General features: G+C 44.0%; 1 protein-coding gene across 1 annotated transcript; it reads right to left on the bottom strand.

Annotated features, from left to right (window-relative positions):
• Window positions 1-30,583: 30,583 nt before the first annotated feature.
• FAS (Fas cell surface death receptor) lies at window positions 30,584-66,031 on the bottom strand. The gene is made up of 9 exons (XM_053310560.1): window positions 65,904-66,031; window positions 57,461-57,548; window positions 52,764-52,886; window positions 46,038-46,152; window positions 41,857-41,921; window positions 38,534-38,614; window positions 35,100-35,152; window positions 33,534-33,558; window positions 30,584-31,987 (listed from the first exon to the last, which is right to left on the bottom strand). The coding sequence occupies exons 1-9, from the start codon at window positions 65,934-65,936 to the stop codon at window positions 31,659-31,661; spliced, it is 912 nt and encodes a 303-aa protein (XP_053166535.1). The 5' UTR covers window positions 65,937-66,031; the 3' UTR covers window positions 30,584-31,658.
• Between the last annotated feature and the right edge of the window lie 6,058 nt (window positions 66,032-72,089).

The raw sequence follows: 72,089 nt of genomic DNA, 5'->3' as shown, positions 1-72,089 counted from the left end.
CTGTCTTTAGCCTCTTAACATCATTGTGGCCTTGAAACTTCTGCCATATCATACCATTATATAATGGTATGATACTTGTATTTTATCTAGATATCTTTTGGTTTTTGTTGTTTGCATGTTTGTTCCACTGGAGATCCTGTAGAGTGTGTGTGGGGGGGGGGGTGGAGTCAGTAAGGAAAAAGGAGGAAAAGGAGGAGGAAATGGAGTTATTGCTGAATAAACCTTTAGTTAAATCTACATAAATTTTTAATGTGCATGAGAGAAGCGGCTATAAAAGAATACCATTATATCATACCACAGGCACCATGAATATTGCAGTCTACAAGTTTTTGTGAAAACAGAGGCATTTACAATCATCATTTCTGCCAATATTTAAATAGCAGTGACTACACACAGATTCAATCCTGCCACAATTATCTGAATGTATTATGTATACTGAATCAATATATTCTGTATGCACTGTATTCTGACCAGGGGCGTAACTACAATTAGGCAGGGGGAGGCCATTGTCTCGGGGCCCCTGCATTGGGGGGGCCCTCAGAGGCTCTCCCCCACCCATCCCTACCCGATGAGGCTCGTCTCACTTCTCCTGCAAGCCCGCCTGAGCTGCTAAAGGAGAGAGCGAAGGAGTGAGGCACAAGTAGGGACGCCGCTAAAAGAAGCGCAGGCTGGTGAAAGCACAAGGAGGGGCAGACATTGGAGCCCTTCTGTCGCCGTTTGCTGCAGAGAGCAGCTGGGGACTGGACTTAAATAGGAGACCTCCGCGATTCCTCCGAAGGTTCCCGGCGGGGTCCGACTCCCGCTCCGCCCCCATCTCGATCATCACCTCCTCTGGATAGCCACACAACACATGCCTTTCCTCTGTTCCTACAGCTGTAGTCTATGCCATGCCCCTACCCCTCCTCTCTGGGAGGTTGCGCCCCTTTTCAGACTTATCCAGTTAACCCCGCAGCAGGAAGACTCATTTATCAGCTACAGGTTTTGATTTCCTTAGCAAGCACAGAGCGCCTACCTGATCTTCCTTTTGAAGTAATTAAAAAAAAATTTCTCGGGGGGGGGCCATTTAAGAATCTTGTCTCAGGGCCCACTCCAACCTAGTTACGCCCCTGATTCTGACTCTCTCTCCCTGTCTTTGCCTCCTTCCACCACCTGCAGCTCAAATGTTGTGCTCAGATAGCCTTCTCTGAGCCAGGAAGCTCTGACCTCTCTATTCCAGCCTGAGCTGATGCTGTGGCTTGGGGCAAGCAATTACCAGAGGAATATCACGGCAGAATGCTGGTGTTCAGTAATCCTGGCAGCATGGAGTCCCCATTTAGCTCAGTGAGAGAGCAGCTGCTTTGCATTCAAAAGGACCCAGGTTCAATTCTTAGCATCCTCTGGGAGGGCTGGAAACCACCTTTGACTGCAGCCTTGGAGAGGTGCTCTCCAAGCACTCTCTTCAGTCTGGGTAGACAGTACTAAAAGAGATGGGCCAATGGACTGACCTTGTATGAGGCAGCTTGATACAAGTAAATCCTTATTACAGTCTCTGACCAGATGTAATATAACATGGTGGTACAGTAATGCTGGCTGTGACACAATAGTGGAAAATATACACCATAGAGGATATATAACAGTATAACATGTACCAGCAGTATAACAGTCAAGAACTGCATCTGTCATCATGGAGGAGGATACTGGACATGTACTCACTCCAGAACTGAGCTTTACAGGCATGAAGTCTGAAGAATTGGCCCAACTGGAAGTGATGAGAGAGGATGTTTGAAACTGTCTTGAAAAACTAAAAATTAACAAAACGTTGGAGCCAGATGGCATCCACCCAAGAGTTCTGAAGGCGCTGTACCAGAGGACTGGAGAGTAGCTAATGTAACTCTCAAAAATTTCAAAAAGGAATCCAAGGGGGATCCAGGACATTACAGGCCAATTAGTTTAACGTCAGTGCCAGGTAAATTGATGGAAAGCATACTTAAGGACAAAATAGTTAAACATATAGAAGAACAGGCCCTGCTGAAGGTGAACCAGCTTGGCTTCTGCAAGGGTAAGTCTTGTCTCACTAAACATTTGGAGGTCTTTGAGGGTGTCAACAGGCATGTTTGGATAAGGTGAGCCACTGTGTGTAACAGGATGCTGGACTAGATAGGCCTTTGGCCTGATCCAGCAGGGCTGTTCTTATGTTCTTATGTAACTTAGATCTCAAAAAAGGAAAAGGAAAGGGAAAATATTACCAATTGAAACAAAATATACACAAATACCAATTTAGATTCAACAACTTATCATTCTTGATACATTTATATGGGGTGGAGGGGAGCTTGAGAAAGGGGGGGATTAAATTTGATGAACCTTGATGAGGTTTTAGGTTGTGTGGCTTTAATATAGATTTCTAGGGATTTATGTGTCAAGCAAGAGGTGCTTGCTTGTTGGCTCACTGGTGGGGGTGAAGGGGCAAGGTAGGGTCTAAGTAGGCAAAGTATCCTCATGCTACTTAGTTGCAGGAAAAAAATTAGGAAGTGTGTGCCATCAGTTGTGTATATAGTCCATTATGTCTGTAATGGTTTTTACATCAATATCATGCATATTTATTTGCCAAGAAGTAGTCACCACCACCACCAAGAATATTTATATACTCTTTCAACAAAAAGTTCACATAAGAGTTTATATTGGATAAGCAATACAAACATGAGAAAAAGTACATAAGAGTGTCACATGCTTACTATGGTGGCTGAATACATTACCATTTCTTTTGCTATTGTTGCAATTTACACTTGTTTACAGAGAAATTATTTAGCCACAATTTGAAACTACAGCACCAGCGAATAGAAAGGTACTGCATGAAACAGTAAGAGTGAGCAAGTGGCAGGCAGCAAGGGATGCGTGCAGTTCAGCAGGTTCCACAACATCTCAATGCATTCCTATGGCCGATTAGAAACATGTGCAGATGAGGATGGATGTGTGTGTGTGTGTTTGTGTGCAGGGAGGGAATTCTGCATGAATAACCCAAACTACATAAATACATTAAATGCCTGCTTGGAAGGCAATACTTTGTTTGTTGTAGCCATTTGGACCACTAAATAAGTAACTAGTCATGGTTTAAATCACTCCAACTTCTATTATTATATTTCAAATAGCCAATGCAACTGTGGCCATTTGGAAAGAACTAATGCATTCCAATAGCCATCCTCTCTCATTGATTTTAGTATCCCTCCTAAATAGGGATCCCTGCAGATAGAAGTGATTCAAAGATTGGTGTAAATTTAGATCTGACTATTTTAACATTGCTTTGCTGCCTTCTTGAGACAAGCCAGCTGGTACAGACAGCAAGTCAGCTGGTACAGCCAAAGTGGGAATGACATCCTTTCCCATCTTTCAGAGAAATGGCATCTGGTGATGTTTCCATTGGTCCAAGCTTGTTCCAGGAAGCTCTCATTCTTTATTCTTAAACCCACACCCACATTTAATTAAATATATAACAGAAATAACGGACAGTAACTGATATAAACATCTTCCTGGCTTTCTTTAGTTTCCAGAGTATTACAAAAAGTGGAGAAACCATGATTCATTCTCGACTTTGATAAGAGCCTCTAAAGTTTGGCTGGTCTGGGTCTGATCCCAGATGGAAACCACCTTTTAACTTTGAATCTGACAGAGCAGATCATTTTTATCCATCAGTGCCGCTGTGCTTCCTTGTGTTTCTGGTCTTTAAAAAGACTTTGGCAATAATCCCCTGGTATTTGATGCTTGCACCATGTAGAGCTGACGCTGTATATCCCAAGCATGTACAATGGTTCTGTCCCATGAATTTATGTTTCCAGGAAGACATGTCTGTTGTCCGCAAAAGTCAAAAATACAGCAATGCTTCTTTTTGGGGGTGATTTTAAAATGTGTCACAGTCTGAGATTTCAGAGCTCTATTCACAGCCATGCTGCTTGTTGACCTCTGACCAAATGTTCCATTACTGTTATAATTACTGCAAAATAACACATGCAGTGCACTGGAGTAATTGTTTTCCACTCTAGTTAAATCTTGCCATTAATAAGAAAGCATTGTTTTTTAAAAGCAACACTTGATCAAGGAAAAGTGACATCAATTCCAGCAAAACAGTAATATTTTACATTCCTCCAATGCATTAGAGTTTAATTTAATAGACTTTAATATTTTAGCATTGTCACTGACAAAATTTGAGGTGAATTTCCAAGGTCCTTTGCAGAGGGAACATTTGTACAAATGTCATGGGAAGTTAAATGAGTTACACTAAGATCTACAAAGAGGAGAGCTGGTCTTGTGGTAGAAAGCATGACTTGTCCCCTTAGCTAAGCAGGGTCCGCTCTTGTTGCATATGAATGGGAGACTAGAAGTATGAGCACTGTAAGATATTCCCCTTAGGGGATGGAGCCGCTCTGGGAAGAGCATCTAGGTTCCAAGTTCCCTCCCTGGCAGCATCTCCAAGATAGGGCTGAGAGAGATTCCTGCCTTTGAGAAGCTGCTGCCAGTCTGTGTAGACAATACTGAGCTATATAGACCAATGGTCTGACTCAGGATATGGCAGCTTCCTCTGTTCCTATGTCTCTGGTGGGTTTTGTCCCATTTTTTGTTGCCCCCAAACTTCACACCATCATTAAATTAAATACAAATGCAGAATGTCTTGCTTAGCTGATATATTGTTGGAATCTAAGGGATCTTACAAGCATTTGATAAGCTTAGGGGTAGAGTTTGCATACCTCTGCTTTAAATGCTTATAACACAAAGAATAAAACTGGATTTGCTACTAAGATTAAAACGATGACTGCCATTTTGCAGAGCATAATATGGGAAGTTCATAACCACATATACTGCTGTGAGTATCTAAAATACAGCCCTGTTCCACTATTTAAAATTCCACATTTGCAGTTGTGGAATGCTGCATAATTGGAAATAAGGGATGTAACATTGTCCAACTGCAATTGCACAATTTTTAGTAGTAGCAGAACAGTTCTGTTCTGCAACAGTGCAGGAAGTTTTGAAATGTAGGGGTATACACATACCAAAAATTGCAGTTCAGTTTGAATTCATAAGAACAGCCCTGCTGGATCAGACCCAAGGCCTATCTAGTCCAGCTTCCTGTTTCACACAGTGGCCTACCAGATGCCTCTGGGGAGCCCACAGGCAAGCGGTAGTGCATGCCCTCTCTCCTGATGTTGCTCCCCTGCAACTGGTATTGAGAGGCATCATGCCTCTGAGGCTGGAAGTGATCCACAGCCACCATACTAGTCCACCATACTAGTAGCCATTGGTAGTCTTAAGTCCATGAATTTGTCTAAGCCCCTTTTAAAGCAATCCAAGCTGGTGGCCAACACACATTCCATGGCAAAGAATTAAATAGATTAATTATGTGCTGTGTGAAAAAGTACTTCCTCTTGTTGGTCCTCAGTTTCTCAACCTTCAGTTTCATGAGGTGAACCCTGGTTCTAGTGTTGTGTGTGTGTGAGAGAGAAATTTCTCTCTGTCCACCCTTTCCACTCCATGCATAATTTTATACATCTTGATCATGTCTCCCCTTTGTCACTTTTTTTCCAAGATAAAGAGCCCCAGCTGCTGTAGTTTAGCCTCGTAAGGAAGGTGCTCCAGGCCCCTGATCATCTTGGTTGTCCTCTTCGGAACCTTTTTCAGTTCTACAATGTCCTTCTTTAGATATGGTGACCAGAATTGTATGCAGTACTCCAAGTGTGGTCGCAACATAATTTTATATAAGGGCATTATAATATTAGCAGTTTTATTTTCAATTCCCTTCCTAATAATTCCGAGCATGGAATTAGCCTTTTCCACACTTTTTCCACACATGGAATTAGCCTTTTGCCATGCACTGAGTCGACACTTTCAATGAGTTGTCCACCACAACCCCAAGATCTCTCTCCTGTTCAGTCATCGGCAGCTCAGATACCATCAGTGTATATGTGAAGTTGGGTTTTTTTGCCCCAATATGCATTACTTTACACTTGCTTACACTGAACTGCATTTGCCATTTTGTTGCCCACTCCCCCAGTTTGGAGAGATCTTTTTGGAGCTCCTCACAATCTGTTTTGTATTTCATTACCTTAAATAGTTTAGTGTCATCTGCAAATTCGGCCACTTCGCTGCTTACCCCAATGTCTACCTCATTTATGAACAAGTTAAAGAGCACCGGTCCAAGTATTGATCCCTGGGGGACCCCACTTCCTACTTCCTTCCATTGTGAAAATTGTCCATTTATTCCTACCCTCTGTTTCCTGTCCTTCCACCAGTTACCATTCCACACATGAACCTGTCCCCTTATCCCATGACTGCTAAGTTCCTTTGGTGAGGAACTTTGTCAAAACCTTTTGGAAGTTCAAATATACCATGGCAACTAGATCACCTATATCCACATGCCTGTTGACACTCTCAAAAAGCTCCAAAAGGTTAGTGAGGCAAGACCTGCCCTTGCAGAAGCCAAGCTGGTTCTCCTTCAGCAGGGCCTGTTCTATATGTGTAACTATGTTGTCCTTAAGTATGCTTTCCATCAGTTTACCCAGCACTGAGGTAAACTAATTGGCCTGTAATTTCCCAGATCCCTGGATCCCTTTTTATAGTCGGAGTTACATTAGCTACTTTCCAGTCATAAGAACAATAAGAACAGCCCTTCTGGATCAGGCCCAAGGCCCATCTAGTCCAGCATCCTGTTTCATACAGTGGCCCACCATCCCTCTGGTACAGAGCCTGATTGTAGGGATAGGTAATATATTTTTGCAAGGAGGTTGGCAATTTTACATTTAAGTTCTTTAAGGACTTTTGGATAGATGCTGCCAAACTGGTTCAGTCGAACTGACCAGCCAGTACTTTCACGGATGCATGGAGGCCAGAACTGTGCTACTGGCTTGCTAAAAGCGGCACTGTGGTGCGATTTGGCCCATGGGCTGTGCCGGGGGGGGATAACACCCTTTCACTACCTCTCTTGCCATCGCCCCCAGCCTCTTGTTTGATGCTGATCCGGTCCTTCTGGACCAGGCTTGGTTTGGTTCAATCGCAGACTGAACAGCCCGTAGTTCAGTTCGTGATTGAGCTGGTGAACCGACCCAGTTCAAGGCAAACCGGTTCAGCATTGCACAGTTCGTGCACACCCCAATTGGAATGCCTGTACTGTGGAATGTGTCAGTCCATAGCATCAACAGCGGAGTCCTAATGAACACTGTGATCCTGTTGCATCTGAATCCTAAAATAAAAATCACGATGGTTACTCCAATACCTACCATGCTTTCAAGGAATCAACTCAACACACTTACTTGAAAAAGCATGTAACAGCAACATTTTCTAGATGTGCCAAACCTATTATTTTCATAGTTTCATCACCTTTTTGATGAAACAATTTTGATTTTCATGAGGGATGCATGCAGAGGTAAGAACAACTGAAGTGTGCATACAGCCTTAAGACTACAAAAGCTACACTTCAGTATTACCATGAGTGAACAATGTATCCATGGCAATTAAGATGTAATTGTCCAACCTTGACAATTAAGTAAACTGTTCTGTGAAATATCAATCAAGGCCCAAGGAAAAAGGAAGGGGAACATTCCACTGTAGTGGAACAATTTATCATGCCACTGTATATTCGTAAAGCTATATTGCTGCTATGCGGTATGTGTATGATATTATGTTTTTCTGCTTGCTTCTGTACTAGTCAAAGACCTCAATAAAGTTTATCTCATCTCATCTCATCTCATCACCTAGGGAGGCTAGGAGGTCTCAGCCAGAGCTGTAAGCCTATTGCTATAAAGAATCTAGCCCTCTTTAGACTTTATGAGCACCACGGGCACTCATGCTTACAACTGCAGAGGTGGGGAGGAAGTCCTGCCCTGCCACAGTCACTAACCTCCTGCTGCCTGATAAATACACTTATGCCACAGTTGTATTCAGTGGCTCACCTAGGTAATTTTGGCACCCGGACCGTACCCGCTGTGGGCACACCCAACTGCTGCGAGGCTCCCCCCACTGCTGCAAGGCCCCCTGCTGCAACAAGCCCCCCCCCCGCCACCATGGCTGTGAGCTTTCCCTCACCACAATGAGGCCAAACAGTTGATTTTTAAAATAATTCTAGCCTCTCTGGCCTCCCCGCTGTGTTGGCGGCAGCAGTAGCGGGCAGAGTGGGAGCAGCCACTGGGCTTGACCGTCTGGCCCAACGGCCCTGAGAATTGCAAAGCACTCCACAATGCCTGCACAGTTGGAATAGAGCGTCACAACACTGTATTATAATGGTGCAAGTGCACTGGAGTGCCTCGCAGTTCTCAGGGGCTACTGGGCCGGATGGTCAGGCCCAGCAGCTGCTCCCAGCCGATTCTATATGTCAGAAAGCTGTCTTGCAGTTAAGAATGAACCCTGGAACAGGGTCTAGAATTCTCAATTGTTTTGTTGCTGTTCCTGAATAGTTTTCATTCATACAGGGAAGGTGTGGCTGATTCTAAGGCTTTCCAGCTGTCCCATCATCCTCTTTTCACCACACCTCTAAAAATGAAGGAACAGTAACATTAGCAACAGTTCACATGTGCGCTCATTGGACTGCTGTACATTGCTCTAAAAAAAAGGAATAAGATTGTCTGTATCTATAAATGCAACAAGAATGTAAGTGCAGGGAAAATACATGTGAACAATGGACGGATGATGAAGTTTGGTTTGGAAGTGTTTGGAAGATTCATAGGAAAGTGAAGCATATCAGGAGTTCTCAAGCTTAGCTTCCCAGATATTATTGGACTGTAACTCCCACCATCCCATGATTGCCTCCCACACCCCACCACTGAGTGCTAGGCAGAAACATATATGAAATGTACAGTGTGTTTATAATTGAGGGTTTCAGGCTGAACTTCCAAGGAACCCTTGTGTTCCCTTAAGTGTATCAAGAGTTTCTCAAGAGGCTGCAGATCAAGAGGCTGCAGATGCCACTTACTCATGCAGAGTTAGCATGCCAGGAATCTGCAGTCTGGAAGTACACTGCACTGGTGTGCTAATTCTCCACCATAAAAAACAGCGAGCTGGTTTAAATGTGACATGGGCTGTGTGGATCCTGCCATGGGTATGTTTTGTTTACCTACCCTGAATCAGATTTAAACCAGACCTGAGGACATATCCAGAATCATCTGCAATACAGATGCAAGAGAGTTTCCTGGTGGACAAATGAATGTGGAAAAGCTTTTTCTAGCTAGACATTTTGGTTTAGGAGATCTTCTCAGTAGTAGGGGGAAAGTCCCATCAAAGGCCACATATGTAAAGTGCTCTTTCAAAATACATGAAAATGGTTACCCAGTGAATTTGTGGTAACTGGTTCTGAATAGCTGACATATGTGCCATTCAGACTTTATAAGAAGAATTGCATCAAAAGTTGTACTTGGGTACAAGCAGAACTCCAACATGTAAAGTATGCAGCAGGCCTCTTCTGTCCCTCATGTGTGGCAAAAGCAAGTGCTCTAACAGGCAGATGAGGGCAAAAGAGTAGCTACGTGGTATTCTTCAGACCTTCTCCGCCTGTTGGAGCAGTTTGCTTTGGCCAAGCATGAGGAAAAGAAGAGACTCAGGACTGATCCCTATGCCAAGGGGTAGTGGAGTGTGGAGGTTTGTATGTGAATGGACAGTCCCAACAAGTGCAGTGAACAATTTCAGTCCAGTGGCTTACATGATGAGGATTTTTTTTTCAAAATAGACCTGATGAAATTAAATAATGCACTGGGAGTACTTTGAGTGATCTTCCTCATCATATCAGCCAAGATGGTAAGTTATGTAGCCTACAGATATAACAAGGAAGCATGGAAGAAAGCCAAACATTTGGGCTTAAATGTAAATACCTTGGGGCTAATTATAGTATTATTTATGAGCCCCAAAGCAACCTTAAGCAATTATACTGAGGCTTGTGAACCACATGCATCCATTTTGTTCAATCTGTGGTCAATGAGAACAGTTTATTCCAGTTCAAGCACCTCCTGCATTCTGTTTGTGATCATCCCAACACCATTGCCACCAAATCCCACCACTGACACCACCACCCTGAAAAACCTGGACCCCACAACCCCATGGAGATATGTCAGTTCAAGCAGGCTCAGTCCACCGAACCTTGGTTCTCCAGCCATTTTTGGGGTGTTTGCTGGCCACAGAGGTTAGGGAGAGGTGGATAGAGACTGATCCCCCTGTGAGGCCTCAGAGCAATGCAAATGCAAACAGTTGCTGTTATCTAGAAAAAATGGCACAAAGAGATTTATTCTGATATTGACAATTATGACTGTTCATGGGCATAGCCAGGGGAGAGGGGGGCCCTGTTCACCCCTCTCCCTGGCAGCCCCTCGGAATGAGGGATAAAGCTGATAATAAGGAGGGGCAGAGCTGGGGAAGCCCTCAGGAGCTGGGGGCCCCGGGTTCTATCTGCTCAATTATAGCTACACCTGTATAGCTGTTTAGGGTTCACACAACCCTAATCAGGGTCAGAGGAAAGTCCAACCAGGGTAGGAGAGTGCATGCTTCTGATTGCTTGTTATGTGAATCCAAATATCTGAATAGGAGGAGATGAGAGTGCATTTTGTCCACTCTTGACAAAATGCAAGGAACAGAATGTGAATTGGCCATGCCCGTCCTACCCAGCTTCCGATCACTCTCCCCTTCATATGACTGCCAATCAGGAATGCACATGGCTGACCTACCCTGGCTGGGCACTCCTCTGACCCTGTTTAGGGTTATGATGAATGAGTCTCTAATGTTTCACTTCTTTTTGTTTTTCAAAGAAAGTAGTTGCTGTGGGACTTTATTTAGACCATATTTCAGAGATTTCTTTTATTTTAATATACTGAACTGACCGCTATGGTGCAAATAGACTCCTTTATGAGTGTTCAGAAGAAGGCTATATTGCGTAAGACACATATTTTGGGACTTTCCATGGTTGTTCTTACTGCTCTTGGGCATGAGAAAGCCAAATAATATTAAAGAAAGATTTAAGGATGTGGATTATTTAAAAAAAAACACTGGAACCTTCTTCTGTTGAAACATGTTCTTCAGCCTATTTATGACTGGACAATGGTAAAATACATGGGACTGTCAACTATTTAAATTTCCTTACACTGCAAAAATACAGAAGGACTTCAGAACATTTCCTTTGGCATGTTGCAATGCTCTGCTGTCAGCCGTAATAGGACTGGACCTCACCAGAAAATAGATGTTGCCCCTGTGAAGAGGGCAATCAGGAAAGTCTGTCATGTGATGCTCTACTGTAAAATTTAAAATGGAATTTGAAAAAAATTGATCTGTCCCCTGTTAGAGCATTTGCTTGGTAGGTTCAGTTCAGTTCAGTTCAGTTCAAGGTTTATTACAGTCTATGACCAGCACAGCTTGGTAGGTTGACCACTGTTCTGTTAAGATACTGGGGCTGTTTACATGATCACATGCATGTGCAGTCAGGTGGGTGAGAGAAGGCAGAGTTCAACCTACCTTCCCCCAGATGACCGCTCACAGTCTGGGCAGTGTGCAAGTCATGCACCCACATGTCCAGTGCTGCTGAGAGCAGTGTGGGTGAATCTCCATGCTGCTCCTGGCAGCACTGGTAAACAGAAGCCAGGACTTGTCCTGGCCTCTGTGTATCCCACAATGCACTGTGCGGCATGAGGAGTGCATTAGGAATGCAGATGAGCGTTCTAGGCACCCTTCTTCTACTAGCCAGGGCTAGTAGTCTGGCTTGCACACAAGCCTGTAGCCCAGGTTAAGGCTCACTCCCTTAACCTTGGCTAACATCAGTGTTCCCAGTAAGAGGGAATCCCAGATGTTGTTGACAACAGCTCCCAGAATCCCTAGCTGCAGTGGGTTTTCACTGAGAATGCTGGGAATTGTAGTCAAGAACATCTGGGATTTTCTGTTAGAGGGAACCCGGGCTAACAGACAGGCTAAGAAGCAGGACTAGGTGGTGCTGCCCTGCCAGGACTGGGCCCAATCCTGGCAGTTTTCACACGCAGCCCAACCCAGGCTGGGCTTAACCCAGGTTAGGCTGTGCATGAGAACAGTCTCATTGTATGAATTAAACAGACACAAATTTTTAGTTATCAAAAACATTGTAATAGATTAACCAAACTCATTACATGGTAAGCTGCAGTTCTAAATGTTAGGTTTTGTGTATAGTGAGAAACTGCTATATAGTGACTTTTGTATACATGAGGCTCATATGTTCCTATATTTAATTTTATGGTTAATTTTATTATGTTGACAAGTCATGAGGTGAGACATGCTACTTGGTATTATGCTTCCTATCTGCCCTACATAAGTGGTTTGTGGAGCTCTTACCCCTGGATTTTGGGGCCAAAGTCCAGGGCCTCTACACCCTTTGGGGTCCCCCAAATCCTATTTAGTCTGTCCTGGGTGGTGCGGTCACTGCTGGCCCTCACTGCGCTAGGCAACCGAGTATAATTCTGACCTGAGCTGGGTGGTTTAGAAACAGAGTGGGGTGTGGGGAAAGAAATATATGAGACGGAAATATGTAAAGTTGCATGTTGAAATGTTTCTGCTACTACATATTTGCATGTATTATTTCTTGTTTACACAGTCAGACATGTGTTATTGACTGGTTTGTTTTATCCAGACATCGAGTACTTCCCAAGGACCTGGGATGCCAGAATTTTATTGTCAATTGTTATAGATATCATTGCAGAATATAGGCTGTTCCCAGTAAAGCTGCTTTTTGTAATTGGCTGATGGTGATTTCTGTGGCCCCTATGGTGTTGAGGTGCTCTTCAAGGTCTTTTGGAACTGCACCCAGGGCGCCAATGACCACTGGGATTATTTTGGTCTTTTTCTGCCACAGCCTTTCAATTTCAATTTGTAGAATTTGTATTTGGTGATTTTTTCTATTTCTTTTTCTTCTATTCTGTTATCCCCTGGTATTGCTATGTCGATTATTTTGACTTGTTTTTCTTTCTTCTCGACTACAGTGATATCTGGTGTATTGTGTGGCAGATGTTTGTCTGTTTGTAGTCGGAAGTCCCATCATATTTTTACATCTTCATTTTCTTCAACTTTTTCAATTTTATGGTCCCACCAATGTTTGGCTACAGATAGCTTGTCTTTTTTGCAGATGTTCCAGTGTATCATCCCTGCTACCTTGTCATGCCTTTGTTTGTAGTCAATCTGTGCGATCTTTTTACAACAGCTGATTAGGTGGTCCACTGTTTCATCTGCTTCTATACAAAGGCGGCACTTGCTGTTTGTTGTTGTCTTTTCAACTTTTGCTCTTATTGCATTTGTTCTTAGTGCCTGTTCTTATGCAGCCAGTATTAAATCCTCTGTTTCTTTCTTCAAGTTGCCATTCTTAAGCCATTGCCAGGTCTTGGTGATGTCTGATTTTCCACTTATATTGTGCAAATATTGACCATGCAGGGGCTGATTTCTCCATTTTTCTGCTCAGTTATTGACTTGTTCTTTCTTGTAGGCCTGCTTTCTTTCATTGGTGTTGAATAGTTTTGCGTTATTGACCATTTGTAGTGCATCTTCTTCACTGTCCTTGATATATTCTTCAAGGCCTCTTTTCTCCTTCTCTACTGTTTGATGGACTTGCAGCATTCCTCTTCCACCTGAGCTGCGAGGGAGGTAGAGCCTATCGACATCACTGCGGGGGTGCAGAGCATGATTGATGGTCATTATTTTCCTGGTCTTATGATCCAGCATCTCTAGCTCTGCCTGGATCCAGTCTATTATTCCTGCACTGTATCTGATAACAGGTATAGCCCAGGTGTTTATGGCTTGTATGGTGTTCCCGCCATTGAGTTTGGACTTGAGGATTTTTCTAACTCTCCTGATGTATTCACTTCCAATTTTTCTTTTAACTTCAATGTGTGCGATGTTATCAGCCTGGAGAATGCCCAAGTATTTGTAAGGTTCTTTCTCTTCCAGGTTCTTGATCTTGCTTCCATTGGGCAGTTCTATTCCTTCTGTTTTTCTTATTTTCCCTCTGTTCATTATTAATGCAGCACACTTGTCTAGTCCAAACTCCATTGCTATATCGCTACTGAATATACGGACAGTGCTTAGCAGTGATTCGATTTCTGACTGGGACTTTCCATACAACTTCAGATCGTCCATGTACAGCAGATGGTTGATTTTACTGGATGTTTTAGATGTTTGGTATCCAAGGCCTGTTTTGTTTAGTATTTGTGAAAGTGGTGTCATGGCGATTACAAACAACAGTGGGGATAGTGAGTCCCCTTGGAAAATGCCTCTTCTAATGCTAACCTGTCCAAGTGTCTCACCATTGATTGTTAACTGTGTACTCCACATGCTCATGGCTTTTTAAAAAATAAATATCTGAATGTTTTTGCTGACACCAGTTGTTTCTAAACATTTTAGTATCCATGTGTGAGGCAATGAATCGAAGGCTTTCTTGTAGTCAATCCATGCAACACTTAGATTGGTTTTTCTTCTCTTGCAATTTTCTAAAATCATTTTGTCAAAAAGATCAGCAGCTGGTCTTTTGTGCCTCTGGTGTTTGGGCAATTTCCTTTCTTTTCAACTGGAAACTGTTTGTTAGTTAATAAGTGTTGCATCACTTCATCTGCTATTATTCCAGTTAATAATTTGAACATGGTTGGAAGGCAGGTTATCAGTCTATAATTACTTGGAACTGCACCTTTTGCTGGGTCTTTCATGATGAGATGAGTTTTCCCAGTTGTTAGCCATTGTTCAATATCACCTCCTTGCAAAATGTGATTGAACTGTTTTGATAGTTGTTTATGAAGGCTTGTTAGGTGTTTCAGCCAAAAGCCATGCAGTTCATCGCCGCCTGGCGCAGTCCAATTTTTAATTTTCTTTGCTCTTTCAATTATTAATTCTGGTGTTATTATTAGATCTTGCATTTGTTGGTTACATTTTTTCACCTCTTTCATCCAGCCTGCTTTTTTATTATAATCTATTGGATTGTCCCATAATTTCCCCCAGAATTGCACTGTTTCTTCTTTATTTGGCGTTTCTAGGTTTCTTGCAGTTTCTCCTTCTATGCTTTGGTAGAAACGTCTCTGATTCGACTGGAATTGGAGATTCTGCCTGTGTTGTGTAATTCTGGCTTCATACCTGCTAATCTTCTTTGACACTGCTGTTATTTGCTGCTTTATTATTTCCAGGACTTCTCTAATTTTCCTTGAATCTAGGTGGTATTTTTGGATCAGATACTGTTTGGTGTTTTCATTCTTCAGCTTCTTGTCTTTCATATCTTTCAATTTACTAGCATCTGATCTAAGCCTGGAGATTTTATTTTCTAATCTAATCTTCCATTTAGGTGATGTACTGCTTTCTTTTTTGACAGGTCCACTGATCTTTATATCCGAGCTCTTGTGTTGTTATTGTTGCTGCACTGTACATTAGTTGTTTTGTTTCTTGCAAATTATTGGTTGTTATCTCTGCAAGTGCAGCACTGACATCTTTTAATGCCTGAGCGAGTTGTTTTTTGGCAACTGTTTTTAGAGCTGGAAGTTGAACCCTGGTGGTTGTTTGGTTCATGTGCTCAGTTATTTTTTGCTTTAGTTCTTGTTGCTTTTTTGTTAAACGGTATTTGGGTTTTTGAGGTGAAGGCAAAGGGGTGGTTGCCTGGTTTTGATTTTGAAACAGTTTAGTAACAGTAGCATCCTCAATTTCCAACACCTCCTCCACCTGCGCCTGAGCAACTGCTTCAGTTGGTGGTAATTCTTCTTCCATATCTTGAGCCTGTGTTGCTCTTTGCAGTTCTTCCAGCTCAACTCCTGTGAATACTTTATTTCTTATTATGTATCTTCTCTGGTCTGCTAGCCTTTGTTCTGTTATTTCTGTATCTGGATGCTTCTCTTTCCAAATTTGGTACATTCTTTTTAAATAACCTCTTCTAGTTGGACTAGACTTGTAATAGCAGATCATTATTTCCTTGTTGGCATTGTTCATATTTTTTTTCCGGTTAAGCAACGTTTCTTCCAGTAACTTTGCTGTCTCCAGCCCTGGTTGCTCAACTGGAGATCTTGAGTCCTGTTGCCCACTTGCCACCAGATGTCCAGGGACTATAGCACCTGGCACGGTCCTTGTTGACCCGGGCGACGACCGATCCAGTATTGATTTATTAAAGTTACGTCTCACCATATTGTTGATGGGAGAGGCACTCTTTGTCTGGCTCCTCTGGTGAGACCTGTCCAGTATGGTTGGACCTCTGGCATAGCTCTCACCTTCCTCAGAGCACACAAGCCCCACAATCATGCCAAGGTAGTGCCTCACTGGGGATGCATGTATTATTATTATTATTATTATTATTATTATTATTATTATTATTATTATTTTGTTTGCCAATATTATTATTTGCATAAATATACCTGTTATTCCATTCTTATGAGTTTAGTTGCTCTTTGTGCCCCCAAGAACCCACGTGTTAAAAATACTGTGTGTGTCACAGTGTGTGTGTAGGGGGCTGATGCTTAACTTACAGAGGGGGAGGGGCTCCAGCCACAGGGTGGGGAGATGCTCCAAAGGCCTTTGGGTCCAGGCTCCAAAATTCCTCTAGGTGCTGCTCTGTATGTTGTTCCCTAATAGGAAATAGTGCCTGTCAACACATTTGCATGTGGGTGTGGGGCAGGGACCACTATACTTTTTGCTTAGTGCTGTCTCCTCCAAAGAGAACCAAAATGCGGGTAGCATTGCCCCTGAAACTGCTGGTGGGGTGTGGGGACCACAGAACAGCATTGGAAGTTTACACTGAAATATCCAGAGGAGTAGCTGTGTTAGTCTGTGTTAGCAAGAACAAAAAAGAGTTACAGGTGGCCATGACTTGGTGGCCCAAATGCCCAAAGGAGTCTCAAGGATGCACTTTCTTTGGGGTCCTACCCTACCAGGGCACAGGTAATAGCTTTGCTTTCCATGTCAATGGATGGTCATCTCTGCTTTAATGAGAGAGCAGAAGGAAAACAGAGAACCCCGGAGGTGCCTCACTCAGAAAGGAAAAAGGGGAAAGCCAAGCTGGAGACACACTAGAGAGGAGAACCCCAGAGGCACTTCACTCAGGGTCTCTTTACTGTACTCTTTTTTCTCTCCAGAGAGGCTTTGCTCTCTGAAATCTTTAGGGGCAGCAAACAGTGGCCCTCTGGGTTAAGTGCTGACTCATATCATGGAACCCTCCCACTGGTTGCCCTTAGCATCTAGGGAAAGTATGCTGAGGTCTTGGGTTTGAGGAGCTCCATTGCCTACATCTCCTCCCACTCCAACTGCTTCTCCTGACCACAACTCCCCGTGAGCAGGCAGAGAAGGAACTTGTCTATCATTCAAAGGCAGAAGTCCTTCCACATCTCATTTGGGACCCCACGCTTCCTTCCCTAAGCTCTCTGGGCTCTGTGGCAAGCAGTAGCCCCACATTGTCTGGAGAACTGGAGTTGTATTGATTGAGTGTGACTGAGCTGGGATATTTCAAGGAGCTGTGGAGTCCTAGTTAGGAACATCGGAAGCTGCCATATACTGAGTCAGACCCTAGGTCCATCTAGCTCAGTATTGTCTATACAGACTGGCAGTGGCCTCTCCAAGGTTGCAGGCAGGAATCTCTCTCAGTTCTATCTTGGCATCCCATGGAGGGAACTTGGAACCTTCTGCTCTTCCCAGAGCGGCTCCATCCCCAGAGGGGAATATCTTACAGTGCTTACACATCAGATTTCCAAACAACATCAACAGGTTGTTTGCGGACCTGTTTAAATTCAGTGTTATCTGGGTGACTTGTTGGCTTTGTAGAAGAAAGTGGTGTGGGGTTTTCTAGACATGAAGTTTCCTGCCATGCAGTCCATTCTCCATAAAATATTGAAAATGGGGTATTTTTCTGTAATGTCCGGACCTCCAGTTTGAAAGGTTGTAAAGTTTATACATAGTTCTGAAAGTGGTACACAAGAGTTGGAGATTTGAAGGAATTGGCACCTTAACAGCACTAGAGGCCCTTCTTTGGGAATATCTCCTTAGGAATTACTTCATTCAATGACATTTTAGTAAATTACTTGCTGCCATCTGGTGGACTCTTACATGGGTTCTCAATAAGTCACAGAAGCTTGATTGAAAATGTGTCAGTTTTCAACAGAAAGTCACTGGACATTCACAGAGAGTACTGTGAAATATTCCAGTCTAAAATGAAAATGAAAATAACAACTTCTTCTTCTTCTTCTTCTTCTTCTTCTTCTTCTTCTTCTTCTTCTTCTTCTTCTTCTTCTTCATTATGTATATACCATTTTTTAACAAAAAATGTTCTCAAAGAGAGCACAGCAGAAGGAATAAGAGAGTATTTTTTTCTCTCAAAGGGGCTCATGATGTAAAAAGAAAGAAAACGTAAACACCAGCAACAGTCACTGGAGGAAGGCTGTGCTGGTGTTGGATAGAGATAGCTGCACTTTCCCTGCTAAATATAATGGAATGACCACTTTAAAAGGTACTTCTTTTCCTATTTGGCACAGCAAATAACAAATTTACCATCTTACTATGGTGATTTCTGGCTTAACACTAATTTTATAATGAGCAATGAGCTAAAGGACAAGAACTCTTTTCAAGCTTTAAGGATTTTCCATAGAATTGGTCTTTTTTACACTGATGCAGGGCCAGGGATGCTGTTTCTGGAGTGTTTTATCGATGGCCTTTTCCCTGATTCTACACAGACAATGGCTGTACGATGCCCGCATCCCCTGAAGAGCAACCAATGAGACTGGCCCAATGAGATCAGTCCACAAGAACAAATGAATTCTCAGGATTTGGGCCAATCATGCTTCAGCTGTAGAAGACTTATCCTGTCTGTGCTATCTTGAAAGTTACAAAGATAAGGAGCCGGGTCTCACGATCAGTGAAACCCGGTTTGTGAAGCTAAGTGAGGAGAGTGGGCTAAGCCCGCTCTCCCTGCAGACGATCAGGGCGGGAGCCCTGGGCGGCCGGATCAGCTGCCCACATGATTGCCAGCTCTGTGATGGAGCCAGCAGGGACTGGGGAGTTCGGGGGCCACACGGCCCCTGTAAGCTCCAGTATGCCCTGCACAAGTGCGCAGGGCATACTGGGGAGACCCCCAGAGCCAGGAGGTGGCTTTTTGCCACCTCTCTGGGGGTCTACTCTTGAGTAGCCATGGCGCAGAGTTGTGCCGCAGCTACTCATGATCGGGAAGCCCCGGTTAGCAGAGCACTTGCTCCACTAACCTGGGCTTAGGGGAGGGCTACAAAAGCGGGTGGCCCGGTTTGATTCAACCGGGATCGGCTGCGAGCCCAGTGAGTCTCACAGTCAGTGGAAAGCAGGCTAAGCATCCTTAGCCTGCTTTCCACTGATCATCAGAATAGCTCCACTGAAAGATATGTGGGCACTGAAACTGTCTTCCCACCACTTTTCTCCCTTTTAGTCAACACAGTGAGGTCATTCACACGACCAGGCAGGCAGGGCGGCAGGCAGGGGTGGGTGGGAAGGCTGCTTATACCCACCTTTCCCCCAGATGAGCACTGGTTGTTTCTGGGAACACAGATTGTGCTGCCAGACGGTCCACACTGTGTGCTGCAGAATAGAGCTTCAGAGGCCAGGACAATGCATCCCAGCCTCCGGGAATTCCACAACACACCATTCGTTGAGCACAGTACATTGGGAGATTCCTCCAGGAGACAGGCACTCAAGGCGCCCATCTCTCTGTGTGGCTGGGCTGGAAGCAGCCCAGCTCGCACACAAGTAGGAAGTCCGGGTTAAAGGAGTGCTCACTCCCTTAACCTCAGCTAACAGCATGACTTCAGCGTGGGGCTAGGCAGCGCTGCCCCGCTGGAATTGGGACCAATCCTGGTGGTTCTCACGTGCAGCCTAACTCAGGCTGGGCTTTCCTAGCCTGGGTTAGGCTGCATGTGAGAACAGCCTCAGTGCTTCTACCGGGACATAACTCTGTTCATTTAATATTGGGCGGCAGATATTTATGATGAAACTGACTTAACAAATAACAAGGTGGGTTCATCTGATCTGCCTTGGATTGGGGGCTGCTGCAGCTATCTTGATGCAAGTTGCTGCTTTGGGGGTTTGGGGTTAGAAAGCAGTAGCAATTGAGCATTTGCAGAGCAGAGGCTTCACAGCCTCCCAACACGGGGTTTTAAAACAAAAGGATTTAACAAATATACTGCCCTAAACTAATGTTTATGAAGTATACATTTGTGAGGGTTCCATAACCAAGAAGAACTCTCCACCGCAAAGAATATGCAGTTTTAAGTTTCATTTATTTGGCTTTTGCTTCATCTTTGATTAAGAACAGATCCAGCTCTCATCAGTTTCCATTTCCCAGGCTTTCAGCTCCTCCTTTCTTTTGCTTATAAGGCTAAAAATGTTTCAGGAAAATCAAAAGGTTAATTCATGCCTTTTTGATAGAAGTCCTTGACATGTGCTTTTTACTGTTTCATTTTCATGTTTTTTGTTTTGTTTTTTGTGTTTGAACTAACTCCCCAAAAGGCTGATTAACCCCATTTTGCTTATTTTGGAAGTCCTGGGGAAAGGACTGATGTTTGAATTAAACAGAGCATGAAGATTAAGGCCCTTCTTGATTGTTAAAAGCTGGTATTCACAAGTAGGCTGCCTTTGACCCTGGAGATTCCATTTGACAGTCAAGATTTACAGCCACCGAAGGACCTATGCTCCAAGGACTTGGCCAATGCTCTTTTAAAGACATGTAAAGGGACAAGTAGAGCAGGTGGCAAGACTTCTGTGTTTGAATCTCCTGAGGTGTCTTTAAACGGCAATTGTAGCTTTAGGGACACAGGACCATTGTGCTGGGACAAGGGAGTTTAAACTCTCCCACCAAGTCATTTTTCCAGTAGAAATCCCCCACATTTCTGTTTTGACTAATTCTGGAGTGAACACAGGATGCTGTCTTATGTTGGCCGGGTTCAGACAACTGCGGTTCTATGTCCCCCACCTCCCCCATTCTCCTGTCTGTGTTTGGACATTGGGGAGTGGGGTCTCTCTGCTGTAAATTTTGAAAGCGGTCCAAAAGGGTTGCCAAAAACAGGATGCAAAACAGACTGAAAGTGGAGAAAATGGGGGTGGGTGGGGTGTCTTACCGTGTTCTGCGTGTCCCCAGCTGTCCAGCAATGCTCCCCGAAGTTTAAAAATATTTTTTCATGAAACATCCTCTCTCTCTCTCTCTCTCTCTCTCTCTCTCTCTCTCTCTCTCTCTCTCTCTCTCTCTCAAAAAGGAGCCACAAAATTGCTCCTGTCCTCAAAAGAGATGGGCAGAAATGACCTTGGATAAACTAGTAGTTTGTGAGCGTTATGATGTGAATGGAAAAGGAAAGAAGGAAAGGAAAGTGCGATTTGTATAACTCCCCTTTACTCTGCTGTTCCATGAGTGAAGCCAATGGGGAGAATCTCTTTGAGGAGACTCAAGGGTTCTAGCTACAGTGGTTCTCCCAAAGTGCCAGCAAAGTTAGCAGGGTGCCAGCTTAGCACTACATCCCAAGGGCTAAGGCACTCTGCATGCTAACAGCCAGCCAAGTGGGGTGCTGGATTTTCCCGGGCAGTCACTTACAGGAGTTAGCTGATGGCAAGCGTGCATCGGGAATAGGGATGTGCGAAATGTTGCGGATACAACGAGTTTTGTACCCAAAACAGCCTGTTTCGGCTGTTTTGTAGACAAAACAAAACACCCATTTTCCAGATCCAAAAGTTTTGTATACAAAACAAAACGTCCCTGTTTTGGCTACAAAATGTTTTGTTGTTTCGGACCTCCATTTTGTGGTGATCTCTGAGTCAGTCTCCATTTTGTGTTTGACATCTCTTTGAATTTCCCACCCTTCCAGCCTTCTGATCAGTGACCTAAATCATGGGCTGACCTGCTGAAAATTCCCTCCTTGTTCCCCATTGGCTCTTTTGCTTCTTCCCACTCTTTACTGACCCCACATTGGCAAGGGGAAGGGTTGCTAACCTATGAGGTGCTGGGTTCTGCTGTTTCTGTGGTGTTCTGAGTGTAGATTCTCTGGTAGCATATGAGAGTGGATTCTTGTTTTTCACTGAAAATCTCATATGCTACCAGAGAGTCTACAATGAACACCTCGGAAACAACAAAACCCAGTACCCCACAGGCTTGTGGGTGTGGGGGTGGTCGGCACCCTACGTGCACTACACAACCCCTCGCTCTGGGCAACGCCAGTGCCCCCCCAGTGGAATTATGGGGCTGCTGAAACCTCCATTATTCCCCATTGGAGAAATCTTAAAGACACGTAAACTTCAACAAATCACAAAAGATCAGCCCTTTGCCCAATTCCTTTGAAATAATTCTGGAAGTTTCCTTGCCCCCATTGGGCACTACCACCCACCACACTCTGCTCTGGGTCATCCCTTTCCCCTTGATTTGAAGCGATACATTTGCTGGAATCCCCATTATTCCCTATGGGAAAATTCTTAAAGATGTGTAAACTTAAATAAAATTCACAAAAAAATATCAGCCCTTTGCCTAATTCTATTGAAATTTGGGTGGTAGCTTCCACCCATTGGACACTACCACCACCACCCATTCTTTTTGCCCTGGGACCCTTTTTAAAAATCCAAATTGATTCGGATTCGGAAGATTTGGCTACAAAACAAAACAGGGCTGAATAGGATTCAGAAAATTTGGGTACAAACAAAACGGGGATGTTTTGATTCGGATACAAATTGAAACAAGAAAATTCCAAAATGCACACCCCTAATAGGGAATGACCCAGTTCCAAAAGGTCTGTTCCAATTCTCAGTGGTTTAGTTCTAAATTGCAGGGGATGCCCAGGCAGTTAGGTACAGGGATTTAGCACATAGCAAGCTCTCACGGGGAATGGCTGAAGAACTTTAAGTTGTAAGGATGTCCAGGGCAGTCTAATGCAGGGCTGCCCGCAAAATGTCCACACAAGGATCAGCCACGGAGAGTGATTTCAGCTCAGTGATCCTGGAGTCTGCAGTCCAGTGTTGCAGTTTAGAAATAGGGACTCAGAAGTCCAGTGATTCAGCTCAATAGTTAAATGTAGTTCAGGGCCTGAGAGACTTGGAGTGTACACATGAGTGCTTGGCCAGGCAAGGTTCAGAGCAGTACAGGGCAGACCATGCCACCATGGTCCTATGTTGGAAGTCATACAACTGTGTCTGAAAGGTAAGACTATTCATAGGTGTTTTTCCAGCATGGCTTCTTCAAAGGTAAATCTTGCCTCACCAACCTTTTGGAGTTCTTTGAGAGTTCAACAGGTGCAGACGCGTAACTGGGGGGGCAGGCAGGGCACGTGCCCTAGGCGCCACTTGAAGAGGGCGCCAAAATGCCACCCCCCCGCCGCGCACCCCCCTTCAGATCTTTTAAGATAATCAGCCGGGCGGGCGGCGGGTGCCCCACTATCATGGCAAACGCTCTTGGCTCTGAGGCGGGCGGGTGCTGCCGCTGCCTGTTTTGCTGCTGCCATTGATTGGCCTCCCGAGTCCTTGCACTTGCGCGAGATCTCCCCCGCTGGAGTCTCGCAGCGTCATCACTCACGTGCACTGCATGCTGGCGATGAGAGCATCTGTGCTCCTCTCTGTTTCGAGGCTGCTGCAGTGTGCTGCGCGGGGAGGATCCAGCGAGGAGAAGACCACTGACCAGACTGAGCCTAAGCCTTGCTTTTAGCAAACTGAAACTGACTGCCTTCACAATAAAGTGTGCAGCTGCAGCATCAAGGTGTGTGTCTGTTGTTTTTTTTAAATTTTTTTTTTTAAAATTTACGGGGGGAGGAGGGAAGGGTTGAGGAAAAACGGTTGGGCAGGTTTTCAGCATCAAGATGTCTCAGCATCAGTGGGGTGTCTGGGGGCGGCGCGGCGGGGTGAACTCCCCACCCCCATGGAGGCAGAAAACCTGCCCTTTCCCCCCCTAGCCTGAGCCATGTGCTTAAAAAAAACACTGTTTGTTTTACATTTATGGGGGGAGGGTTGAGGAAAACGGTGGGGTGCTCAGAGCTTCCATATATGCTAGTTGAAGAGGTGATGGTGACGAGAGAGCGTGCCCTGCTATTTCCCCACCCCAGCAACCGACAAACAGCTGAGAGGCGGCTGCCCGGGGTAGCACAGAGCTCTCTCTGTGTGTGTTTTTAAAAACCTTTCTCTTTAAATTTACAGGGGGAGGCTTGAGGAAAATGGTGGGGCCTGTTGGGGCTCAGGCCAAGGCAGTGGTGACAAGAAAGACTGCCCTACTCTTTCCCCCGCTCCCCAACCAACAAAAAGCTGAGCCATGTTTGTTTGTTTTTTTAAAAACACCTTTTCTTCAAATTTACGAGCGGGGGGGGAGGGTTGAGGGAAACGGTGGGGTGTGTTGTGGCTCAGGTGGTGTCTGGGGGGTGGCGAGGCGGTGGGTCGGGGTCACCCCGCAGTTTGAAGAGGCGGCGGGAGTGAGGAGATAGCCTACCCCTTCCCTTGCTCTCCACCGACAAACAGCTGAGAGGCGGCTGTGGCTGGCAGCATAGAGAGATTCAGAGAGAGACCCTTGGCTGGGTCATGGTGTGTGCTTGTGTTCGTTTGTTAGTGTTTTTTTTTTTAAAGTTTATATTCTTTTGATTTTAGGTGGGGGGGGAGGAGGGTGGCTGAGGAAACTTGGGGTCTGTGCGGTGCTGCTGCTTGACTCTTGAGCAATGCGCTGGCAGCAGTTGGCTTCTTCAGGAGCCCAGGGGGTGTCTCAGTCTCGGCTAGGAGTGGAGGTGACGGAGGGTAGTTTCCCTCTCAGGCACCGGGCAGGAGGGGAGCTTCCTCCTCGCAGCACCTGTCCCCTCCCTCGCCGGGCTTCAGCTCAGCAAAGGAGAATAGAACCTCTCTCTCCTCTCCCTGCGCCAGGGCGCGCCACGAGTGAGAGAGAGAGCCTGCCGTTCCCCCTGCTCAGTCCCCAACCCGACAAACAGCTGAGAGGTGGCAGCGGGTGGCGGCACAGAGAGACTGAAATCAATAGGGGAGGGGCTGTTGCCTTTATGCTTGTGGTCCCTTTGGAAGCACGAATGCTCTCAGGCTCTCTGTGCCGCCGCCTGCAGCCACCTCTCAGCTGTTTGTCGGGTTGGGGACTGAGCAGGGGGAACGGCAGGCTCTCTCTCTCACTCGTGGCGCGCCCTGGCGCAGGGAGAGGAGAGAGAGGTTCTATTCTCCTTTGCTGAGCTGAAGCCCGGCGAGGGAGGGGACAGGTGCTGCGAGGAGGAAGCTCCCCTATGCCCGGTGCCTGAGAGGGAAACTACCCTCCGTCACCTCCACTCCTAGCCCAGACTTGAGACACCCCCTGAGCTCCTGAAGAAGCCAACTGCTGCCGGCGCATTGCTCAAGAGTCAAGCAGCAGCACCGCACAGACCCCAAGTTTCCACAGCCACCCTCCTCCCACCTAAAATCAAAAGAATGAAAACTTTAAAAAACAGCAACTAACAAACGAACTCAAGCACACACTGTGACCCAGCTCAGGCTGGGAAAGCAGGACAGAAGAACCTCTCTCTCTCTCTTTCTCTCTGTGTGTCTCCAGGGGCTAGGGGGAAAGGTAGGCTGTCTCTGCCGGAAGAGTGAGGGAAGAGAGAATGTATAATATGGTGGTTCTTCTGGAGGAGGAGGAGAAGGAAGAGAAGCAGGCAGTTATGTGAGCTAACCTGGAAAAAAGAATGAGCTCTCTATTGTGCCTTGGTGTATTTAGAGCCTTAGAAGCAAACAACAGAAGAGAAGAAACTCAATGTGCTAAGTCCATTACCTATAGAGCACCTCCACTCTCAGGCACAAAGTTATTAACCTGTGTCACAAGGAAAGGAGAATTGACTACCCAGCTCAAACCTAACACCAAGCCCCTGGTTTGTCCCCACGATAGCACTTTTTACACCCAAATAGTTATTTGGAAATGACCAAAGAGAAATAAATTTGGACTGATGTGACTTCTAGGCACATATTTCTATTTTAGGTCGATTTAGGCCAGCTTTGGTGCAGGAAACCATAGATTCCCCCATTTGGTCAAGAGAAATCCAATCTGCAATTTAAAAAACCACCCTCTCCTTGATCTCTAGTTGTAATTTTAAAAAAGCAGGGATTCCCAGAAAACTCCACTGAAGAAAAATTATATGGAGAAGGATCAGTGAAAGCAAAGAAGGTGCAGTTATAATTTTCAGGTAGAGCCATAATTTGTAAATTAAAAGATTTGTTAATTAATGAGCTTGTATTTTTGAGCTGATATTATGGTAAAGTTATCTGAAAGATGGGTGTCAGATGTTTGGGGGGGGGTGCAATTTCAGTGCTTGCCCTAGGCGCCATTTCCCCTAGATACGCCTCTGAACAGGTGTATGGATAAAAGTGATCCAGTTGGCATAGTATACCTGGACTTTCAAAAAGCTTTTGACAAAGTTCCTCATCAAAGACTCTTGAGAAGAACAGGAAACAGAGGGTGGGTATAAATTGACAGTTTTCACAATGGAGTGAAGTAAGAAGTGGGGTCCTCCTGGGATCTGTACTGGGACCAGAGCTTTTCAATTTATTTATAAATGATCTAGAAGTTGGGGTTAGCAGCAAGGTGGCCAAATTTGCAGATGACACAGAACTACGTAGGGTAGTGAAATCCAAAGAGATTGTGAGGGGCTCCAAAAGGAACTCTCCAAACTGGGGGAGTGGGCAACAAAATGGCAAATGCAGTTCTATGTTAGCAGGTGCAAAATGATGCATATTGGGGCAAAAAAACCCCAACCCAACTGCATATGCTGATGGGATCTGAGCTGTCGGTGACTGACCACGAGAGGGATGTAGGGGTTGTCGTGGACAGCTCATTTAAAGTGTTGACTCAATGTGTGGCTGCTGTGGAAAAGAATCATTAGGAAGGGGATTAAAAATAAAAATGTTAATATTATAATGGCCTTAAACAAATCTATTGTGCAGCCACATTTAGAGTACTGCATTAAGTTCTGGTTACCAAACCTCAGAAAGGACATTATAGAACTGGAATAGGTGCAGAAGAGGGCAATGCACCTTCCTTATGAGGCAAGGCTACAACACCTGGGGCTTTTTTTTTTTTTTTTGGCTTTTAAAATTTTATTGGTTTTTACAATATCTTAACAATCTCCAATTAAACAAATGTTGACTTCCCGCTCACCAATCTGTGTGAATCACTAATTATACAATTCAACCATTGCTATAGGGGCTTTTTAGTTTAGAAAAAAGACAACATAGGGGAGACATGTTAGAGGTCTATAAAATCAATAGAGAGAAGTCCCCACCACCACTCATGACACTAGAACCAGGGCTCATCCCATGAAACTGATTGCCCAGAAATTTAGGACCAACAAAAGGAAGTACTTTTTCACACAACACATAATCAACTTGTAGAATTTTCTGCCACAGGATGTGGTGACTGCCAGCAGCCTAGGTGGCTTTAAGAGGGGTTTAGATTAATTCATGGAGGACAGGTCTATCAATGGCTGCTAGTCTGAGTAACTGAGCAAAGTTACTCATTTACTCAGAGCAAAGTTACCCAGTTAACCCTGCTAACAGAGCAAAGAAGCACCTTTTAAATGTGGTGATTCTCTTTATTTAGCAGGGGAAGAGCAACTGGTCCTATCCATCGCCAGCATAGCATCCCTTCAGTGGCTGTTGTCGGTGTCTATCTTATGTTTCTTTTTTAGATTGTGAGCCCTTTGGAGATAGTGAGCCATTTTATTTATTTATATCTATGTAAACCACTTTGGGAACTTTTGTTGAAAAGTGGTATATAAATATTCATTGTATTTGTTTTCATAGGGCTATAAGCCACCCCCAGCCTCAAAGGCAAGATGCCTCCAAATACTAGTTGCTGGGGAGCAACAGCAGGAGAGAGAAGGTGTGCCCTAAGCTCTTGCCTATGGGCTTCCCAGAGGTATCCGGTGGGCCACTGTGTAAGACAAGATACTAGATAGGCCTTGAGCCTGATCCAGCAGGGCTTTTCTTATGTTCTTTAGTATCAGTCTATTTTTCTGCTGCTGCTGCTGCTGCTTGTGGTGATCGCTGTGGCATATCTGGCATCCTTTGATTGCCTGGGGCAATGAACCCAACAGATGGAAATTCAATTATGATGTCCTCAGCTTTACTAGTTTGGCTCTTAATATAGGAAGGAGGTACTACTACTCACTTGGAGCACAATTTCCAGTGAGTCATTCTTTCCTTAAAGTATTGTGTAGCTCTGAGCTAGATAACGAAATAAGAAAGAGCCATTTCTGATGTTAGGAACATTCCAAACAGAAATAGATTCTTGTTGGAAAAACCGTGAAAACTGCATGGGGATCATCACGCATAACAATGCAACACAACTTCATTATGTGTACTATGTACGTACAACTATGGCTTCTGAGCACCTGTATAGGCTGCAAAAAAAAAAAAAAAGAACGAACGAATGAACGAAAAGGCTCATCACAAAAGTTGTAATGTGCATAGAGTTTTCATATATTTTTCTCCACAGTGGTGCTTTTTATGGAGGAAATTCATAATGCTTGAAATGGTTCTTATTCGTTATGTAAATCAGAGCTGCACCTTTCCCTTGGGGAAAGAATGACTCATTTCTGAGACTTTTTTTAAATAGAGATTTGTTCTTAATAGCTGTGCTTACTTGGGAAATTCCATTCTAAGAATAACACCACAGAAGTTTTGAGTCTGAACCAAACCCATAACGTTACCCATAGCCTCCACAGTTCAAAATCAGAGGGAAATCCCATTATGCACACCTTTTAGGAAGAAATATATAAGGAAAAACGTGCTCTGTATTAGCTTCATATCTCTCTGTGAGCAGTGGAAGGGCTGGATAATACTCCTTTTTAGCCACTTCCTACCCCACCCCTGAAACAAAAAACTGAAACCAGCATATCCAAATTTCCTGTAGTGGAAGTTGCAGAAAGCAGCAGACTAAGGGCCAAACTGCACATTACGTCGATTGTGATGTTCTTAACTTTTCTGTACTAAATAGCAGATGTGGGGCCCCTGATCCAAATTACCATGGTAAAGACAAAGTGATAAAAGTTTTCCCCCACCTCCAAAGCTGCTGTTCTGATCTGGATCCACTCCCTCACACAGCTGCTATTTAGTGAAGAAAAGCTAAGCATGTTAGGACCAATAATGCCTTTAATGTACGGCATAATTTGGCTCTAAGAGAATGTACTGCAGTGGTTATCAAACTGTGGAGTCTGCTTTCTAAAGGAGCAGGGGACATCTGCATGGAGGCTGCAGGGGTACAGAGTCCTGACACAGGTAAAGTCTTCATCTCCCCATCTCCAGCCACTGCCAGCCAGCCACATTCTGAATGTCCTCTAGCAGAAAAACCTCTTATTTACATTGAATTTGTAGGGATGATTTGATCCTCCCTACCTTCTTCACGCAATCTCATTTCAGAAACATATGAAGTCCTTCTTTAATTGTTCAAATGAAAGTTCCCCGTGTACAGTTTTTGGGGTGATCAGATGTCATATTCTAGTCTTCTTATAATGCTAGTCCTGGACTAGTACAAACCACAGATCCTCATATGTAGCAGCAGAAGGTTGCTGGCTATGGCACATGAGAATCAACAGGGCCAAATTAGGCCCAAATTAGGCTAGTCCTGGACTACTACAAGCCACCGATCCTCATATATAGCAGCAGAAGGTTGCTGACTATGGTACATGAGAATCAACAGGGCCAAATTAGGCACGACTTTAAAAACATTGTTTGGCGCTGTATGCTTGGTAAATAGCAGCTGTAGGGCTCCCAACCTGAATTAGGACCATGGCATGGGGTATAATGGGGGGATTTAACCCTGCCTGGAGCAGGCCCCCCAGGAGCATTCCACGACAGCAGGCTTTACTGTGAGTCTTTACTGAGAGTTTGAATTTGCAAAAAAACAAAACAAAACAAAACAAAAAACACCCCTAAACGCAAAAAGTGGATTTTTTTTTAACCCTGGACATAAATCGGGTTATGCACTAACACACAATGAAAAACCCAAATCATATCTGGAGTTCTCCCCAATAGCTTGCAGGGAAATCAGGGTAAATCTTGCCGATATGTGAATGCACACCATCCATTCTGGAGGAAAAGTGAGCTAAAAGCCCTGTCTGGAAATCCTCGAGGACAGAAGTTGCTCATGCTGAGCTATTGATCTCAACTGGCTCCCTACCTTACACACCTGCTATTTATTTTTTTAAAAAAAACAAACCCACACATACACAGAGGCAAATGGTATGTTTCATTTTGTTTAACCTTCTCAATCATCAAACAGACTCAACTTTCCAAACAAACTTTATATTGTATTTCAAGTAAGTAAAAGGTTTACAGACCTCTCTGTCTGTGGCCTCTCTCATCTTGGTCCGGAGAGAAAGTGAGAGTTGGCTTGGTCCTGTTTCTTCCCAGGAAGCACACTATAACCCGCCTATGTCTAGTGGCTCTGTTTCAATTTGCTACTGTGTTTTAGTGTCACTTCAAGTTTGGACCCTACCTGTGGAACAGATTATTGGTGTTGGGTTGGGGACAGAGTACAAAGGAGAGGGAGTTCTGAAGAGGCAGCCCATGCTCAAAAAGATAATGTGTTTGAGATTAGGGGGGGCTAGATAATCAATGTATAGTTGCACTCTTCCCAATTCCCTGAGCAAGATGACATTCCAAGGGAAGATTTCACTATAGTCTCAGGTTCCTTATGAGGTGAGAATTCCAGAGATGAAGGCGTGATTGTAATAAACCGTTTATTTACATATTTGCAGGTTGAACCGATGGCAAACAAGCATGCAGGTGGTAGGAGTCTCCAAGAAAGAGACTCCCGCTTCAGAGCCAGGAACCGCTTTGCAACGTCTTCTAACAAGCCCCCAACTCAGACTCATGAGCCATCAGTTTCAGGCAAGGAGGCTATAATATAAATCCCTGTTGGTACGAACTAGTTGCCAGCCAACATAACCCATTAATCTGGATATTCCTATCCATCACTATCTTCTAGGCTATATGAGACTATACGGGGGGGGGGGCCTTTGACATAAATAAAGGAATTATTTGCAGCAATATATGTTAAAACTGTACTGAATTTTTTGCTCTAGAGTTATGGGCAATCCTTATCTTACAATTTCAGCAAGCCTTGTGAGGTAGGTCATTTGTATTTCAGCTTTCTAGGTGGAGAAATGAGGCTGAAAGACAGTGACTTGGGTTCACAGCAAATCAAGCAATTTGTACCCAATTTTCTGAGAATTCAGCCCAGTCCGACTTTCTAGCTACTGGGACATAATGGGTCTCTCTACTGCAGAGATTTGTTTTTTTACAACAATTCATAGAGCAAAAATTCTATGACATGCCCCCCCAACCAACCAACCAACCAACCAACAAAAAATTGGCTCTGCAAAATATTCTCCAGTTTTGGTTCTGCAGTTGAAAATTATGCTTTCCATGAGGTAGATTTGTTTTCTCCAGAAAATAAAATGGATTGTAGGAATATTCACTCTATTTCCTTTGGTTGCTGCTGCTTCAGTATCAGTCCTGCCCACCCCCAGCTATAACTCCTTTCTCTTTTCAAAGCTGGTGTGTAGTTTTAGCTCAAGTTAACAGCAGGCACATGGTTCTCCCCAAATTGTAGATATTTTTATGATACATGTTTAGCACATGGTGATAAACAACATATAATATCACATTTAATAAGGAGAGTGCAAGTTGCTGGAACTATATGTAAAAACAAAATTTTTAACAAAAGTTAAAATGTTTAGTAGTCATTTTGATCTGATTACATATTATTACTGTGGATTCTCATCAAGAAAAGTGATGTTTTGATCGGCAGCTATATTTTGACTATCTGAGATTTTTTGTTGCAACTTCTCAGCAGTGGCATGTAAATTAAGCTTTCTCAGGGTATTGACTAAAGTTTTGTAAGCACCTCTTTTGCCTTGATATTCATACCAACAGTTGAGCAGTGCTATTTTCTGCTCAGCAGAATCATGTAAATTATCTTCGATACTTTGGTCTATCATACCACGTGGCATTGATTGATTCCGAACAAATGACCTGACTTCTTTTAAGGTCATCTCTCTTGCAATTTCAGAAATGTAAGGGGTCAAATCAATATCTAGAAAGGGGAAAAAGGGGAGGGGGATTGAAGCATAAAATATCTGTAATCTCTCTCTCGCGCGCGCGCACGCGTGCACACACACACACACACACACACACACACACTTTCCCTCTGTTTTACAATAGTTCGTACTAGGTAAATGCAAAACCATCACAAATTCACTCTAAGTAGTGTTCATATATTGAGAAGGTTACTATACTTTTAAATAACTTATAGTAGATAAAATTTGGCCATGTCTATTTTTCTTCATCACTGCTCAATCACAGCAATCACTCATCTACTGTGACAGAAGAAGCCACATCTGATAGAATTTTCTATGTAGCACTGGAAACGCCTTCTTAGTGTTTGTGCATGCCTATCCCATTTCCAAAGCTGATTCAAATTTGCATTCTCTTATATCCTAGACTTTTCAAGTGACTGATCCACAGAGGGGGCATACCTCTTTGAATGTGTCACTTCAAATGTGTGAGAAAAGTGATGCCTTCAAAGTGTCACATGGTGCTTTCAAAACCATTAATTCCCTGTATAAAACCCGAGTTGGCTCAATCATGTGAGAGAACTGCACCATGTCAGAGAATGTATGTTTAATCAGCTCCAAGCCTATATTAGTGACAGGAGAGCTTTTCAAAGTTCAAATTGGATTTGCTCAGAATAAACCATGATGTTTCTCCCCAAAGTGTACCCCAGTGTTGTTCTTTGTCTCACAATTACAGCTTCTCATGACTGAAGTTGAAACATTTTTCACTTAAGAAGGGCTAGATTGGTCTTCAGGACATCCCAAAGAGACCATATTACTCCTGTTCTGAAAGAACAGCACTGGCTGCCAATAGATTTCTGGGCAAAATACAATGTGCTGGTTATTACTTATAAAGCCCATAATGGCTTGAACTCAAGGTATTTAAGAGAACACCTTCTTCGTTATGAAGCCTGCTGCCTATTAAGATCATCAAAGGAAGTTCATCCAAGGATGCCGCCAGTTAACCTGCTAGCGACTCAGAGTTGAGCCTTCTCTATAATCACTCCACAGCTGTGGAATGCACTTCTTGTTGAAATTACAGCTGCTCCATCCCTGATGACTCTTAGGAAACAACTGAAAATGTACCTATTCAGACATGTATTTAGCTAAATTATTGCTGAATTATTGATTTAAATTGAATTTTGTATACATTTTTAAATTTATTTTAAATAATTTAGGCTGTTTTTATTTGTTTGTGAATGGCCTCAAGATTTTTGTACTAGGCAGTATATAAATGTATAAATAAAACAAAACAAAACTTTGGGAGACTGTTATATATGTCTGCTGTGTAACATTTAGCTTGTCCTTAAGAATGCAGAGGGGAAGCAACCTGCCTAGAGAAACTCCTATATAGGGCAGCAGCGATATAGGAAGGTGCTGAAAAGCATCATCTCATACTTTATGGGAGAAGGCAATGGAAACCACTCCTGTATTCTACTAAGAAAACAACATGGCTCTGTGGTCGCCAGGAGTCGACACCGACTCGATGGCACAACCTTTCCTTCCTTTTAAGAATTTTTTTTTTACCTTTATCAATTAGAGGATCCATTACCTAAAATGAGAAACAATGAAAAAATGATTAATAAAATCATTCAGCTCAACAGCGTTTTCCAAATAATCTAATCTCTCCCTGAGCAGGTTCAGATGATCTACTTTAAAATATTGTTTCATCTATATATTTCAACCCCGCTCAATTAAGTGATGGGACTCACTGGTGTGAGTTTTCATTAAAAGCATTATTTTCTATTATTCATTTTCTTATTATCTTCACAAAACATTTAGTAGACAAAATAATTTACAGTCTTTTGTTCCAACAGAATGAAATGACACACTACATAAGATGTGAGCCTATCACCAAAAGCAGTATTCACATCTCACATTTTCTCTAGGTGTGTGCACGAATCAAAATCTGCAATTCGATTCAAGGCTGAATTGAATTGCAGACCTCTGAACTGATGTGTTGAAAGTAGCTGGCTTGGCCAGCTACCAAAAGAAATCAGCCACAAATCACCTGAATTGATGCAGTGCACCATTTTGTATCCCATTTTTCTGGAAAAACCCTCCACTCCAGACTTAGGAGGACTTTGTAGACCTGTCTTCTGAGGTGCTCTGGCACACTAAGCCTGGAGTGGAAGGCTGGTCTACCTGCCAGTCCCAATTGGGATCAACTAATTGGGATCAGCAGGTAGACTAAAGCTCCACACCAGACTTTGTGCATATCAGAGGGTGGTCTACCAACTGATATGAATTGGTAGGTCAGCTCTCCCTAGAAAGATGTGCCATTCTGAGGCCCATTTCCCCAGCAAAACAGGCTTCAAAATGATGTTAGAATAGCCTGGCTCTATTTGGGTGGAATTAGGGGTGATTCTATTTTGACAACCCCAAATCTGGCCTTTTGTTTTCAGGGTGATTCAATTAATGGTAGAATAAGCAAATCACCACCCAATTTGACCCAAATCGATTTGTGGGAGAATCAAATTTCATATCCCTAATTCCCCCCTTTTCTGTAACATTGAACATCACATACCTTGCATCTTGCTAGCCCTCATCAGATGTTATACCAAAGGCACTCTCCATGAGTAGAGCATTTCAAATGGGGCAGGAAGTCCCACCCCAGCCTTGTCAGTCATTCCTGTCAGCCTTGTCAGTCATTCCTGTTTGTCTGAAGGGGTGAATGCTGCATCTGTGATGGCAGGCACTTCCATGATGAGGACCTGTGCCTCCCAATCACAGAAGCGCTTGACATCCCAGATGAGCATTTGCCTCTTCAGACAAACACCACTCTAACCATGAGTAGGGCACTGACAGGGATGACTGACAAGGCTGGGGTGAGACTTCCTGCCCCATTTGAAATGCTCTACTCATGAAGAGCACCCTTTGCATAATATCTCATTAGGGCTGCTCTCATCCTGTCATCTAACACAATAGATGTTTACAAACTTGCAGTAATTCACATGACAAATAAATGCCAGCACATAACAGTTATCCCAAGCACAAGCAAAATTGTGTTCCCTTTCAAGGACTAGGAATATTCCCCTATTTTATGTATCATGATTTCTTGATTACATGAATCTCCTTCATACCAATACTCACAATTAGCTCTGGTCTGTCGTCCCTTCTTCCTTGGTGAACTGTATTTTGTTTATCTACAAAGGAATACAAAGCCATCTTTGTATATCTACAAAGGAATACAAATTTTGTATATCTACAAGGCTCTGTAGTCGGCAGGAGTTGACACCGACTCAACGTCACAACTTATTTTACAAAGGAATACAAAGCATTATTTACTACAGATGCTTAGAAAATAATTTTAGGAGTTGACATGGAATTGTGAATCTCTGGGAAGTGCCACTCTGTGTGAAAAGCAGCCATCTTTTCAAAACCTTAATGTTATTCAGTATGTACACAATCTTGAGAATATCAGTGTACAGTTTTACAGTAGGATGCTAGGAGGCTGTTTACATGATTGTCCCGGGCTTGGGAGAACCCAAGCCCAGGTTTGCACAGGGGCAGCACAGACAATTGCCACCCTCTCCGGGCTCTGCGGCTTGCATGGCCACACAACTGGTACGGCAGCAGAGCCCAGAGCTTAACCCAAAGATTACCCAGAATGCAAGGAGCCAGGGACTAGAATGCAACGCGTAAGCAGCGGAATGGCTTCTCTCATTATTGCAGCTGCCTGCTCTGCATGGCTGCTCCTTCCCACTGGCTTGCTGCCTAAAGTGGCATCTGGACCGTCAGGAGCCCACTACGCAGGGCTATTGTGTACACGATTGCCTACCAAGATGGAACAAACGGTAGCTTTGTTCTACTTCAGTATAGGCCTGGGCACAGAAGCTGGGCTACTAAGGCCTGGAGCAGCTGGGACTGGAGGTCTCCTGGTGCACCAGATGACACAACCTGCCTCACAGCTCGTGCCTTGTGAACAGCTTCTAGGTCTCTTTATTTTATTTGCTTATTTTTATTTATTTTACACTTCTATCTTGCTCTTCCTCCATGGAGCAGTGCACATTGCCCCCCTACACACACACACACACACACACACACACACACACACACACACACACACACACCTTGGAGGAGAAAGAGTCACAACTTTATTGAATTTCTAACACAAATGCAAGAGGGGGGATTAGCGCTCCACACACCCCATCCCCAGCAGCATGGGTCCACGCTAGGGTCAAGGCCCCTTCTGGTCCTTTTAGTTAAATGTATTGGGTGAGTACACCAAGGTTCAGAGCAACATCCTGGCTATAAGGCCAAGGACCACTCATCCTAGGCAATCAAGCAAGGTCAAGGTACAGACTGGAAACATTGCCAGCCCCAGGTTGCAAAGCCTTTGAGGCCATCCATTCTTCCCAATTAAGGAACCCCCAGACAGAACTCCCTGAGCCGCGAAGGCTGGAACTCCTCTTTTTTGCTAGGTGTACCCAACAGTGCTCATCAAGTGTCTAGCCTAAGTGTCAAGAGACTCATGCTGCACCTGCCAGTTGTGACCAGCCTAACTAAGAGAAACAGTGTGAGGTAGACTCCCCAAACTTGCCAGTCTATAGGGAGCGAAAAAATTCCTACCGGGCCCCCAAAAGAATGACCATTAATGTCACACTGTGCTGATGGTAGGTAAGAGGGAAGCTATTTCCAGGTTGAATGGCAGCCAGAGGAGAGCTGGAGTAATGTGCATTGCTTGGTTCTGCCTCCCAGCTGCTTCCCAGGCAATGGAGGCAGGCCGTTTTCCTGCCTCACATTTGAAGAGGGATGGGACAAATCCACCACACCCAGGTTGGGAGCCAGGTATTCAACAACATATCTATGTTTATCATCAGAACAACCCTGTGAGGTAGGTTAGGCTGAGAGAGAGAAGTGACTGGCCCAGAGTCACCAAGTGAGTTGCATGGCTGAATGGGAATTTGAACTCAAGTCTCCCTGGTCCCAGTCCAACTACACCACATGGCTTTCATTATCTGTGCATAACATGGAATATATTTGTGTATTCCCCAGATGCATATACATTTAGTCATCTTGCCACCCAGATATAACAAAATCCTTAAAACAGAGATGCACAACTTCAACCCTCCAGCTATTTTTTTAACAACTCCCATAATCCCCAGCCATAGTAGCCAATAGTCAGGGATTAGGGACATAGTAGGCCAACATCTGCAGGAGGACCAAAGTAGTGCAGCCCTGCCTTAAAACTGAACTGTTTTGGAATGAGGATAAATGAGCCAAATTAAGCACATTTTGTTTTCAAATTTGCTGGATATTTCTCATTAAAACTCGAATTCCAATGTGGCTAGAGTTATTCATTTTAAAAGTCTGATTGAAACTGATGCAACATGTTAGTTATGACTGATTTAAATACTAATGCTTTCAATGAGACTTAATCATGACTAACTTTAGCTATACTGAAACCCTGGGGTCTTCTGCAGAGACTGAAAATTTAAAATATAAAGTGGCATTATCTTGTGTTTTCTTTTTACAAAGACCACAACCCTCCCATCAACATGGACTGAACTTCCTATTAATCCCCCTCCCTTTCTCTCCTTAGCCCAAAATAACAATATGAAGTGAAATGAGGGATAAAGTAGTAAGAGGCAAAAAAGAGAAGAAATTGAATGTTGCATTAATAGAGGCTTTCAAACTAGGTATGACTGTAACATTGGGCCTTGTATGTTTGTTTTCTTTTTTGTCAGTAGCCTGGTATTATGGATAGAGAGACTGCTTATTCGCAGTGGACCGGTAAGCACATATGATTGCTAAATATCGTAGACAGACAGTAGGCCCATTCACATGTTATGTACAACACTCGTATCGTGATCTGTACACAGGTTCAGTCATTCACATGTTATACTGAATGCAGGTACAGAAGTTTACTTCCTATCTGTACCATTCATTTGAAGGGCCTGTATCCAGATTCCCTCTTTAAATGAACACATAAAATAAACACAGGTACAGTCATTCATGCAAACACATGTACGAGTGTACAGACATCTGTACCCTTGTACAGCATATTGCCTGAATTGGGTGAGTATGTTTTCTGTTGGCTCTGTCTTCTGACACCAAAGAGGGGGAGAGGGTTGACTGGTTCATCTAGCGGCCACTTTTGAGTCTGTGCTAACAGGGAAACTGTGTGGAAAGAAAGTGTGATTAAGAGAGACAATCCACTCTGGTCTACTCTAACTGCAATTTTTGCAAAGCTAAGCATGGACTCTTGCCTGGATTCTACAAGAAATGTCATATTAGGTTATCTGTTTGCTTAATGTGGTTGTTTGGGAGTGACATGGGAGTCCTCTCAGTAAATATATGAGTCTCAGAGTAATGCTCATTGTTAGTGCATTGGTCTTTCTTCATAGACTTTGTTGAAAGGGAAGGAACTTGAATTATTTAATGCAGACATATAGCTTTCCAGAGCATTTCTCCCTAAGCATGCATTTTGTAGTGCTTAAAAAAAAAATAAAAAAAATAAAAATAAAAGTTTAGGACATTGTATGTTTGTATTGTATGTCCCATTGTATGGGACGTCAGCTTACCATACTTCTTTATTAAAACCACGATGACAACGATGACGATGATGACAATTGGAATCATTACCCAGAGCCATAGCAAATTCTCTGTTAAGTAGAACATTATAAAGAGGAATGTGATTAGAGGAATGTGATTAATAAACATTCCAAAGCCAGATGGGCAAGATTGCAGGCCCACTTCTCATAGAAAAGCATTTTAAGGACAGAATAACCAAATAACAAGTGCACTATAAATAATGGAAAACAAAAGCCACACAAGGGACAAGTGCAAGCATTCCTTAGAGTAAAATTACATGCTATTTGGGGCCTATTTATATTACAGTCTCAGTTTATGGGGACTGAATGTTTTGTCAGTCGACTTTCAAATGCACCCCTGGCGGCTAACGCTTCATGCTAATAACATGAGCAGAATTAAAATGAAAGACGTGTTGGAGCATTTTTATAGGAAAGGAAATTGGGTGTAAAAAAAAGGATTACTAGAAAAACTAGAAAGATTTATAAAAATTATGAAGACAGTGGAGAGAATGAAGAGAGAAAAACAATTATCTTTCTCAAATGACCAAATCACCCCAAATAACTGACTCAATACCAGTGAATTTCCCCCCCATAATACCAAGTTTTAGTAGTTTCAACTTATATTTAAGCAGAACATCGATATTCAAAAGCAGTATACTGATGGCCAGCTTTCCAGTGAGGCCTGGTGAAGCAGCTGCCTCAGGCGGAGAACTGGACAAGGAGGAGGTGGCAGAGACAGCTCCACAACCCATCACTAACACCTCACCAGGCTGCTCTGTTCACTACCACTCAGGCCTGTACAGCCACCTAACTTCCCCACTCCCTAGGGATGGGGTGAGGTATGGAGCAATAGGAAGGGTACACTCATACTTCCTGTTACTCCATTCTCCACTCCCTATGTTTTCGAAAAGCAGGGGGAGCAGGGAAATTGGATGCAGCTGGATAGGCCTGAGCAGTGGACTGCTATCCCCACTAGGAGGCATGGCTCTGGGTTTGTGAGGGAAGGAGAAGCTGCGCCTTGGCACAAGGCACACACTGGGGAGAAGGGAAGCCTTGGGGGTTGTAAGAGAAGGAGAAGCTGCTACCTGGCATGATGCATGCACTGGAGAGGACAAGCCTCAAGGTTTGGGTGTGAGGAAAAGGGAAATCTGCTTCTCAGTGCATTTCACACAATGGGAGAAGGGAAGCCTTGGAGGCAGGAGAAGTGGGGGAAGGAAAAACTCCCCAGAAGGGAGCAGGAGAAAGGAGAATTTCAGGAGAATTCAATTCCATGCTCTAAGGGAGTGCAGGTGGTGTCTCACCTCTCAGCCACTGTTCCAGCTTGGGTCAGGCCTGAGTATTCCTGTGAGTACCATATGCTAGGGACAAATTTATTAATTGCTGTTGTTGTGGTTGTTGTTTACACAGTCAGACAGGTGTTATTGACTGGTGGTATTTATTACTACTACTACTACTACTATTAGTGAGAAGCCCAGTGCCATCATGCTCTGCTTGTGGGCTTTCCAGAAGCATCTGGCAGGGCACTGAGGGAAACAGGATGTTGGATTAAATGGACATAAACTGATCCAACACAACTCTCTTCTGACAAGCAAAAAGAAGTGTTTATTCCAGAAACATATTCATTTAGATATTCACATTCATTAGTTGCTGCCATTGTTGGAGACAAAGCTCTGGTCTATATAATGTAGAATTATTATTATTTGTTTCTAAGGAGCAGATAGACTTTTGACACCAAATCACAACTACAGATTTTCAAATGTCTGTTGGCCCATTCACACGTTATGTTCAACACTTGTACAATGAATGTACAGTGTACACAGGTACAGATAGGGCATGGCAAGCAGGGCAACTGCCCCGGCCCCGCTCTTTTAACCCCCATTAGAATTAACTGGAAGGGGCCCCCGCACTGGCTGATTTGCCCCAGGTCTCACACCCCGCCGGATCTGTACACAGGTACAATCATTCACATGTTGTGCTGAACACAGGTAAGGAAGTATATACGTCCACTATTTGTACCATGCATTTGAAGGCCCTGTATCCAGGTTCACTTTTAAAATTGTTTTTATTGGTTGTTTTTATTGTTTTGCTGTAAACCGCCCAGAGAACCTTTGCGTTTGGGGCGGTATAAAAATGTGTTAAATAAATAAATAAATTCACATATACACTTGTGAGAGTGTACAGACATCTGTATACTCGTACAGCATACTGATTAGGTATTAAAGGAACATTATTCTGTACATCAGCATGCACATGACCAGGCCAGCACAGCCTGGACACGCTGACTGAAAACTATGGCTGTTCTGGGCGGAAACAATGGTGTGAATGTGGCCTCTTACAATTCCAAATCCAGTGCATTAGATGTACCCCAAAATCATAGTTTTGGGTCCATTTTAAACCTAAGCCAGAAGTTTGAGGTTGTATCCAGTGGCTGTTGGAGATCCAGCTCCAAATAGCATCAACCTTTTGCACCAATCGGATAACCCTAATGACCACTAGGGACATTCCAAGGAGAGAAGTCAGTTAAGGTCTCCTTCTCGTTCTTGTTTACTTCTGTCTCTATGACCCCTCAACTGATAGAATGTATTCATGAACTTCTTGGGAGTGACTTCCTTCTTCTTCTTCCCAGAATGCTTCTATAGGTCTCTATCTGACCACCATGTTGCTAGCAGCTAGGGTATAGGTCTTTCCCATTATCATGTACTTCTAAATAAAACAGAATAGTTTAACCTCAAACCAATATCCCTGCATATCCATTACAAGCTGCTGCCCCTGAGACCAAGCTTCTTCTGTAATGGGAGTGAGTTAGCTCCTGAAATATACTGCTGTATATATTAAAGTAGCCTGCTCATAAATCCTAACAGGTTTGGGCACCCCAGGCTCAAACTTTAAATGTTACTCATCTCCAACAGTGATGGCATTGTGGGGGGGAAATAGCGGGGGGCACAGAAGGGGCAAAGTTCATTGATGGGTGGACGAGCTGTGTCCCACATATAAGATTTCTGAAACAGAAATGGGGATGGTGGGAGGCATGCCACTTTTTGAGGGGGGCACTTGCCCCCCCCATGCCACCCCTCTGGAGCCACCCTTGCTTAAGGGTGCAAGCACAAGGGACTTCCTTTCATGCAAGGGGGGATTTTGCCAATCTCTTCTCTTTCAGCCACACACCATCCTGTTGCAGAGGGTCCACTGACCCTTAGGAGTGGATTTTTGGGAGGTGCAGAGGGATGCTGTGGAGAGGACAGGGTGTGGAATGTCCCATGCACGAACACCTTTCCATATACACTAGGGTTAAAACACAACTGCTAGTCACTTACGTTTTTGTTTGCATATGGTGTTTTTGGTCTGGGTACATTTTTCAACAATTATGCCATTTTCACATCTAGAGGGAAAAAATATTTTTGAAGGATTAGACAGTCTGTCAAATGAACAGAGCCAAATTATTCACCAGCTCAATATACTATTTACTGAAGTTCTCATATGTTGTGATATTGCAATTTTTTATTCAGTTTAGAGAAAATTATTCCCTGCAGCCAGGAGTGACAGAGCCAGGCTAGGACCATGACTGTCTGCCAATACAGACCTGAGAGGTATGTAGCTCAGAGTCTGGGAAGTCAGTGGCTTGAGCCAGAAGCCAGGTTCTGATGCACAGTGAGGAGAAAGTACTGCTTTGTTGACTGGGCAAAGTCAGAAGGCCAGACTCTTAGTATTTTTACTAGGCCTGGATAACTCAGTACTTCCTGCCAATACATTTATATTCCTGTATACTCGAGAAGCAGACTCTTAAGGCTTGAGCACATGCAGGCCATGGTAGCTCACTGGGCCTCAGATTTTTTTCCAGGCTCAGCTCTAAAGCCTCTGGAAAATAGGCTGGATGACATGGTGCTGGTTGTGCTAGACCAAAAGACCAGAAAGGTAAAGACCTCATAAGATTATTCAAACTAATCTCATGGCTGAACAGGCTCCAAAAGTCTGTTTTTTGTGACAAACAAGTCTGAGTTTGTCTTTGCATTCTCTGAGCAATGGCTTTCATGAAGTGCAGCCTACCACGTCTGTAATGATCTGCACTGGGGCTGATGCAGTTTCAAAGGCAGCCTCGATGAAGTTTTGAGACAGTGATTGCAGCAGCTGTGATTCTGCAGGTTTCTCCATTGTTGTGAATTGGAAAACCTCAGGAAATGCAACTTCCACAATCTGGGCTGCCTTGAAGTCCTTGGTAGTCCTGGGGCAGACCATTACAAAGGCTGTAGGCTGCACATCATGTTAGCCAGCATCTCCATTGTCATCATGGGATAGGGTCCTCAGGACTGCACATGGTGTCAGTCATGCTGCATTGTACCCTCTTAAACATCCATAGTTTTTACCATTACTAATCGTACCAGATGCAGATGAGTTTAGCACATGCCTAGAACTTCTCTTAAACAGACTGGGGAAATGACAAGACACAGAAATCATTCATTTGTACTATTTACCTGAAAATAGGGGCCAAAATCCAGATTAACACCATGCTGGTCGACAGTTTTTTCCATTGCACAGGAGGGGAAATTTTCAGCAACCCACTTCCTCAACTCCTGAACCCACTCCCTGTGCCTCCTGAAAATATATCCCTGAGGGCTGTGGGACTCTCAGGACATATTTTCAGGATGCACAAATGGCTGTAGAAGGAAGGGGTAATTGCTGGAAATTGCTTCCCCCTCACATGACAGAAAACAACCTTTTGCATTAGTTCAGCGTTAGATTGAATGTCAGCCAGTGATTTTTACCTCCTTCTATTTGGAGACCTTCTCCGCTGTTCCTATCCTAATAGGTAATTTTTTTGTCTTCACACCTTAGCAACGTCTTTATCTTTTGATTCACTGCAGGAGAGCATAATGTTGGTAGTGAGGGACCTGCGCTGCCTCATGCCTCAATGACAGAGGGGGACAGACTAGTGGGTCAGAGGGCTAGAGGGGTCAAGACATTAGTCATTCCTCCTCTCTACTGCTCTGACACTATCCCTTTGATATGTAGATTGCTACTATCAGGGACTTCCTGCCTGCCTGCCTGCCTGCCTCCCTTTCTTCCCTCTACCACACTCACGCTCGCCTTTCTCTCTGCACCATTTGTGCAGAGATGCAGACAGCATCTCTCTGCATCCAGCTAGATAGATAGATTAGAGAATCTATCTCTCCATTTTCCTATCTAGAATGGAGTTCTCCAATAAAGACTCCTCATATTAAGAACTGGCTCCAAGTTTCTTTTGCTCTCACCAAACACGCATGCCTGGGTAGACTCCGCTGTGTTTTGCCTCTGTGCACTCTGCTGTAATATTTATTATTATTTATTTATTTATTTATTTATTCAATTTCGTATTGAAGGGTATCTCTTACCAGAGAGAATTCCCAACACATAACAGTGAGGGCGGGTTCACCCATGCACCTCTACTGCCTAACCCTCTACATACACATATCCTCAGATTCATGCTTGCTTGTGTTTGCATAGAGGAAGTAGTGTGTGAAACCTGAAATATATAGAGAGGGCTATACACACACACACACACACACACACACACACACACACACACACACACACTCTTCCATGCTCATAGAGGCTCAAAAAAAGACTGGCTCAATTGATTGAGCTGTGATAGTCATAAACAATGAATATGCTGTACTGAATATGTGAGCATGGGTAAGCGCATACCTGAGGTTGCCCATGTGCAGGGGTTCAGCCTTTTGTGCCTGTAAATGTGTGAACTAGAAGTGTTTGAATAACGCCCAGTGGATTATAAATCCGATCATGGTTTGACCTTGATAATAAAATCTCTGACCTCTGTCCCACCCCTACCATTAGTTTAAGACACTGTTCAAATAATCAGAAATGAGAGTAGGGTTGTTACAATGTGAGGAAAAGTGTACCTAGGAAAAATGTTCTTCCTATATACAAATTTGGATTGGGACAATTTGAATATATTCAGTCAGCAACACATTCCAAAATGGATTAGAACCATAAATTACGCCAAAGTATATATCCTCTAAGACAGCATGCCACCTGGTGTTTGAAAATGGCAATACAGTTTCTGTCTTTCAGTCTCTTTCCCTAGGTGGGGAATGATGAGGGTTCCCTAGTACATTAATCTTCCCTCTTTCCCAAATGGGGCCACTTTGGCAAAGTGGCCCCAGTGTGAGAGTCATTTCCCATTCCCACCAAGCTAACATCTGTGCAATAATGTACTTTCCCCAGTGCTGGAGTGTTCCAGCTTTCCCTGTCAAACTCCAGCATCATCTTGGAAGGCTCACACAGAACACTGAAAAGTATAGTCCTCTCCAGTTCTTTCCCCATTCAGCTCTGTGGGGAATGTGCCGGGAAGGACTACACTTCCTAGCTTCCTGTGAGTGCCTTCAAAGATGGTGCTGGGGATCGAAAAGCTTCGTTTCCCTTAAAGGAGCTCTACCAGTGCTGGTTGAGTTGAAGCACAGTTCTGCTCAGTGGGAACAATCATTCCATGCTGTGCCGGGGCAAAGGGGGTGGGGTGGAGGCTGCACTGAGTAGTAATAAGGGAGCAGCTAAGGTTGATGGGAGCTGCCACAAACTCCTGGCGTATTATATTGCTTACTCTTTCTTCTAGAGTTACCCATGTTATGACTTCCCACAAGGTATAGAATGGATTTATGGGCATTTGGCTACTCAACTTGGGAGTTCTTATCCAGTGACAGCTGAAGAACCTCCGCTTGGCCACCCCTACTCAATGTCATCAAAGATTCAGACACTAGGCGCAGTGGGTAGCCTGAGTATGTAGAGTTTGGAAAATGTTGATGGGTGGTTCTAAACCTCCTGTATCAGGAGCAGATTCCGGGGTTCAGGTGTGAGGTCTGAATCAAGAATGCTTTGGGAGAATTCCTGTGCTCCCGGCAGAGGCGCTCTTACCTCTGGACTTCTGGGCCAAAGCCCAGGACCTCCACACCCTGAGGCCCCCCCTCCAATCCTCTTTAGTCTGCTGCCAGCCCACATTGTGATGAGTGGCCAAGCATAACTGTGATGCTAAGCTGTGTGCTGAAATATTTCTGCTATCCTATCCACCTTCAGCACAGAACCTCCAGTGACTGTTGCTGGTGTCTATCTTATGTTTCTTTTTAGATTGTGAGCCCTTTGGGGACAGGGATTCACCTTATTTATTTATTATTTCGCTGTGTAAGCCACCCTGAGCCATTTTTGGAAGTGCGGTATATAAATTGAATGAATGAATGAATGAAAGAAGGATATTTGCATAAATATACCTGTTTTATATTCTTACACTATTGTGAGTTCAGTTGCCATTTGTGCCCTCAAGAACCCATGTGTTAAAAATACTCTGTGTGTGTAGGGGGATGTTGTTTAACATGGGTGGGAGGCTCCAAAGGCTTTTAGGTCCAGGCTCCAAAATTACCTAGGAGCACCTCTGGTCCCTGGAATCTTTATTGTGAGTTCTCTCAAATACACAGCTAGTTGGTACTCTTTAGTAACTGTGCAGGAAACTTACTTATCACATGGATTGCAGTGAAGGCATGATTCCACTTCCCCATCGCAAAAGAAGTCAGGCTTACACTTACATATTATGTTCTGGGAGCTTGTACAGGCACTTTTAACTTCAAAACCTAAAAGAAATTCACATTTTCTGGTGAAATTATTTTAGAAAGAGAAATCTTTTTTTAAAAGGACTTGGTTCTTTTGTAGCTTTTGAAGACACAGATGCAACTGATGAACTTCCAAGGAAATTAAGCATTCTCAAACCTACTTGAAATCCAAGGGGCCTGAGCACACATGTCTTTGTTGGGGGTTGTTAATTTTTACCCCCAGTAGGTAAAACAGCAAAGCACTAATGAATGAGCACGCACTCCAGTTACAGAGTAGGTAGCAGAGGAAGGTTTAGTTGTTGCAGCTATTTAGAGAAAACACATGGAGATTCTTATAGAACTAAATACTAAGTATTTATTGGTTAAGTATACTTGGATAGGAAAGACCTAAACCTAATCTAAAAGACTACATAATAAATAGGTGAGGAGGGAGAGAGATGTTTCCATCTTCTCTCTAGGAGCAAAGGAAGGATTGTAACTCAGCACAGGAAGTGCGGAAGAGTTAGTTCAGGGGTCATAGAGTAGAGACAGGTAATACAGTTAGGGAGACCCTTACTCACTATCTCTACTCCCAGTGCCCCTAGTGGTCATTAGGATAGTTGGTGCAAAAGGTCGATGCACTGGAACTCCATCTCCAACAGTCTTTGCATTAGAGTGTTTCATTTGCACAATGAGTTTTGCCAACCCCCATGTTCCTCCTGCTGACCCTGAAGCACCACAAAGGTAAAGTCCTGATAGCTTGGGGATTCTCAGGGACATACATCAGGGGCAACAGAGTGAAGAGGGAAATCAAGGATGATGGGAGTTGGCCACTCCACTCAACATCAAAGCAAAAATTGTGCACATGAAACATTGTAATGTGTGGACAGTCTTAGTCCGGATGCTGCCCATTCCCACATAAGATGTGGAAATGATACACTGGCAATGGTGTGCCTGTGGTAAAATAAAGCTGCTAAAGGTCCCCTTTGTTTTACAAATGTGTGAGAGAAGATACTTTAAAGTAAATACTAGAATTCCCATCAGCCCCCATACCTTTCTTGCTTCATGATTAGCAAGGGAGGAAAGAAACAGATGTGGAAACAAAGAAAAAAATTTCCATGTATGCCATGCACTTTACTCCTGGCACGGAAGTGGTCAGAGCAACAAAGGCAGAAGTCCCCTTCCCACTGGAACTGGGGTCAGCAAAGGAAGCATTTGGGAGAAGATTGAAAAGCTGGTGAACTGCAGCTTGGAAGCAGAGTTTTGGGGACTCATCACTCTCGGGGGGCCAGTTTCAACCTCCAAAACTCATTTGTGAGCCTGAACCTGGAGAACCTTCCCAACATGTCAGGTAGAGCCACATGTTTTTAATGCAGAAGGTCAAGTTTATGCCCAGCATGTTCATACAGGCAGGCAATGCCCCCTTGTCTGGAAACCCTGCAGAGTCAGTGCAGACAATACTGAGCTAGATGGACCAAAAGTCTGACTTCGTATAAGGCAGTTTCATTTGCATCCTTTTCATGAGGTTACTACAATTTCTCCCTCCTCTTTCTTTACATTCTTCCTTAACTACCTCAGGGCTCTTTCAAAAGGGGCATTCTTTTTCTACATTCAGGATGCTCACTGCTCAACTGAGCGGCATCGCCTGTTTGCCCCACCCCACATCACAAAAGGCATGATGCCCAAAGGGAGCTTATTGGTTCCTGGGCATGAGGGGGCGGGGGTCAGCTGCATGCCATGGCTGTTTGTGTCCCTCTCCCTCAGTCTGTTTCTAGCTGGCACCCTCCCTGGGTACAGTCTAGGCTTGCTGGTTGCCTGTTGGGGCCGGGCAGGTATTTTGGGGGGCATTCATCTGATTGGCCTGAGGAGTGTGTGTTTTTTCGCCTGCCTCTGACAGTACCTTTTAGTTAGTTAGTCGAGGTTTTCTTCGGTCACAATTGTGGGCAGGAACAGTGCAGTGGGAAGAAAGCTGAATTTCAGTGAGCACCTTCAGGTAAGCATTTGACTATTGGAGGGGCAGGTCTTTTCTCTAGAGACTTGGCAGCTCAGGGTATTTGACCTTGCACACTCTACTCTGTAGGGCGACACCCTGCAGAAAGCTTGGTGTTTCCTGTGGGGTGCCGCTAAGGGCAGAGACCTGGCCTTAGGTTGGCTAAGAAGGGCAGCCTCTGCTTTAGAGCAATGAAGGCTGTCTAGAGCCAAGTGCAGCCTGAGGATGTGGACAAGATCCTGTGTAGTGTGCGAGCGACATCATGTGTTCTTGACCCTTGCCCTTCATGGCTATTAAAAGCTGCCAGGGAGGGGACAGGCAGATGGTTGGAGGTGACTATTAATGCTTCATTAAGGGAGGGCAGGATGCCATCCTGGCTCAAGGAGGAGATGGTAAGACCATTATTTAAAAAGCCCTCCCTTGATCCCTCCAACCTGGACAACTATAGACCTGTATCTAACCTTCCCTTTTTGGACAAGGTGACAGAGTGTGTGGTGGCGTCCCAGCTGCAGAGGGTCTTGGATGATACGGATTATCTGGACCCTTTTCGATCTGGCTTCCACCCCGGATATGGGACTGAAACTGCCTTGGTCGCTCTAGTGGATGACCTTCACCGGGAGCTAGACAGGGGGAGTGCGTCCCTGTTGGTTCTGCTGGAACTCTTGGCGGCATTCAATACCATCAACCATGGTATCCTTCTGGACCGCCTCTTGAGTATGGGAATTGGAGGTACTGTGTTGGAGTGGCTCCGTTCCTTTCTTGTGGGGAGGGTCCAGAAGGTGGTGCTGGGGGACTACTGCTCGGCTCTGTGGCCATTGGCCTGTGGGGTCCCGCAGGGTTCAATTTTGTCCTCCATGCTGTTTAACATCCACATGAAGCAACTGGGAGAGGTTATCCAGAGACTTGGACTGAGTTGTCAGCAATATGCAGATGACATTCAACTCTATCTCTCCTTGTCACTGGATCCTAGGGAGGCGGTGGATGTCTTGAATTGGGGATTGGAGGCTGTGATGGGCTAATAAACTGAGACTGAATCCAGACAAGATAAAGGTAATGTTGGTCAGTAGGAGAGACAATAGGGATGAGGAGATTTTACCGGTTCTGGATGGGGTTGTACTCCCCTTGAAGGAGCAAGTACGCAGCTTGGGGGTACTACTGGACACAGCTCTGTTTTGGGAAGCTCAGGTGGTGGCGGTGGCCAGGGGTGCCTTTGCACAGCTTCGGCTAGCACACCAGCTGCGTCCCTTTCTCGAGAAGGCAGATCTGGCCACAGTTACCCATGCCTTAGTCACGTCTTGGCTGGATTACTGCAATGCGCTCTACATGGGGCTGCCCTTGAAGAATATATGGAAACTGCAGCTTGCACAAAATGCAGCAGCTAGGGTTCTATCTGGAGCTGCCCGGTGTGATCATATCACACCTATTTTGAAAGAGCTGCACTGGTTACCAGTGTGTTTCCGGGGCCAATTCAAGGTGCTGGTTTTGACCTTTAAAGCCCTTAACGGTTTGGGCTGGGGATACCTGAGGGACCGCCTGCTCCCAAGGGTTTCTGCCCGCTTGACAAGATCATCTGAGGGGGCTCTGCTCAGGGTGCCGACAAGAGGGAGGCTAGGTTGTCATGCATTCGGGACAGGGCCTTCTCTGTTGCTGTCCCCAGGCTTTGGAATGCTCTCCCAGTGGCCATTCGCTCAGACTCCGTCACAGTTTTTAGAAAGCTGGTTTAATCTTGGCTTTTTATCCAGGCCTTTACATGATTGTTCTATTGCTGCTTCTATGTGTTTTTATCCATGTATAGTTTTTCTGTATTTGTATATTATATATTTTAAGATCAGATTGTTTTTATATTTTTAGCTAAATACTTTAAACTCATTTTTATTATGTGTTTTAACTTTTGTAAACTGCCTTGAGATTGTTTTTAATGAAAGGCAGTATATAAATCTAACAATAAAATAAATAAAATAAAAGGTGCATCACCAGTGCTTATTAGGCAAGACATGCCCTGATGGGGCCTGTCTTTAGTTACCACACTGTGGGGGTAGAGCGCCAATCCCATCTAACATCTGCCTCTGTTCTGATCAATAAATTGTGGCCCTTCATTTCCATACACTTGTGACTCATGTCTTTGGTGGGTGTGGGAGCAATGGGGTGATCTAATTTTTTTTCCACAGCTCCTGTTACATAGGAGCAGAGGATGCTGAAATATACTAAGTCAGGCCATTGGTCCATCTAGCTCACTATTGTCTTCACAGACTGACAGTGGCTTCTCCAAGGTTGCAGGCAGAAATGTCTCTCAACCCTATCTTGGAGATGCCAGGGAGGGAACTTGGAACCTTCTGCTCTTCCCAAAGTGACCCCATCCCCTAAGGGGAATATCTTGCAGAGCTCACATATGTAGTCTCCCATTCACATGCATCCACGGCAGACCCTGCTTAGCAAAGGGGACAAGCCATGCTTGCTACCACAAGACCAGCTCTCCGGTTCCTTGAAATATGCAGCATTTGACATCAGAAAAATGGCACAGCACAGAGACAACGTTCCCATTATTTGACATGTGTGTTACATGACACAAACCATGTATCCACAAACTGTTTTGGTGGAAGATCTCTGGCTTACCCAGGCTCTTGGGCAATCAGACCAATCAGCAGTTGTGGCATATGCTTTTATGTGAGTGTGACAATACAGAGATAGATATATAGCAAAGAGAGTATCGGTGCCATGCAAACATACAGACAGGAGTGTGATCATTATATTGGCTGACATGATGCTCCGTGATACGGCACTGCTGCACACTGTGTTGGCTCTACTGTGGACTTATAAGGCAGCCCTGATGCTGCAGGGAATGAGCTGTGCAAGCAATGCTATCACATTTAGTCCAATCGAGGTGAATAGGAATAAGTGTGATACTTCTGATTGCACAACCACTTGCTTATGAGTCCTTAGCAACCCTGATGTGGTGTGCAGTGACGACAAGACATTGCACATCATGTCAACCATTATTTTACCTGGGGAATTCCAAGGGTAATGCAATAAGGCATGTCACTACTTTTTCAGTTACTGCCGCCATAATCAAATCTTCAAGTTGCTATTATATATACCCACTGGCAAGAGAACATCTCCTACTATAAGTTCATATTTTTACAAAATCATTAAATGTTATAGATAGTGTATGAAGCATCACAATATATCAGTAACAGAATCAGATTTTTTGGACATCATTTCTGATTCCGTTACCAATGTATTTTGCATGCTTTGCAAGAATATGGCTTTATAGTAGGAGATGTTGAGCTCATTCACATGACACAAGCTGCTTAGGTAGGAGGGACTGTAGAGGATTGCCCAAGCATCCCGTGCTGTCTGGGCCATCAGGAGGCCTCCCAACCCAACTGCTGCAGACCCAGGTAACCTACACCTGCTACCCAGGCAAAAGGTGAGGTAGGAGGGAAAAGGAGTCTGTCCTACCTCACATTTTGATCCTGTTCACCACCGCGGGTTTGAAAATGGCCACTGGGAGCAGAGGCCATAGAACCCAGAGTACAGTGTGGCCAGGTGATGAGCCTTGCTGAATTGGTGAGGGCTGCCTCTCTGCTGCCCATGTGGGGCATTGTGGCATGTGGGAGGACTTCCTCCTCCCAATCCCACTTCAGGCATTCATTGCTGTGCTGGTTGTGTGAGTGTGTGAGTGGCAGAGCCCCAAAGAGGCTCCGATCATCTGAGGGAAGGTAGGTAGGATCCTGCCTTCCCCCTAGCTCCGCCCCCACCAAATTTGGTCATGTGAATGACCTTGTTCTCTTGCCAGTGGGAATACATAATATTAACTTCAAAAATTATTGCTACAATCATTGAAAAAGTGGCTACATGTCTGATTCTATTAACCTTGGAATTGCCCCATTGAGAATCTACCCTTCAACATGCTGAAAACCCAGGAGATGCTCTACAGTGGCTGTGCAGGATTGCCAACTCTTTTTTCCAGACAGGGCTCCTGTACCTTTAACAACTCCATGACAAACAGAATATTAGAAGGGAAAGCTTTCCACATTTTGGCACCAATATGCTGGCAAAACCTTCATCTGTTGGATGTCTGCTTCTCAGACAGCTGAGCTGTTCTAAACCTTTCTTTGCTGCTTGCTAGCTTGAATGGCATAGAAAAGCTGGACAACAACAATGTTTAAATCAAACAAATTCCAGTGATGGGAAACTGTGCCATAGAAGGGATTAGTTAGTGCACTCCCAGGAATGAAAATTCCTAATGTGGGATGCAGCCCTAAGTACAAGCAGTTTCTATAATCCTTAACCAGTAGTGGACAAACTTTTGGGGGGCAAGAGTATAGATGTCAATTTCCAAGTCTGAGATGCTGCCATTCTAGAACATACTCCAGTATATGTGTCATCTCTACCCTCACCCATGCCTTAGGATAGCTTGCCTTTAGTCTACTGAACCCAGAAGCCAGCAACAGGACAACAGCAGAAAGGCAGACAGCAGTCTGGTCTTTTTCAATCCTGACCAGATGAAACACAAATTTCTGCTCCATATGCATTTTGTGAAACTTCTGTTGCAGGTGGATCATCAGCATCTGGAGCTTTGGGCAATGAAACGTACTTAAAAGGCTTTCTTCTGAGTAAATACAGAGATATTGTAAAATGAAATTGTAGATTACAAACATACCATGCTCCAAGTCACATTGGTTGCACCGCAGGCAATCGGAATGTTGATTGCGATAATCCATAAACTCTTCTCCATTTTTGCATTTTTTACAAAAGTGTTCATTTGTTGAGCATAAAACGTAACCTACCAAAAACAAAACTAAGTATAAGACAAAGACTGGAAGCAAGTATGATGATCCCCTTGAATGTCTCAGATTTCCTTCTACTATTCCCTTACAGGATTACTGAATAAGAACAGTGATTAATATTTGTGTGGTGGACTTTGCACACTGTTTCCGGTGTGCATGAGGTGGTGTGTATTAGAGCTGCAACAAACGTTTGCATGCCTGGGCATTTTCAAAGCAAAAAATAAGTACACTGCTCCTTTTATGGAACAATAAGAAAAAAACCACTTGGCAGCTCATTGGTTCTGAAACAGAATGTGTTACTTTTTTTTTTTTTAACATTTATATCCTGCTCTTCCTCCAAGGAGCCCGGAGCGGTGCACTACATACTTAAGTGTCTCCTCACAACAAGTAGGCTAGGCTGAGAGAGAAGTGACTGGCCCAGAGTCACCCAGCAAGTATCATGGCTGAATGGGGATTTAAACTCGGGTCTTCCCAGTCCCAGTCCAGCACTCTAACCACTACACCACTTGCTGGCAGATGTGTTTCCTTATGTTAGTTTTCAAGCAGCCATTTTTGGCTTATTGTCTTTTAAAATTAGGAAGAGAAATGTATCTGCTAGCCCTGCTGCACATCTGGCTGAGTTGTAGTTCCAGGACTAGCTCTCTTATTCGAGCTATATCCATCAGAGTTGTAACTATTAGGTATTTAGGATTATATCTCTTTTTATTTTCATGCATGTTGTTTAGCTAGTTATTATGTTTTTTACTGCCTTATGATGTCTTATCTGTTTTTTAAGCATGATGTATTAGCTATTATGTTTTATGTTTCATGTTGTTTTAGTATGCTTTAATATGACCTGTGGCTACAACAATAAACTTACATACTAACAGGAGTAGGGTGTGGGAGCATCTGTCTGGTTGCCTATTATTCCTATTCCCCTAACATCCATCCCTTTGCAAAGGGTTATTTTATCTGGTTTTATTGCTGCTGTCTTCTTTTTATCTATACTATTGTTTATTTGATGTTAGCCATTTTTTAAATGGCTTTTAAACTTCAACTTGGAAAGTTTAACTTTTAACTTTTTAAATGTTGTCCCAGAGGGCAGTGCAGCATATATTAAATAAAATAAATGGGAGGGGTGGCAGTTCTTGTCTCTACTGCGCTTCAGCCCAAGGCGTCTTCACGAGAAAATCTGGAGTCTTTGGCTCTAGCTGTATTAATTAACTTTGGGGATTCCAATCTTATTTTGATTAGTATTTATATACCCCCAATTGATACATGAGTATATACGAAGGAGATTTTGTCTAGATTGGAGGTCTTTATCCTTGAAATTCGGGCTTCTTGAAAGGATGTCTATTTGATTGTAGCCAGCGACTTTAATGCCCGTACTGGCCCATATTATAATTTCACCTTCCAAAAATTTCATCAGTATCCCTCAACTCTACTTATCCCTTCCCCCTTATTTGTTAGGCAGTCCAAAGACTCTAGATGCAATGCCTGTGGTTTGAACCTCTTGTTTACAGGCCATAAGGCAGAGCTACATTTGCTTAATGGTTCAGTACCGTCAGATTTTCCGGCTGAAATCTTACACTGGGCAGGCCCCAAGCCCTCTCTGATTGATTTTGGTGGCCAGGCCCCTTGCCCCAAGGTGGGCTGTGGCCCACGCAGAGTAAGATGGTCTGACGCGCCTTCCACACATCTCTCTGCACTACTTAACTCAGCCAAAGCCCGTTTTCTGCAATTATGGCTGGACCTTCCAACTTCACTGATGGCTCCTTGCTCAAATATTATGATGATATTTTGTCCTTAGTATATCCTGTGCTTGCCAACTTTTCTTTTCCACCCAGAAAACATTCAAAACTCCCTTCTCGCCCATGGTTTGACAAGGATTGTCAGGTGGCGAAAAGGAATTTATAAAGTGCATTCAAAATTTACGTGGAAGATTCATCTAAGATCAGTGCTCAGGAGGTACACAACATGAAATTACAATATAAGAAATTATTTAAAAATAAGAAATTCCAGTCAATTAGGAATAATTGGGCTGAATTAATAGATGCAATTAATAAATGAAAAATCAGACCACTTTCTGGCAGCACGTTGCTCATTCCCTGGAGAGAGCCCCCTCTCCTCCATCTTTCATTATATCTGCAGTGGTTTGAGAGCGTGATTTCTTTACTTTGTAGAAGAGAGCTGATGCTGTGGAGGTTAACCATGATTTGAACATCAATGAACTACCTAGTTGGAATCCTGTCTCTTGCTCAGAAGTTGAAGATCTAATTAAGCAATTTAAAAAGGGAAAAGCTCCCGGAAATGACTTTATTACTACTGAGGTTTTACAGGCTCACATGGATTGGTGGTTCCGGAGTTAGCTTTCCTTTTTACTTATATTAATAACACGGCAAAAATACCAAGGGACTGGGGTGTTGCGACCTATCTACAAAAAAGGCAGAAGAGAGGATCCAGCAAATTATTGCCCCATTAGCCTTCTAAACATAATTAGTAAAATCTATGCCAAACATCTACTTGCCAAATTGATCGACTGGATAGATACGAACAATATCTTGGCCCCTGAGCAGGCAGGCTTCTAGGCAGGGCGTTCCACCATAGAACACGTGTTTACTCTACAGTTCTTAGCTGGAAAATATTCCCACAATCCAGGTTCTGCCCTACATGTAGCTTTCATAGACCTAAAGTCAGTGTTTGATTTTATTTCTAGAGAAAGCCTTTGGCAAAAATTGAAAGATCTCTCAAATGATAAGCGGCTACTGCTCCTAATTTCCAACTTGCATGATAATACCTGCTTGAAGGTATGTTCGCTGCAACCCCAACGGTTACCTGTCATCAGAGATTCCAACTTTTAGAAGAGTGAAACAGGGTTGTATTTTAGCTCCTATCTTGTTAAATATATATATTAATTCTGTGGTGTCCCAATTAACTGTCACCCCCATACATCCTCCGAAATTAGTGCAGAGGCATGTTTCCATTTTGCTTTATGCTGATGACATGGCTATCATGTCTCAGACTCCCATTGGCTTAAAACGAGAACTTGGTCTTCTCAGAACCTTTTGCGCAGATGAGTTTATTGAAGTTAATTATCATAAAATGAAAGTTGTGGTATTTGCTAAACACCCGAAGCATTATAATTCGGTATGAATGGACATAAAATCAACAAGTTAATTCTTATAAATACTTAGGCGTAGTTTCCCATTCATTGGGTACCCACAATGCTCACCTAAATTCTATAATGCAGAATGCCCAACTACTGATTAATTTGATTAAATCATATCATTTTATCCAGGGTGCTTCTTTTATCCGTGCTGCAATTAAACTCTTTGTTGCAAAAGTATACCCACACAGGCTTGGACGGGCAACAGGGTTACTGGTGCACCCCAGCCGTGTGGTGCCCCTGCGCCCCAACTCCCACCCTAATTACCTATTCTGCTTAAAACCTGGCACCCTCCCCACATGCATTCCACTGCCCTCTCAGCGCCCCCGGTCCGGCCCTGTGTAACCCATAACTTTTATATGGAGCACAATTGGGGCCCATAAGAAACTTCTCTTTGCTGGAAGCTACCCAAACTAAATTCATCAGATCTGTGCTGCAGGTGCCTTGTTGTGTGCCCAGTGCTCTTATCAGACACAAGGTAAGACTTATTAGGTTGGAGACATGCTATTTGAGATGCATCATTCTCTTCTGGTTAAAATTCATCTTTGCCCAAGTGGGCCTAGCTTCTGTAATAATGATTGACAGCTTTAACTTTAAATGGAAGTCCCTGGTTAAAAATGTGGTAAACATTCCTATTTCGGACTTTCTCAAGCTGAACTTACTAGGTTAGGGATAGATCAGGCTACGAGGGCCATTAAGCAGCGCATCTTAGATATGGAAATACAGGTGGAAGTGGCCAGCCTCAAGAAAGGCTGGGAATAGGGAGAATAGGGAAGAATAGGGAAGAATAAAGAATAGGAAACCAACTTGTCAGTTTTAAACTGGCAGAGTACTTAAGTAACACACTAATTCCTAAATTTAGGTGTGCCTTAACGCTTGCCCGTGTCAACACGCTGCCTTCTGCTGTTTTGGAACGAAGATCTAAAGGGATATCATTTTCATCTCGACTCTGCCCATGTGGCTCTGGTGCTGTGGAAACTACTGCTCATGTCATCCTATATTGTGATTTCTACAGGGACATTTGGCTAAGATTAATTTCCCCGCTTCTCGAAAATTTCCCTGGCCATTCTGATTATTTTTATCGTAATCTTTTATTGTCTAAATTTTATAAGGGGATTTCTGCCAGAATGGGAAGATTCTGTTATATGGTTTGTAAAACTCATTCTGATTTTTTGTAATGTTTTTGTTTTTGTCTGGTCTAGGACTGAAATAAAGTGCTATCTATCTATCTTAAATAAAAGAAATAAAACAGTTTATTTTGTAAAGGGGTGCAAAACATCATGGAACTGTGTGCATTTGTTCATGGGGATGAATAGCTTCACAAAATATGCCCCATCACTGTTTCCAACAGTCTCTTCAGCTGTCTTGCAATAATACAATCAAACTCACGAGCGTCACAACAGAAATCTTCAAAAAGATACTTGCCTGGTGGACATTTCTTATCCCTTCCAACAGGCTGCTCACATTGAGAATTATTATTAGAAGAGGATCCAGCACTAATCAAGTCAAGTATCTGTGGAGAGAGAAAAATGCTAGAAAAATAGTGGATTTTGATGCATTATGGTCGTGACGCCTTGTCTTTGGGCCTGTTCCAATCATACTTTATCCATCAGCCCAACTACAAGTAATAAGGATGTTTATGTTTCTTGAACATGCACATCTTTCCCCTCTCTCAGTGCTGTGGCACCATTCCCTAATTGTTTATATATGAAGGGGGTGGTTCATCTGAACCACTCCACTACACATACTGCAAAACTACAAGTACAAAGGAACAAAGGAAGCTGCCGTATACTGAGTCAGACCATTAGTCTATCTAGCTCAGTATTGTCTACACAGACAGGCAGTGGCTTCTCCAAGGTTGCAGGCAGGAATCTCTCTCAGCCCTAACTTGGAGAAGCCAGAGGGGGAACTTGAAACCTTCTGCTCTTCCCATAGTGGCTCAATCCTCTGAGGGGAATATCTTACAGTGCTCACATGTGGTCTCCCATTCAAATACAACCAGGGCAGACCCTGCTTAGCTTTGGGGTCAAGTCATGCTTGCAGAAGAGTGGTTTGGATGAACTGCCCTCCCACATGATTAAAGAAGGCACCTCAGCATGCCAGGAGGGAGGACATACATGTCCATGAATGCTTGTGTCCTTTGCATTTGTGGTGGGCAAGTGGATGAAGTATTGTCCAAACCAGCCCCTGTGTCACTCACACTGGGCTATAGCCACCGCCACCATTCCACTTACTGGGGGGAGCCCATAGTGCAAATTAACCTGTTTGGTATCTGCTCAACACTCAGAGAGGATGGAGAAGAAGGACCAAAAGCCAAATTGTAGACAGGAATGAGGTGGTGGCCACAATAAGAACCATAATCAGTTGAAAGAGGGGAATGGAAGGCAGGTCGGGAAGGGTTTGAGAGCCTTCATGGCTTGTGGTTTAGAAGGTATGAGTTCAGGGGGAAGTAGGGAAAGGCTTCTTGGTGGATGGTTCTGGGAGCAGCTTTGGTCACCGAGAAGGACCCTGAGGAGCTCTGATCTTGAGTCTCCCTCTTTGTGAAGTAGAGGATAACAAGGAAGATGCTGAGCAAGTGCTGTAAGCCTAGGTGGTGCCAGAGGAGGACGAGGGGAACAAGTCCCTCTGTGGACAAGTATCTTGTCCCTCATCATTGCCCCCATGGTTGGAAATCTGTGGTAACTTGAAGGAACAGCACCGCTTATGATGTTTTAACATTTTTAAAAATGTTAAACATTTCTAAAATCACAACACACACACACAAGGGCTATTCTCACGACACGAGCTGTCTGGGGTAACCCAGGTGGCTCATGTCATCTAGAGTGCTGGGAGCCCCTTGCTCCCGGCTGCTCCAGCCAAGGGTACCCCAAGACATTTACCCAGCTTTTTACCAAGGTAGAATGAACTGTGGGTTCATTCTACCTCGGCAGGCAATAGTCTGGGTGATTGACAGCGGGTAGAAGGCTTCCCCTCAGCCCACTGCCATTTTGAGCAGTGAGCCAGGGAAAGGAGTGGCCAAACGAGAGCAGCAATTATTCTAATGAGAGCAGCCACTGCGCTGTTGGCAAGGGGCACTCTGGGATGGAGGAGGACTTCCTCCTTATTTATTTATCTCATTCATTCATTCATTATTTCTCTATGTAAACCGCTTTGGAAACTTTTGTTGAAAGTCGGTATATAAATATTTGTTGTGGTTGTCCTCCCAATCCCAGCTTTGTCCTCCACTGTGCTGCCACTCGTGTGGGCACATGGCATGGCGGAGGCAAAGACGGCCGCCATGTCTCTGGCGAGTGGCGGCCAGAGGTCGTGTACACAACCTCGGCATCTATTTATCTATTCAATGTTTTTAAAAATAAAATATTTCCGATTTAAGACCAAAGTTAAGGCTATCTCAATATGGCTCAAGCTCCACAAAGTCAGGAAACTCAAATCTGAGGTTGATGCCTTAACAGACGTGTCATGTGATCAGTAATGAAGTTGTGCAATATCACAATAATGAATGTACCTTGTGCAATGTAAGTTGTGTTCGCTTACAACTTACCCTCCAACACCCACACTTTTCCTTTCTCTCTCTGTGCATTTGTGTTGTATTTGTGCATTTGTGTGTGTGTATTTGTGTTGCATGATGTTTGTGTTGTGTATGCAGAGGCTTATCTAGGGGAAATAGTGCCTAGGGCAAGCACTGAAATTTCGCCCCCAGTCCAAACATCTGACACCCATCTTTCAGATAACTTTACCATAATATCAGCTCAAAAATACAAGCCAAGCTCGTTAATCTTTTAATATTTCAAAAACTATATAGCAGTGGATTTAGCCAGACCAAAAAATGCTGGAAAACTACGAATTTCAGTATGCTGGGGCTCATGAAATACCCAAATACTATGTGGAGGTATACTTGGAAAACTAATCAGAAGTGCCTGTCTAATTCTCTATTATGAATTGTAGCATCACTATTACATAAGTTTTAAAAATAAATGTAGAATTTGACTTTCCCCAGTTACTCTGGAAATAATTAAAGGATATGCAGAGTAAACTGTATCACTGCTAGTCCTTGTACTAGCAGAAGATGTTGACAACCTGCATAATGCATTGCACAATAGGCTTCACAGCACATTTCACAACTGTGTAGCACAACCTTGTATATGTTTCAGAGAAGGTCTAGTGATTGCAAAACATCATGGAGCACCACAACTTTGCAGAGCTCTGTAAACTTTAGTGTGCACAACTTCCCTCATTATTCTAGTACAACACTAGCCCGGATGTCAGCCCCTGTTCTGCTATCCTTTTGCAAGTACACTAGTGCAAGAGATTGCCCAACTTCAAACATCTTCATAGCTCCATGACCATCTTGCATACGTGCAACTTTGTTCAGTGCACTAGTGCAGCATTCGTCTGTATGTCAGCGAAGTACATTTTCTAGGTGACTGGAGACTTATGGCAAGCAAGCGTACTTGAAACCATAGACTGGAAATGACACTGAATTTGAAGCGGGCACTCAGCTGCCTGTTAAGCCAAGAGATAACCCTTCCTTCATAAAATATAGCACAATACAGAGCAAATCTCCATCCTTCCTTTTACTAGTGTGTGCCATTTCATATTTTTGGTAAAATACTAGTGCCTCAGTTCAGCAAGGTATTCCCATGATATTCAGACGATATGGATTGGCATCAAGATGCAGTTACACATTGCAGGGTCCATCTCTGTGCTATGGAAGGTGATGGCGGCATCAGATGGGGATGCACATTCAGATCATAGGGAGCAGAATGCAAAAGAGTTGGAGCAGGCCTTTTATTTATTTATTAATATTATTTATATCTCAAAAAGAACCTATTTCTCAGAAGCATTTATTAGTTATAGAATCATATTGTTATCTTGCAAATAAAGCTGATGCTTAACTTCCCTTTTTTAAAGCAAGTTTTTCTGTTTCTTTTACCCCAATATCCATAGCTTTGTTTATTAGTTTGTTTATTAACACAACTACCACAACATACGCTGCTTGGAACAGTGTGGCCTACCATCTGTTCTTTTGAACCTTTTCTGACATGGCTTATACCAGGGTTTCTTAACCTTGGGCCCCCAGATGTTGTTGGACTACAACTCCCATAATCCCCAAGCAAAAGCCATTGCAGCTGAGGATTCTGGGAGTTGTAGTCCAACAACATCTGGGGGCCCAAGGTTAAGAAACCCTGGCTTATACTATCTGATAGGGAGGTTGTTGTAGAGGGCCTGGAAGATATTATAAATGCTTCTCTGAAGGAGGGCCAGATGCCTCCTTCCTTGCCTTAAGGAGGCAATCATTAGACCTCTTCTGAAGAAGGCTGCATTGGATCCCTCAGAGTTCAGCTATTACAGGCCTGTCTCCAATCTTCCATGGCTGAGCAAGGTAACTGAGATGGTGGTTAGGGATGTGCGAAACATTTCGGGTACAGAACAATCTGTACCCGAAACAGCCAATTTCGGGTGATTCGGATCCGAACTGAATCACCCTTCTAGCCCTCCGAAAGTTTTCGGAGCCGAAACGAATCACTCCCGTTTTGGCTCCGAAATATCTGTTGTTTCGGCCCTCCATTTTGTAGCCAATAAATGCCTTCTTCTTCCCCCTCCATTTTGAGCAATGATGCCTATTTGAATTTCCCGCCTTTTTGCCTCCCAATGACTTCAATGCAAAAAGGTCTGATGTGACGTCTACTCGAATTTCGGGTACCAGGGGCAAAATAGTGGGGTGGGGTGGTAGTGCCTAATGGGTGGAGGCTACCACCCCAATTGCAGAGGGATTGGGCAGAGGGCTGATTTTTTGTGAATATTTGAGGTTTTAGTGTCTTTGTGTCTTTGTGGCATATTTGGGGCATAACGTGGGATTGGGGGCAGAAGAGTGGGGTGGGGTGGTAGCGCCTAATGGTTGGAGTTTACCATCCCAATTGCAGAGGGACTGGGCAAAGGGCTGATTTTTGGTGAATTGTTGAGGTTTTGGGGTCTTTGTGGCAGATTTGGGGCATAACGTGGGATCGGGGGCAGAAGAGTGGGGTGGGATGGTAGCTCCTAATGGCTGGAGTCTAGCACCACAATTGCAGAGGGATTGGGCAAAGGGGTGATTTTTGATGAATTGTTGAAATTTACGTGTCTTTAAGGTTTTTCCTCATAAGGTAATGGAGGTTTCAGCAGCCCCATAAGTGCACTTGGGGGGTGCTGGGGTGGTCCAGAGCGAGTGGTGGTGTATTGCACATAGGGTGCCAACCACCCCCATGGGTTGCTAACCCATGGCGTACAGGGTTCTGTTGTTTCTGAGGTGTTCTGAGTGTGGATTCTATGATAGCAAATGAGATTTTCAATGAGACACCATGAATCCACTCTCTGCCCAAATCCTTTGAAAAAATTCAGGTAGCTTCCTTGCCCCTACCTTGCACTACCACCAACCCCACACTGCTCTAGCCCACCCCTTTCCCCCTGACGTGAAGCGATACACCCTCCATTATACCTAATGGGGGAAAACCTTAAAGACGCATAAACTTCAAAAATTCACCAAAAATCAGCCCTTTGGCCAATCCCTCTGCAATTTGGGTGGTAGCTTCCACCCATTAGGCACTACCACTCCACCCCACTCTTTTGGCCCCAGGACCCATTTTTTAATCCGAATCGATTTGGATTCGGATTAATTCAGATCCGAATCAAATCGGGGGTGAATCGGAAGGGCCAGATTCGGATCCAAAATTAATCGGGGGTGTTTCGATTCAGATCCGAATCGAAACACCAAAAATCCGAATTGCACACCCCTAATGGTGGTGGCCTGATTATCTAAACCCATTTCAGATTGGTTTTTGGACAGGCTATGGGGTGGAGACTGCCTTGGTCAGCCTGATGGATGATTTCCAATGGGGAATTGACAGACAGAGTGTGACTCTGTTGGTCCTTTTGGATCTCTCAGTGTCAGTTGATACAGAATGCAACAGCCAGTTTGGTCTCTGGGTCATCTTGAAGAGACCATATTACTCCTATTCCTATATTAAAAGAACAACACTGTCTACCAATAGGTTTCTGGGTAAAATACAAGGTGCTGGTTATATAACCTATAAAGCCCTAAACATCTTTGGCCCCGGGTATTTAAGAGAACGTCTTCTTCACTATGAGCCCCATCACTAGGGATCTACACGGAACCAAGCAGGGGTTGCTAAAAGGGGGTGGGACTTTAAGGGTGGGGGAGGGTGCACTTACCCCCCCCCCCCGCTTTTACCCTGCCGGTGCTCAGTTCCTGTAAAATCCTTCGGGGCGGCAATGTACCTCCCAATGTACCCGCCCCTTCCCCTCTTCAGCCAGAAGTGGCAAGAAGTAGTGGGTGCATGTGCACACGCTGGGCGTGCCTGCATGTCATGATCGAGCATGAGCCCATCTGACGTGCATGAGGACGTGGGTGACGTGTGCGCACACATGCCCAGCATGTGCACGTGCACCAGGTACTTCCGGACACTTCTAGCCAAATAGGGGAAGGGGCAGCAGGGAGGTATGCTGCCTCCCCGAAGGATTTTACAGGAACCGAACATGGGGGGAGCAGGGGGAGGAGTAAGTGCACCCTTCCCAGCCCTTCATGTCCGGACCCACCCCCCTCACTGCCAAACGTTTGAACCGGCCAGTGTTTGAACCTGTTTAGAGGCCTGTAAAAGGGCCTACGAACAGGTTCGTGCACTTCCCTACCCATTGCCTATTGAGATCATCTGGAGAAGTTTGCCTGCAGTTGCCAACAGCTCATCTGGTGGCCACACAGGGACAGGCTTTTTCTGTTGTCATCTGAGACTCTGGAATGTGCTCCCTGTTGAAAAAAGAACCTCCTCATCTCTGAAAACTTTTAAGAAGTCTATAAAGATACTATTATTAACACAAGCTTTTAGCTAGACTTGTGTTTTTAAATTGTTTTAAGGTTTTAATTCCTGTTTTAATTTATGTTATGTTCCTGACTGCATTAAAATCATCACATAGGAAAGTGAGGGAATTTTTCTACTTTATTTCTGTGCAGGGAGTTTTTCACATGAAGGAGCCACCAGACTTTACCCCACCTGCAGTCTAATGTGGTTTAGAAGAAGAAAGACTCTTACTGACCGTGACTGGTTTTGGCATAAAAATGAGTCACCGGTACTTTTTCCTTGACTTAAGCTCAACAGCAAATGCTAAAGCTCACAGTTACCACATGCTCTTTCCCTTTCTCCCCCAATGTGTTCCTGGAACTTCCCTTCTTGTTTGTAAAGTAAAATAAAAACAAAAACTGCTATAACTTTAAGAATCAACCACAGAAATTAATATACAGGAATTCATTTTAAATCATTGCCACTTCTCTTACTTATTTATTTATTCATTCATTCATTCATTCATTCATTTGATAAATCAATACCTGCCTCTTCAAGTTGTTCAAAGTGGCTTACATGTTAAAACACACACGCAATGATTTTTCCCCCCGCCAGTGGCTTACATACCATTAGAGTATGCCCCATGCTGCTCTGCATGTGCATACACCATGGCAGAACTGAGCACCAGGACTGCTCCGTCCCAGCATAAAGTTGCACAAATGCAGCACAGGTTTTGCAATGGAATGCCCAATGGAAATAATGTTTGTGCAACTTTACTCTGGAGGGGAGCTGCCTTGATGTGCAAATTGCTCAATGGTGTTTACAGACACAGAGCAGTGTTGGCACTGCTCCAACTGTCTTGTGGCATTGCATGGTACGTGAGCCAGTATAGTGGAGGAGTTGTGTTTCACCATTCTGACATTTTAAGTGCTGCACATTATATTGGTCAATGGGCATTCAATTTAAACTGTCTGTCCAATCTGCCTGAACATTTGCAGGTTAACTAGGCGACAAATGACAACACCTCTCCAAACCTGGTACAGATCAGGTGTAAAATGGATGCGATGCAGCAGTTTAAGAAAATGACATTTGAATAGAAAACCGGTTAGCTACTTTTTTGCCACCAGATAACACCTATTAAAAACAACAACACTGTGCTTTTAAGTGTTTTTAAAAATCAGGTATATGCAGAAGCAAAACCTTGTGTAGTTTTGAGTGGGGGAGGGCAGGAATCATCCAGCCTCAGAAGTCCCTATAATAATAGGGCTAAATCAACTAAGGGATCAGCAATTTTGCTCACTGAAGGTTCTGAAGCCAATTAGAAGGGCCAGGGTTAGAAAGTTCTATGAAAACTGAAAGGCCGCGTTAGGAGAGGCAGGGCCCCGACAAGTTCTGGGGAGTATCTTCCTGGTTCTGAACTTGATAAGAAGTACGACGCTTCCCTAAAATGCCACCTATATAATCAATGTCCAGCCATTTGAATTAAGATGTTAAACTAAAGATATTTATACAGCAAAATAAAGCAAAGTACTCAACGGGAACAAATGGTGAACTTCCCCTTTAAAAAAAACACACCTCAGGATTGCATCATAAGCAATTACAAACTATATGTGAGTTTGACTTTTTCCTCATCTCCCCACGTCATCTGAAAAGCTATCAGGTTGTTTTGGTGGGGTGGGTGACTGTGTAACCATTTTTGACTCAATAATGGGATTTACTATATAAAATTGCACCTTTGGTAAATTAACATTTTTGAAGTCCAAAGAGACTGTAATCATCTTTCCTGTCATAGAGCTTACAATATATGGTTTCCTTCCTATCTCTGGGCAAGAAAAAGCAAATGTTTCTGCTCCAGTTTATCATACAGCTCTGTCCACCATCCGGTTTGTTTGTTTCCACGTCTCAATAGCCTTCACAATAACCGGGAACTGAGGAAAAAAAGCAAAGTGACAGACGGCCGTACAGAGGAATATCCCTCCAGCTACTAAAATGCTTCTTTAGGAAGTGCTGCAGAAAGGGAATGTAAGCGTACTTACAAAAAAGAGGAGGAAGAGGCAGAGACAGTCCATGTTGCCTTCACCGTACAAGACGACTTCTAAAGAGAAACAAAAACACTTCTGAGAAATGCCCTCCCCTTTTTAGTCAGCAGCAATGTAAATAAAAGTCTTGGCTTCGCAAGATAGTGACACGCTGCCTGGGATATCTTATGTTATTTCGAGGCAGCAAGATTCCCTGCCATTGCTGCTCTTATTGGCAGCAATGTTCTAATTCCACTCACTTTAATTCAAACTCAGTTCAAGGGAAGATTCCTTAAAAGAAATACTTATTGTAGCACATAGTTAACTTATTGAATTTGTTAGCGCACGATATGGTGATAATTCTTCGCTTAGAAGAATTACAAGGATTTCTATGTGCAGAGGAAATGTGTGTTTCAATCAGAGATGGCAATCTGTCCTGAACTCATCTTGGATTGCCTCAGAAAAAGCTTTCCCCCATTTTTAAAAAAATTGGAATTGAGGCATTTTGAATTCAGTCCCAATCTCCCTTTAAGCAAAACTTCCCCAGTTGGCTGAAAAGGGGAGGGGATCTCTTCCTCCCTCTCCTTTAGGGTGTCAAAGGAAAAAAAGACCCTGTTGGCCTTTGGGAATTTTAGTTGCCAATGAAGTAGCCCTCATGAATGAGAACTTTCTTCCTGTTACATGCTCTTGGTATCGAGGAGGGGGTGGGAGGGAGAGATCAGATCTACCTCTTTCCCATGACAGGAACACCACAGTCACCTCTGCTCTAGACTATCTATTTTTTGCTTAGAGGGAAGAGGAAGGGGGTTGGGGGAATGCTGGCTAAGCTGGGAATTCTTTTCTGATTTTATTTTTATCTGAACTGGAGAAGAATTTGAAGTGTTTGTTTCTCCTTTTTAAGAACCCAAAAGCTCATATCTGGACATGAGACCTGTAAGTGCCACTGACCAAGGGCGTAGCTACTATTGACCAAATGGGTCCAAAGAACCTGGGCCGCCACGCCCCTGGGGCCGCTCCTGGCACCCCAGCCATGCCCCCTGAATGTCACACGCCCTGCAGCTGACATCACACGCCCTGCGTCTGACGTCAGATGCTTCAACAGCCAGCACTGAGTTTCCAACATGGCCAGGAGTGCCTTTCCCTGCTTGGAAAGGCAGAGAAACATAGGGGGCATGGCTGGGTGTCTGACATCTGACACAGGGGGAATGGCTGGGTGGCGCGGCTGAGGCAGCAGGCTGAACTGACATCTCTATGATGAATTTGAAGTGGTGAGAACAAACTGGGTTTGGCTATCATCATCATCATCATCATCATCATCATCTGTAGTAGTGACTTGTCTTAATGAGCTGCAGGACACCAGATGTGGTGAAGCTGCCTCTGTTCCTGGCAGCTCCGGTTGTGCCTCACTCTACCATCATGCCCCGCCCTGGGTTAACAAAAGCTCTGCTGCCTGCTGGCTAGCCATTCATCAGGAAGAATTGTGTGGGCTAGAAGTTCACGCAGTTCTATCGGATGAATGGCCAGCCTGCAGGAACTGCAACTCTTCTTAATGCTGGGGCAGAGTGGTTTGGATGAGAAGGAGCAGCTGGAGCTAGGAGCAGCCGGGTAGGGATGTGAACAAAATCGTCTGGCCTGGTTGAGTTCAAGGCCAAACCGGCCTTGAACCCCACCAGGCCAGTTTGGCCTGGCACCCCTCGAACCCCCGCCGGTTTGATTTGGTCCGGGGGGATTGTGAACTTTTAAAAGTTTAAGGTAATTTTTTAAAATGCTCCTCGGGTTGCCAGGGGAATGCTTGGAAGTTCCCCCTCCCCCACTGGCCTTCAAAATGCCCCCCTTGGGCCTTTTTGGTCCTTTTTTCAGGCTTTCCTAAAATGGCACAGCCGCCAAAATGGTGGCTGCCATGCATGCGCAACTGGCCTCTTGTGGGGCCTGCCATGTCCCACTGCCTCGCAGAGGCCATTTGCGTGTTGGACATGTTTTTGGTGGTCATTTTTAATTTTTTTAAAAATGGCCACTGCACATGCACAAATGGCCTCTGCAAGGCCTTGGGCCATGCCAGGCCTCGCAAGAAGCCATTTGTGCATGTGTGACAGATACCATTTTGGCCGCCGCACCATTTTAGGAAGGCCTGAACGGGCTGAAAAATGGGCCTAAAAGGTCCACAGGGGGCATTTTCAAGGCTGGTGGGGGGAAGGGAAACCTCCACTCACACACACCCCTCCGCCAACCCAAGGAGCATTTTTATGGCAATTAAAACAAAACAAAACAAAACAAAACTTTAAATGTTCACAAATCCCCAAACTTCAGGGGAGGTTTGGTCCAGGTCCGGACCAAACCGGGGGTGGTTTGGTTCAGGGGTTGAACTGTCGACCCCTTGAACCGCAACCACCCGATCCCTACAGCCGGGAAACAGAGGCAGATGCACCTCGTCAGGTGTCCCCCTGGCTCCTTAGGATGAGCCACTACTGATAATCATCTCCTGGTGTTGAGCATCCAGATGCATTTGGCTGGCTAGTGGGGAGAAATTAGATAGGCCTTGGTCTGATACAGAAAGGCAAGACTGTATCAGGCTAATAACTCTGTGCAAGCCTGACTTGGGGCCTAGCTGTGAGGAATAGGATTCTATTATCTATTCACCAGGGGCTTGAAAGATCAAAGCTTCAAAAGAAGGCAATTTTGAAACACTGATTTCCGAAATAAGAGGTTATTAATTCTGTTCTGTAGTGCTATGAGTTTGTGGAATTAGGTCAGGTTGGCAAACCCATTAAAATAAAATATATGTGCATTCCTTCCAGCTTTGCTAGTGATAAACATTAAGTGTAGAAAGGATTTGTTGATAAGGAGCAGGCCAAATGAACAAGCCAGTTTCATGGCACCTGGTAGGCAATACCTACCAAAGTAATGGTTAATGGGAGATACTTAAGAACATGGCTCTTAAAACCTCCACTTCACTTCAATGGGGCTTGTGCATGAGAACTTCCCAGCAGATGGGCTCCCCAAGATATATTCCCTTACAGAAAGTTATGTTTTTACCCCCAACAACCATTTGCTGATGTCTTATTCCTTTCATTTCAGTTAAGTGGTAGCATTAAAAATATGCAGCACAAAGGCTTGATGTTACGAATGTGGCATTTATACAGTAAGTTGTGGAAGCTGCAGATATGAACAGTTGTTTCTGCAATGACATATCCCTACCACTAGATGTCCATATAGCTCATGTCTCTTTTATTCAAGAAGACAAAAATGAGTATAACCCATTCTAACAAGATATTTTAGGGGTGTGCTTGGATTACGGTTAGAGATCCGGTCTGAATTTGGACCAGTCTGCAGTCCAGTGAACTGGTTCAGCCCGGTTTGGTCCAATGGTTTGAGGCAGCACCGGCAGGGTGCGGGGGTGCGGTGGCGAGCAACACTTTTAAAAGTAAATACACAGGTCCTTACCCATGTGACCGCGGCTTCAGGCAACATTCCTGCTGTGGCAGCACACCCCCCAGCAGCCCACATGCAGCAGTGACATGTGATGGAGTGAGCCATGCCTCCCACCCACCCCGGCACCATTACTTGTAATATCTTTATTAGAAATCACCAAATTGACATAAAATCTTGAGCAACTAGCTTTTGGCTTCTTGAGATGATGGTAAGAAAAGCCCAAGTCTGGAGAAGCTGGATCTGGTGAAATGGCCCCAAAGTCTGCATTTTATAAACGTCTTAAGATGGAATCAGAGCTTATGCAGACTCATGCTGATTAGCTGTACTAGGTGCTAGACACTATCTTATGGCCTCTTACATATTGATTGGCTTAGTAGGGAATATGCTACTTCATTATAGACGAAGTAATTGTGCCAAAATTTCAATGATTTCTGCATGTTTGATGAGAATCAAAAACTTTTGTCACATGGATTTGGAGGATGGGGTGAGGCTGCACCTAAGGCAGCAGTGTGTTCTGCTTGCTTTAGATTGAAAAAGGTTCTTGTCTCTCCAGGCGGCAGCAGAAATTCTAGAACCATCACTTGTCTCCTGACAGTGGATCCATTGTTTTCCCCCCGGAATGCACCAGAAAATGATTCAATGTTGCACATCTGCTCTATTGTCAACATTTGGAAAACTTTCTTGTCCCCACATTAATGTTTCAAAGTACCCCCCGTTTGTGCCGTCCATGAAATATTGGTTAAAAAAATGAATCTTATATTAGTCTTTAAGTCCTAGTTCCAGTATTCTCGATGAAGGGTGCCTTACTGACAATGATGAGAAAATTGCTCAAAGTAGTCCCACTGAAACTAAAAGGAGAAGTTAGGCAATGTCTAACTTGTCCTTTCAGTTTGAATGGAAATACAAACTGGATCAGGCCTTGGGCCTGATCCAGCTGGGATGTTCTTATGTTCTTATAAGGGGCTTAGACAAATTCATGGAGGACAGGTCTATCTATGGCTACTAGTCTGGTGTCTATATGGGCCACCTCCAGCCTCAGAGGCATGATGTCTCTGTATACCAGTTACAGGGGAGCAACAGCAGCAGAGAGGGCACGACCTCAACTTTTGCCTGTAGGCTTCCCTGAGGCATGTGGTGGGCCACTGTGTGAAACAGGATGCTGAACTAGATGGGTCTTGGGCCTGATCCAGCTGGGCTGTTCTTACTTTGAATAATTCAGCCATTAACATTTGACAACTGTGGTTTTTTTAAAAAAATCTTTGATAGTTACTTCAGTAATTGTTTATCATCATTTGTGATTACATGGGTTCTGTCTTTGATCAGCTAATCTTATAATTTGTGTAATAAATGGACAGGGCTCCAGTGCTTTAATTTTATTTATCATAGAATAGACTATGAAGAAAAGAGCCAGGGATTCAATTCCCCCATGGGGAAAAAACTTGCTTGCTGCACTTGTTGCATCCTCAGCCCTCTCAATTGTTGTTTCTACTCTACACCTGATAACTTGGTCTACATTTATGTGAATGGGTTGCATTTATGTGGACTGGGTGACTACAGTGGGTCCAAATAAAGACAACCCATTCAAGTGTATGTAGATCAAGACCAGATGGAGTGTAAAACATCAATGAAAGCCTAAGAACTGGGTAACTGCTGTTGGCAAGGATGCTCTCATGTAGGTTGAAAACCTTTTAACTAGGGATGTGTATGAATCAAATTTTTAGATTCAATTAAAATTAAAATTAAATTTTGAAAATTAGTTCTGAATATGAATCAAATTCAAAAATGTGTTTTGAATTTGAATTAAATTTGAACCAATTCAATCATACTTGGCATCCTTTAAAAATCATTTAGGGGGCCTGAATGGTTTAAAAAAGATGCCAAATGGCCGTTGAATCAAAATTGAATTGAAATTCTAATCTAATTGGCCTTTTGAGGGGTGAGTTGATTTGGATTCGAATCACTTGAATCACCTAGATCGATTCACACATCCCTACTTTTAATAACACCTGCAGAAAACCACTTTGCATAGATACTTCTGTGCATTTATAAAAATGATAATACTAGATTTTGTTATAACATCTCTATGGGTGAGGAACAACAGAAGGCAAACTAACAGGATAACAGCAGTGAGAAAGTATATATTCCCTCACTCATTAAAGCCTAACTCATATGGTACCAATGGCTCAGATAGTCACAGAATGGCCCGTGGTATTGCAGTGCCTCACACAAAGTGCCAAATTCTGCCTTGCTTCAAAACTTTGAAAGTAGCATGTGGGGTGAGAAGGAGGGAAGGTTGCCAGCAACCACCAAGCTTAGCAAGGAGTGTGAGGAGAGGTGCTCCTTGCAATGCTCAGAAGGGTCAGAATAGTCCTGGAGAGCTGCTCCAATGATGGAGGTGGGGCATCTTGCCACCTTGTTGGTGCCCCAATTATCTGCTGCCTGAGGCAACTGCCTCACCTTGCCTTTTGAAAAGAGTGTTCCTGCATAGTTGTTTCACCAACAGCTGGACATGTCACTGAAGTCTGTAATAACATGATTTGGAATGCAAGTTTGTTCAGCTCATAATGCTCAGGTGTTTTACAAATAGGCCTGTGCACAGCCTAGAATTTTAGGTTCCAATTCAACCTGATCAGACCCGACGTCATGAAGGGCCAAATTAAGTCAAGCAGAATTTGCCCAATGTGACTCATATTGACTCATATTGACGCGATTGGTGACGCAAGTACCAATCGCATGAATATATCCAATTTATATAAGTATTTTCCAGACTAGCTT

This window comes from Hemicordylus capensis, chromosome 3, assembly GCF_027244095.1.
Source record: "Hemicordylus capensis ecotype Gifberg chromosome 3, rHemCap1.1.pri, whole genome shotgun sequence".
Taxonomy (NCBI): Eukaryota; Metazoa; Chordata; class Lepidosauria; order Squamata; family Cordylidae; genus Hemicordylus; species Hemicordylus capensis.
This window is presented reverse-complemented; position numbering and strand designations above follow the sequence as displayed.

Coding starts and splice junctions, on each gene's coding strand:
- FAS (XM_053310560.1), bottom strand. CDS start 65,936: ATGGACTGTCTCTGCCTCTTCCTCCTCTTTTTT. Junction 35,153..38,533: donor GGTTTTAATAAAGAAGTATG/GTAAGCTGACGT, acceptor ATTCCTTTGTAG/ATAAACAAAATACAGTTCAC. Junction 31,988..33,533: donor GGATCCTCTAATTGATAAAG/GTAAAAAAAAAA, acceptor TCCCCTTTCTAG/ATATTGATTTGACCCCTTAC.